The sequence below is a fragment of the Ctenopharyngodon idella genome, chromosome 22, assembly GCF_019924925.1.
Source record: "Ctenopharyngodon idella isolate HZGC_01 chromosome 22, HZGC01, whole genome shotgun sequence".
In the NCBI taxonomy this organism is placed as follows: Eukaryota; Metazoa; Chordata; class Actinopteri; order Cypriniformes; family Xenocyprididae; genus Ctenopharyngodon; species Ctenopharyngodon idella.
The window spans coordinates 24,274,265-24,346,353 of record NC_067241.1 but is presented as its reverse complement, the minus strand read 5'-3'; the positions used below and the strand labels follow the sequence as shown (position 1 = coordinate 24,346,353).

At 38.0% G+C, this 72,089-nt stretch overlaps 1 protein-coding gene across 1 annotated transcript; it reads left to right on the top strand.

Annotated features, from left to right (window-relative positions):
- The first annotated feature begins 15,201 nt into the window (after nucleotides 1-15,201).
- oprl1 (opiate receptor-like 1) lies at nucleotides 15,202-59,172 on the top strand. The gene is made up of 4 exons (XM_051881020.1): nucleotides 15,202-15,593; nucleotides 16,767-16,983; nucleotides 51,375-51,727; nucleotides 57,420-59,172. The coding sequence occupies exons 2-4, from the start codon at nucleotides 16,775-16,777 to the stop codon at nucleotides 57,941-57,943; spliced, it is 1,086 nt and encodes a 361-aa protein (XP_051736980.1). The 5' UTR covers nucleotides 15,202-15,593; nucleotides 16,767-16,774; the 3' UTR covers nucleotides 57,944-59,172.
- The last annotated feature ends 12,917 nt before the right edge of the window (nucleotides 59,173-72,089 follow it).

The following is a 72,089-nucleotide window of genomic DNA, read 5'->3' as shown; positions in this document are numbered from 1 at the left end:
ATTTATACCAGGTGTCAAGCAGTGATTGGCCAGACTTAATATCTCGTCATCCTTCGTAATAATAAGTGTTCCTGGTAGAACTTGCGCTGATGCTTTCATGGAAGTAAGATCGGTGGTGAAAGCATTTAAATTCCCTTGAAATCAGAGTATTTCTTTATGCTTATTCAATTAATGAGTATGATGGTGAAATATATTGATTTATACGTTACAGGTTTTGCCTTTTTACAACAACCAATGGAACTTGTTCTTGCCGAGTCAATGCTTTAAGTTTTGGGCAAATGCCACTTCAGATTCTTCCTTGATAAATTGGATTTTCATTGAAGTGCCTGGATCTTTGCATGTAAGAGGACAAATGTTTAAGCTAAATGACAAGTAAACGTATTGACCATTCATCTTTCTCGCTGAATGTCAAGTGAAATAACATTTGTGCATTTTCAGAAAGGCAAAAACTGTCAGTTTTATCTACTCTTATCTGTTCGCTCTAATGTTGAGCACTCCTTTCAGCTTTCAAATGTCTGAGACCTTTGAGTAATTTCTTCTTCAGTCAGCGTTCAGTGAATGAAACTGATGGCTTCTGACACATTTCTGCAAAATTATTCAAAGAGCAATTTTACACATTCTCAAAGCTAACACGCTCTGCCCTCTGATCGCCTCATCAGAGGAATTACACTGTGGGTGAAAATCACAGTTATTAATCGCAAAAATGCAGGTCTGTTTGTAATGCTCAACATTGTTCCTCGATCTCTATCGATCCATACACACAAAAAATATCTTTTCTCACACCCACCCACACAGATGCACAAACACATGCTGCTGTTCATCCGAGCATTAGCCTTCTTAAATTGAAACCGTAGTTGTACCTAGGGAGCAAATAGGGGACACCCATTCATGCCCCCCAAACCCATCTCCCCCAACACCAATGACAGATATTAAAGACACACATAAAAAAAAAAAGAAAAAAAAAAGATTTTTTAAAGGAATAAATTTTAAAATATTATAAAATAGAAATATTTATTCCAAAGTTGAATTTTCAGTATCATTACTCCAGTCTTCAGTGTCACATGATCCTTCAGAATCATTCTAATATGATGATTTGCTGCTCAAGAAACCCATCGTATCAATTACCGATTATCAATGTTGAAAATGTTTTTACAGGATTCTGTGATAAATAGAAAGGTCACAGGAACCACATTTATTAGATTTTGATCAATTAAAAGTATTGATTTCTTAAAAAACGTACAGACTTGTACAGACTTGTGCATATTTCATTGATCTCACCTCTCCTGCCATTCTGTAGTGGTAGCGTTCTGTCTAGATTGAGATAACACCATCGAGCCTTAGTCTATATGAGTGTGTTTTTTGCACATTTGTGTTGCAGATTGGCATTCTGACCTTCACAGCTGTCCGTCAAGCTCTGCGTCTGTGTAATTGCCTGTCTCTACAGTCTCTCTCCCCTCCACTGCTCTCCAATAGGTCAGACAGATGGACAGGCACTGACCTGCCTACAGGAGTGACGTGCTGGAGATCTGTGCGGGAGTGTGTGTGGGTTTGTGATTCTGGATGTGTGTCTGTATCATTGTGAGTTATAAGCACATGCACACACCCACTGCTCACCCACAGGCTGGATTTAGTCCATCAGAAGCGAGAGGCCTCCTTTGTGTCCTCCTTTCTCTCTCTTACATGTGTCCATCTGCTGATTTACCAGCCAAATGGTCCATTCTTCTAATCACACTGTTTATATGACTCTCTCCAGACATGATGCAACATTCTTCTAATCCTAAAAAAAGCCTCTCTTTTCCAGGACTAGAAGTTGGTATGAAGATCATGAGGATCTACAATACATGGAAAAGGCTATCTGTTAGCATTCCCATTAATCTCAGTGGTAATGATGTATTATAATGAATATAGGGGAAACTGGAGCTTGTTGTCACACTGAGTGAATATGTCTCAGGGTGGGTTTAGTTTTGAAAGTAAGTTTCTTTATAGACTTGTACATTGAAGTAATGGGTACAAAAAAAGGGGGGGGGGGGGGGGGGGGGATTGATGTAACATTATGGGGTATGTCATCACAATAAGAACCTGCTGTTTATTGACCTGTTGTTTATTTAGTGATTTGAGAGGAATACCTTTGATCGAAATATGAAATATTTTTACAAGCCATATTCCACAAAATATTTGTATTGTACACTCCGTAAAAAAATCTGTAAAAATAGGGCACAATCTACTGTATTAATGTGAGTGAATTTTCTGTATTGATTTTTTTTACAGGTGTTTTACCTGTATTTTAAATTTTTAACTTCATTGAGTTGTGTTTTAGGGTTAATGGAAATGTCTGTAAAATTACTGGATAATGTCCTGGTAATTTTCTTTCAGTACATTATCCATTTTTTTATGGATTTTTTTTTTTTTTTTTTACATTGTAGGGTGGCTTTTTGTAAACTGTAAAACAATTTTCAAACCAAATAGTTAATCAAAATGAAAATGGAAATATACAAAAACTATTGTTTGCCAATATTATGTCCTAAGTGATGATGTTTTAACTTAACTGCGATTTTTGCTGTTGTACCAGCTCGCAGGCGATTTTTTTTTTTCTCTATGGAGAAATTGCATGGAAAGTGTGAGAGGAATTATGAGCCAGGCCGAGCTCATAACGAGCACCTCCTGATAAATTTCAAACATGTTTAAAAAATTTGGGGAGTCAGCCTGAAGTGTATACTCTGTTTCCTATTGCCAAATCATACACAGCCACGTCACATAGGCTAGCTCTATGAATATTATTATAGCCCAGTGGCTGCAACCCTACAGTGTGCGCATACATTGACACACACTCTCTCTAGTAGTTTTTGTTTGAAAAGAATGGCTGTGTTGTTTTCTGCTTTTCACTAATTCATATGCACACAACACTCGTCTTTTTTATCTCCTTTTTTTATATTCTATAGCTATAGCAGCAACATTGAAAGCTCCAGTCTCCGTGTTTAGCATAAAAGCTCACGATTGCTGCCAGCTCACCGTGCAGTACAGTCGTGTCAGCTGCTTTGACACGATTATCAGGTTAACTGACTTGTAAAGTGTGCAATGACTCACAACCTCCCGAGTGTCCGAACTCGCACAGTGTACACCCGCCTTTAAGGGGCCAAACACAAAAAAAAAGGCATGATGAGTTCTGCAGGCATGGCTGGGAGCATCAGACCAACTGCAACAATGAGTAAAATGGCTCAAAAATAAATAGAATCACATGTAATATGGTTTAATTGCTTATCACTTTTGACCAATAGGTGGTGCTGTGACCAAATTGATGTGGTGTGGTCAGTGTGGGGTGACAATGACACACACAAAGTTTGATGTCAATATACCAAAGCCTTGCAGAGATACAGCCTGAGTCATTTTGGCATCTTGCCATTAGATTTGTTGAATTTACAATTTTACCACTTTTACAAGATGTAAAATAAGTCCAGAGTGTGTATGTGAAGTTTTAGCTCAAAATACCCCACAGATATTTTTTTATAGCATGTAAAATTTGTCACTTTTTGAGGGTGAGCAAAAACGCTTAGTTTTTGTGTGTCCCTTTAAATGCAAATGAGCTGTTGCTCCTTACGAAGAGGGAGGAGTTTCAAGAGCTCATGTTAGCAGTGCCGATTACCTCAGACTCACTGAAAATGTCAGAAACTGTTCAGACTTTTATGTTGGACAATGATGGAGAGACTCTAGAAGAAGTGACAACATGTAGAATGCAACAGGACGTTTCTGAATGGTTAGTTGATGAATTTATGTAGCTGATGTGGAGTTAACTATCTTAAAGTTATTCATTGCATATTCTGTCATGATAATCTATAAATCGCTTGTGTGGGAACTGTTGTAAGATGCTTACAGAGTCAGAGAATATATGCTGCATGAAGATAGAACAGGTATAGTTTAGTTTAATTATGGTTATAATTTGTCATGTTGTCATCTTGCTTTTATGACATGCTATTGCATTTGTGTTATGTACTGTATTGCAATAACATGGCCTCACCCTTTTGTTGCGTGTTCACGGGGGCAGGGTTTATGTAAATTTTAGGGTTAGTGATGTTACCAACACGGGAAGAAGCTCGTTGTAGTCCCTACCAGCCGTTTGTTGTAGTCCTTAAACAGAGAATTCTTTAAAAGAAAATATATCCCTTTGCATTGAACTTTGAGCGTCCTATCTTTGCAGACATTGTTTATACTCTAACAGCAACATTACACACTTAAAGTTAAAAAAATGAACCACCCCTTTGAACGAGAATGGTTTGGAATATCAACACAAAATCCATAACTTTTTGCCAGCATGGTCTGAAGATGATCTGAATTGAATTTGGTAAGAATCCGACCAACAGTTTTGGAGGAATTCTAAAAAGTAGGTTTTCAAGGAAATTCAAAATGGCGGACAGCAAGTTTGACTCTCTATGGCATCATTGTTCTCGGTATGACTCACAGAATCTATCAAGACTGGTTTCAATAAAACAGGCAAAATTATTCAAAAGCTATTAGCACTTTTTGAAATTTCATTATAATTTTTGACTACAAAGTGGCACTGCCCCAAAACTTTTGAGTACCTTCAAGGCTTAATGCTGAAGACACATACCAAGTTTCTTGACGATAGGCCAGTATGCTAACATGGAAAAAATAGAAACCAGTCTTGTGATATTTGGTCGAACTTTTCAGCAATTTTTCATATCTCCTGACCACTATGGCACTGTGCCGAAACTATACAGGTACCCTCAGGACATAGTTGTCATAACACACACCACGTTTGGTCAGAATACGCTAAAGCGTTGCAGAGATATAGCCTCACGTCCATTTCGGCGTGCACTTCGTCATGCTCGTTTGCGCGTTATTTCATAACTTTTTGATGGCATGGTCTGAAGATGATCTGATTGAATATGATGATACATACAACAATTTTATTATTATTATTTTGATAGAAACACAGTTAATCAGCTGCTTTCAAAACATATATCTGTTTGGACATAACATTCATAACAGACGATGTTCTGTAACAAAATTTCATTTCAGCATATTATAGAATAAGAGATCTCCTTTGTCTACTCATTCGTTACATGACCAGGACATAATAAATATTACTCTAAAGAACCTGAATGGATAATTGTGTAAAGCAATGTGACCCTGTGGTACAAGAGGGACATGTGGTTTGTGTGTATTGTAATTGCAAACTATGAGGTGTTTGTGTGTGTATATATACAGGATCAGTGCTAATTGAGGCTCAGGACTGCTAACAGAGCATTGGTGGTGAGGTGGGACTCGTTAGTTTAGAGTCAGTCCTGCTTTGTTTACGAAAGGCCACCCACTGGCAGACTCTTTGCTTTGTTTATCTTGCTTGTCATTAGTTTAAAGAAAAGAGTGTGTGTATGTGTGTTTCTGAATGTGTTGCCATCTTTGCGTAGGAGTGTTTGTAATTAGCTGAAATGGAAGAGAAAAACATTTGCTTGTGTCTGCTTAACCCATCTGACCGGTGTGGTAAAGGAAATACCGCATTTGGAAACGACCTAAATGCATCACTGAATTATTAATAACTGTCCATAAAATACACTTTGATCATGGCAGAAATGTACACCTGACCCTTAAATGAATATCTAGAAATGGTTTTAATTTAGTTTATTTATACTCGAACTGCACATATTGTATGTGTATAAAATAACATTTATTCCTCATGAGTTATTCTTTTTATATCACTCTGCTTGTCTATATTTGCATGTTTCAGACAGACTTTTTTTAGTGGTGGGGATTTTTCAGTGACTTTTTCTGCAGGTTACATAATTAGGTCAGTAGGTGGCAACAAGTGAGATGCTGAATCATTCAGTCAACTGAAATGAAAAAATCAAGTGTTCGAAAACCTACTCTCTGAGTAGATATTTTTGAATCCAGATGTACTGCATTCGTCATGTTGTCATTGTCATTTAACCTACCACTATCGCTTTACTGCCGTTCACAAATCCTCTCCCGTTGCCTTATGGGATAGTAAAGTGTCCATTAGGTCCTTCAGAATCTCGCCGAAAGTAGCATAGGTCACATTCAGGTACTTTTTCACCTGTTTTATGAATACTGTCAATTTGGACATACTACATTTTTCACATACTGTTTTTGCATACTATATAGTAGGGAAGTATGCATATTTAAATCCAGCCATTGTTTTTATGATTCATTGAATCATTTGCTCGAATGATTTGTTCAATCTGGAATGAATGTGAGTCGCTAAATTATTCGCTCAACAGGCTTGTTCAAAAACATTGATTCATTCAGAACTGAAACACTGCCCTTTGTCTAGCTGTGGCTTCTTTTGAAATTGTTTTCATTGTCAGAGCAAAAATTGACAAGTGGCAATATTGTGTTTGAAAATGTAAGTTACTCAATACTAGCTATTTGATTTATAAACTGCTTTAACTGTGATGTTTCTGAATATTGCATAGTTTGCGATTACCAGTACTGATATTCTGGGAAACTGCTCATTACTTTACTCATCTGATATTAAATATGTTTCATTTCAAATATAAATTCATGTCATTTACATGAATGAATGTGAATCAACTTGTTTAATGTGACTCAAAAGTACAAACTAGTGAGTCTAGAATTATATAGTCAATAAGAAAGGTTTAGAACTTTAAATGAGGATAAAAATCAATAAGCACATAGTTTGAAGGGGAATAGAGCCGTAATATACTTGGAATGATTTGTTCCTCCATCTCTTTCTATTGCTCTGTACTTCCACTTCTTTTGTCTGTTACGTCTAATTGAATTTAAATGGAATTGATCCCATGCTGACAATCTCTGAACTCAATCTGTGGAATTCAGTGTGCAGTTCTGAAGAAATACAGTCTACACACTCCTCCTGTCTTTCTCATTCATTGTCACGTAGCTCCATTGTCCTAGTTCTTTTATGATGTTCTTCATTTGGCTTTGATCAATAGGTCTTATGTTTGCATTTTATGTTTGTGGGGTTTCTTACAGGATGTAACACTTCCCCACAAATCGTTAGAGCATATTGTAAGACATTTATAGACATGCTTAGTGGCCAATGACAACATGACAGACTGCTGACAAATTCATGTACGACAATGACGTTGATAGGCAGGTGTCAAGAATGTGGAATGCTATTGGCCTTGACATCCATAGTGCTCATTTAAAGAACTCTTTAGGAATAAATGACATTATGAGTGGCACATTCATCTGCTCATGTATATGAAAAATAAACATATATTATGCATTTCACATCTGAGCCTTCAATTATTCTACTATCAGTAGCATAATCTCTTAGCGCTTGCTGAATAAATGAGATAAAGGAGATATAAAAGCTTTGATAATTAGGTAGTCATGCATGAAGTGAATCCTGAAACCGTATCGTTTAATAGATCTGAATAGACTAAAGAGATTGTTTTGTTGCTGTTTAAAGATTTCCGCGAATGCATTGTTGGAGCAGTAGAAGGAGGGAGAGAGACTGAGCAAGGCTGGATGGTTTGAAGGTTGAGTTAAGCGTTTCTGTATTTGAGGATGGATGGTTGAAGGAAAAGGAGGGCTGAAGGAGGATCTATATTTCAGATACTTCATTTGACCACTTCAGGTCTCTGCAGACCCTCCATAATACCATCCCACCTCTTTTCCTCCCTAATAACCAGAATCTGCTGACGTAACCACCCACATCTCCATCCCAAAGCACATCCTTCAGTTCCTTTAGAAATTACCTTTTTGCAATAAAGGATTTGGGGAGCATTGATACAGTAAGACTCTTTACGGCCATTTTACTTTTAATAATGCATGTTCCTGCTGTTATTATGAACAATTTATTGGTGCATGTTATTCCAAAGGACAAAATATGCCTTTGTACTCCTTCATCAAAATGTAATGTAACTTGCTCTGCCTCTAAAATTGCTTTACCTTTCATTTGACATCACCATACTCTTATATTATTTTTCACATCTTAACCTCCAAGTACCTGTGATGTAGAAACCATGTTTCAGACAATCCAGACAAAAGTCCTGCCCTAAATTCACTGGAAAATGTTTTGTGAGGTAATGTAAATTATTCATGACAAAAATATGATTTATTGATTTAGACTAGATTTAGATTGATTTTTTTTTTTTAATCTGCATTGATTATTTTTTACACCTTGTCTTAACCAGACATGACGTGTCGTGATAAGATTCCAGCGACAAGCAATTTGTCTGTCCACACCAAGCGGCAACCTCCCCCAGTTTCTCTTGAAGCCGATACGGAAGTGACTTAAACTGCAATTCATCAACTGGCCGCTAGGGACAGGCTCCGAAAGAGAGCAGAATCTCATTGACCTCCAAAATGCCCAACATTACAGCAGAAAAAAAAAAAATTTCCAACCTGGTACAAATTGTGGTTTTGGTCTATACAGCTAATTTTGCCCTTCATGACAACTCTGAGGGGGGGTGATTTTTATTTTTTTTTTATAACTCATCCGTTTAAATTATATGAAGCCTTAAAGTTCTGAATAATTAAGGGCGTGGTCACTTGAGTGACAGGTAGATTTCCGCTGCTGCCTGTTACCTCAGCTAATTCCAGCCGCTGAATTTGGCATCTCTGTCATGTTTGTGATTTTTCGGGATTATTTCATACAATTATCAAATAATATGGCTTGTTGTGCAGTTATATAGTCGAGACAGATGTATCTGTGTACATGTGCACACATGCGGAAGATAAACAGAACACACGTTGTTGGATCGTCTTGGCATTGGCTAAAAAGTTTTGTTCGTGAGATTTACTATGACAATGGCTGGAGAATATGCCTCTCATGATATCACAAAATCCGACAGCACTGCTTGGATATTATAACTAAAACTGCTGCACTATGATGTCAATCTTACTCCCTTGGACAGGTCTACTTTCTTCACACAACTTTTTCCAGCACTTCAAAGCTCAGAAGTCTGAATATTATCCAGTTTAAATGTTATTATTTATATGATTAGGAAAAACATTTTTGTTCATCCTACAAAGATTGTCCTCATTTGTAAAACTAAAAGTCAATCAATCAAAAGCCATACCAGTCAGAACACAGTGTGGGTGGGCTCTTGCGGCAAGTGCACGGCACCAGAGATTAATCTTGACGGCACTCGCAAGGAAATGGATTAGTAGCCTACATAATAAAATTCACAAATATCACACCATTTAAACATTATCAAAAATACATACTGTTTTACTAAAACAATCTTTGTCATAGAATACACTTGTTTGTTCACAGTTTGAACATTCTTGCATACATTTGTTTAATTTTAAGATCTGAGGTGAATTATCCATTGTTGCTTTTAGTACGGCTACAAAGCTGGGAGCACTAAATGATATTCAAAGTTACATTACACGCTTTTAACATTAAATAAGCACAAACATTACCTGAGATTATTACTTTGTGTTGTTAAATACTATAGTGTTTCTGAACACAGTAAATTGTACTGTATATATTATAGTATTTACAACACTTTGTTAATGAATGCTACAGCATACTGTAATATTAACTATAGTGAACTGATAAACTGCAATAAATACTGTATAGTATACTTTAGTTTTTACTACAGTAAACTGTATTGTAGTATAATATACACTATAGTTGTAGAAAACTTAGTACAGTATTGGGTAAAGTAATTTGTTTATATTACTATAGTTGTTATATTACCACAGCAACTATAGAATTACCATAACAAATTAATTAATTGTACTTTACTATAGTATGGTTCAAAAACACTAGGCTATTACTATAAATTACTAAAGTATTTTTTTATGTGGGGCCACGGCGTCGCAGAAAAATAGAAACCGTTTCTAAAATAGATTTGTCGCCTGTCTCCGCCTTGGCTGGTTAGGACAAAAACTCTTATTAACATCGAAAAGAAACCTTTTTTATTCAATGAATCTGTCAAACTGCACAATGAATCATTTATTTACACCACGTCTCCTCTTTGTTTGTTATAATGAGAAGATTTGTACATGTGCAGAACTTACACTTGAGCTAAATATGAACTCATTCAGCGTTTTGAGAGCTACTGAGTGAATTCTCACTACCGGTAAGTATATCTCTGATTGGTTGTTATTTTTAACAGAAATCCCTTTGATTGGCTACAATACTTAACGTTGCAAAATCACGTTTTGTAAACACATTGGCAGCGTTGTTGATCTCACATGACAGGAATATAACAACCAGCTCGCTTTAATTGACTTACTTTTCTGTTTTATATAACAATGCAAATTATATGTTACACATAGTAATATAACTCTGTTAATCCTGCATGCAATGAATAATCATATATTAGTTGCATTTACTTGATCAGGCAGCCAAGGTGGCAGTCGCCCTGCCATACCCAACTGATGCCCATGTAAAATTGTGCCATATTTAATATGGGTGCATCCCATTCCCTCCATTCCCACTGTTTTTTTTTTTTTTTTTTTTTTCTTTCTCATCACTTGTAAATACATCACTTTGAGTAAAATGGGTTACGGACGCAGTTTCATGTTGACTTGTTTAAAGTCTTGCTGAAAAAAAAAAGCAAACAATATCTCTTCCTCCTATTTCTTCAATGCACACTCATTTTTTTATTTTTTAAAATGGTGGTAACCAAGAATACTGTGGGACATCTCAGAGAAACACTCTTCCTTCCACAATTTCAAAAGCTTTGAGTCGTTTGAATGAGGCATCACACCCATGCACCATCAATCTCTCAGCAGTCCCTCGTTGTATTCCCCTCTTCCATCTTTCAATGTCTTTGCACCCTATTTTAGCACTATGTTATAGCACTTAACCTCCGCTGTTTCTTCTCATCTATTATCGGTCATTTTCTGTTCTTACCATGTCACTCGTAGCCATTATTGTTATCAGTCATCCTCCCCCCACAGGTTTCTTCTTTTTACCTCTCATTTTAGCTCCTCAATGCTCCATCACCTTCTCTTCACTCCATATAGCCCGTAATTCTTTTCTCTCTATCTTAGATTTTAGATTCCTCCCAAAAACCAATGTCAAAAGTTGTCATACACTCTTTAAGAATGGGGTGAACCTGTCAATAGGTATTCAGAAGTCCTTATACAATTAAATTTAAAATTTCAAGCAACTATTAACGATTATTTTAATTTTATTTTCTTATAGGTAACACTTTATTTCGATAGTCCACTTTAGACATTCTACTATAAGTAACATTGCAACTACATGTCCACTACCAGTCATTAGACTGTCTGCTTAACATCTACTAACACTATATTCAGAAAGGATAAGGACAGTAATGACAATGTTCCTAAAGATTTCTATTTCAAATAAATTACACTGATAACTGGAGTAAAGGCTGCTGAGAAAATTCAGTTTTGCAATCACAGCAAGAAATAGAAAGCAGTAATTTTAAATTGTAACTATTTCACAAAGTTACTTTTTTTACTGTATTTTTTAACAAATCAATGCAGCCTTGGGGAGTATAAGACTTCTTTCAACCCCATACTTTTGAACAGCAGTGTCTATATGTAACCCCTCACCCAGGTCCTACTCGCCCCGCTCTGCGTGGGCCTCGAACCTGGGTCTCCGGCGTGGGAGTGAGACGCTCTAACGAGGAGGCTAAATGCTGCAACCTCTAGCATCTGTTGCTAGAGCATCTCTTGAGATCAGAGGAGTGAGGTTTACTCGCACAGCAACTACTAGCTGGCCTCTGTTACACTTACCCCCCAAACCTCACTCCCATCTGGGTCACGGCACCAATGTAACCCCTCACCCAGGTCCTACTCGCCCCGCTCTGCGCGGGCCTCGAACCTGGGTCTCCAGTGTGGCAGTTAGACGCTCTAACGAGGAGGCTAAAGGCTGCGACCTCTAGCATCTGTCACTAGAGCATCTCTTGAGATCAGAGGAGTGAGGTTTACTCGCACAGCGACTACTAGCTGGCCTCCGTTACACTTACCTCCCAAACCTCACTCCCATCCAGGTCACGGCACCAATGTAACCCCTCACCCAGGTCCTACTCGCCTCGCTCTGCACGGGCCTCGAACCTGGGTCTCCAGTGTGGGAGTTAGACGCTCTAACGAGGAGGCTAAAGGCTGCAACCTCTAGCATCTGTCACTAGAGCATCTCTTGAGATCAGAGGAGTGAGGTTTACTCGCACAGCGACTACTAGCTGGCCTCCGTTACGCTTACTCCCCAAACCTCACTCCCATCCGGGTCACGGCACCAATGTAACCCCTCATCCAGGTCCTACTCGCCTCGCTATGCGCGGGCCTCGAGCCTGGGTCTCCAGCGTGGGAGTTAGACGCTCTAACGAGGAGGCTAAAGGCTGCAACCTCTAGCATCTGTCACTAGAGCATCTCTTGAGATCAGAGGAGTGAGGTTTACTCGCACAGCGACTACTAGCTGGCCTCCATTACACTTACCCCCCAAACCTCACTCCCATCCAGGTCACGGCACCAATGTAACCCCTCACCCAGGTCCTACTCGCCCCGCTCTGCACGGGCCTCGAACCTGGGTCTCCAGTGTGGGAGTTAGACACTCTAACGAGGAGGCTAAAGGCTGCAACCTCTAGCATCTGTCACTAGAGCATCTCTTGAGATCAGAGGAGTGAGGTTTACTCGCACAGCGACTACTAGCTGGCCTCCATTACACTTACCCCCCAAACCTCACTCCCATCCGGGTCACGGCACCAATGTAACCCCTCACCCAGGTCCTACTCGCCCTGCTCTCTGGCGTGGGAGTCAGACACTCTAACGAGGAGGCTAAAGACTGCAACCTCTAGCATCTGTCGCTAGAGCATCTCTTGAGATCAGAGGAGTGAGGTTTACTCGCACAGCGACTACTAGCTGGCCTCCGTTACATATATGTGAATTAAAATAAAAAATAGAAGCTGTGTGGCTGCTGTATAATAGCCTTGTGCTAGAGAATGGCTGGATAAATTAATTTATTGATTGGGATGTTGTAAAAGCTGTGCATAAAAGTAAATATAGCTTATCTGAAACTTATTAAGTGAACCTTTATCGCATTTAGTGGACATGATTCAAATCTGGGCCTGTTGCCTATGTGTACACAAGAGAGGGGAAAATAGATATATAATAGTACATGACATCAGAAATGACATCAGCATTGGTCTAATCCTGCCAGGTTTTACAACACCATGAAGGAAGGATTTCATTAACATTTGTATGGTGCAACATTTTCACATTATTATTCACAGTGACATTTATAATGCAAACAGATTTGCTACATATAAGATGATACGAGTGATCAAATGAATCCAAGCAGAACATGCTGCTAATTTCCTGGCTTATAAAAGCACAGCAGGATATTTCACATCTAACAGGTTTAATCAGCTGAGATTCAAATAATGTGTGTAGCATTGCAATAAGATTACAGTTTAAATTGTTTTTACAAACTAAAATAGGAGGCCGGGGCTAGTTGTCACACCTTCTACTCTAGTTACTCTATAACTAGTTAACATACTAGTTATATATATGAAAATAATGGGTTTACTTGTTTTTTCACTTGTTTTCATGACAGATACAACAACAACAAAAAGTGATCATATTAGAAGATATAGGACGGAATTAACAAAAATATTGTAAGACAATTATAGTGTAAGACAATTTTCAATATGGATTAAACATTTGCCTCAAAAAGTTACTGAGCTCTATGTGACAACTTGCCCTTGTCTCCCCTATATTATGGTCTATAGTTGTGACTTTATCCTTCATGTTTTATGCTAAGTGTTCTATGAAGAACTGAGAGCTTGTCTGTTTTACTTTTGTAGGTTTCAGCACCAAGGACAGTGACCAGTCTGACGGCCATGCAGTAAACAGGTCTCCACCAGCAGTGCAGGAATAAAGCATGTTAAATTATAACATTTCACTGAGCAGGTTGCTCTCTCAGACATTGATTTCTATTAATATGTAACGCTTTGCATATTCCGTTAACTCACCTAGTTCCACAGTGCAGGAAACTGCTTAGGAGAGCAAAAAATTCATGGAGCAAAATGTTAATGAGACCACATTAATGCACCAAGTACTCTGAGCCTCCAATGCATGGTTCCTTTAGGCATACAAAACAAGAATCAACCAAAGCTTATGTGACTGATAAGTGTCACATGTTGTCAAAGTAACAATGCTGTGATTTATCACCGGTGCGTTGATACCTGAGCATGAGCTCCCCCTGTAGCCAACACTCCCATTCAAACTCACATTAAAGTTCTCAACAATTTAAGGACAGCACATCCAACATGCATCACTGACATTCAGCTGAGAAAGCATTTGTGCGCTTCTCAGTTTTCTGTCACACGGCTGAGGAAAGAAATATGCATGCAAAATCAGCTGTATCCTGGAAAGGCATTAATGACTTACCCATTAAAACTGTTGCACTTTGCAATTGAAATCTGTTGCAATTATCACAAATGATGCTTGAATATAAGAGCTTGAGATCAGAGAGGTGTATATTTCAAGTGTAATGAAAGTGAAACATGGGTAGTTGACCTATAACTTTTTAACCGATGTTATTTGTCATCAAGATTTTAGGTAAAGGCCTAGTTTCACAGACAGGACTTAGATTAAGCCAGGATTAGGCCTTAGTTCAGTTAGGACATTTAAGTAACTTTTATAAATATGCTCTAGAAAAAAACAAAAAACATGTATGTGCAACTTGAGACAAAATATGATATGTCAGTGCAAGTTGCTTTCAGTTAAAGCAGATCAAACATGCGTTTTAGTCTGGAAATAGGTCTAAGCCTTGTCTGTGAAACCAGGGGAAAATATATTTAAATACATTCAAGCAAAAGTGTATATTTTAGGTGCTGCAACTGATCACCTTTTATCTTATAAGCTTTTCATCATTTTAATGACCATTTTGCCTTTATTGCACCATTTTCAGTAGTCCTGCATTGTTTAAGTTACATTTATGGTAAAATGATTCCTGATTCATAAACATCAATATCATTTCAGCATGAGAATCCAACAAGTTTACAGTAGTTTACCGTAAAACCTATGTATTGCCTCATTAAACATAATATATTTAACTAATTTGTAAAGTAAATTATATTTTTTCTAAACATATTTTTTAAAATAGTCTCTTTTAAAATACATTTTTATAGTACGTGGTACCATATGCGTTTAACAGCAACATTAAAGCTGAGTTAACCAATTAACCGCTTTTACATATTTTATGTTATTTTATGTACATCGCATAAGTGTCATGCTAAAGTAAAACATACAGTTTCACTGACTCTCCAGCACAGACACCTGTTCAGACGCGCGCGCGCGTGCCACTGGCACCTGCATGCGCGCGCCACCCCTGCGTAATCAGCGTTTGGGTTAGCGCGTGCCAGGAGAGGGAGAGAGAGAGGGAGAGAGACTGAAAGATACCTAGTGGAGATGTAAGTCGCTGCTGAAGATTCGCAACAACAACCAAGTGCTTTAGCGCACCTCCCCCTCCCACTGCGCTCGCTCAGAAAAAAAAAAAAAAAAAAAAAAATGTTTCTCTTTTTCCTGAGATACAGAGTGATGTGAATATCAGAAACAGAGCTCTGAGACTGCCTAAAACAGAAAGAATAGCGGAAACAGGAGTCGGACGCATAAGCGATCACACGGGATTTCTTCAAACAGCGGTATGTGCTGCTCTATTTGAATCCTCCTGAAGCGATGTGACAGAAATTATTGTATACTTTTGTCTGGTCCGGTGTGGACATTACCAGGAATTTCGCATGGATGGGTTGTTTTCTGTGTAGCCAAACTGTGTGATGTATTTCATGCGCAAACTGTTGACAGTACAGTAGATGGTTCGCTATGCGCCTCGCATATCACCTTTACCTCATCTACTGTAGCTAAATGTATTTGGGTCAATGACGAATAATGCTGTCTGTGATAAAAACGCGAAATCTTAAAAAAAAAAAAAAAAAAAAAAACACACATTCCAAGTTCTTGATATTATTTTTCTATTTTGTATTATATTATTAAGTACACATTTTTCCAAACATGTTTTCAAGGTAAAATAAATGTTTTACAAGTATATTTCTGAGTTATAAATATCAATACGTTTTTTTTTTTTTTTTTTTTTGTTTTTTCTCAGGGATACTCAATTTGAACTAACAAAGCATTTTTTAATATGGTCAAAATCTCTATTTTCATAAAACTTGAGAGGCTAGTGGTTTGTTTTCATGTCACATGACAACAAAATGGCTGCCTGCATATTGGTTACACCAAACTGACTGATTTGGCGGACAAAGTTTTTCAGATATTATTATTTTAAAACTATATTGCTTAACTACATATTTTTGTTAACATTTACATGCATTTAGGAGACGCTTTTATCCAAAAAAAAAAAAAAGCCACTTACAAAAGTGGAACAAAAGCAATTCGTTAAAGAGCCAACAATATTCGTAATATAGGCGTAGTAACTAGATTAGGACACAAGCTAGAGAAGAGAAGAAATGCAGAGAAAAGTTCTTTTTTATAATAAAAAATTAAAAATTGATTATTTATTTATTACTTTTTACCACAAAAATATGAACATTAATTTAAATTCAGTTCATCGTGTGTATTCAAGTCACTGGTTACTTCAAGTCTGGGTGAACTGGACTTTTTTTTTAACAACTTAGTAGATCCGCCCAAAAAATGAGTATCACATAATTTACCAAGCTAAAACCAGTAGAATAGTCTCCTTGTATGCCTGTGTTCAAGTGAGATAGTATGGAGAGTGTGCTTCACTCAGCATTTTTGTGTTATTGTTTTTTTGTGTGTGTGTGCGTGCGTGTATATGTGTGTTTGTGTGTATGCAATAGCTGCACTCATGGAGTTCCCAAATGATTCCACCGGCTTTGCTGACCCCAGACACTTCCGTCTGTACAACGAATCCCTGTTCCAGAACAACCTCAGCTCCTTCAACGGGACTGACAGCTTCTTCCCAAGGGGTGTTAAGATCACTATAGCAGTGGTCTACATGATCGTCTGCGTGGTGGGGCTGGTTGGAAACTGCCTGGTCATGTATGTCATTATCAGGTAAGCTGACAGGTCAAACAGGATGGAACTATGTTATTTAATAATAAAATGAGGAATTGTAATCTGTGGTTTTAGTAATGCAGTGCACCAATAGTACACTGCACTCTCATGGATGTTTATTTGAGACCCATAAGGAAAAAACATCCTGACAGCAGATCACTGGGTCACCTGACCTTCAGCACAGTGACTGAAGTGTTTATTTGCAGGAGTGGACAAATCAGTACACAAAGTGGCCATTAAAAGGGAACTTTTCTTTTTTTTTTCTTTTCTTTTCTTTTCTTTTCTTTTCTTTTCTTTTCTTTTCTTTTCTTTTTCTACACTGGCTCAACCAATGGCAAAGTTTTAGGGCAGAACTTCCTTTTTGACTGGGAAACCAGATTGGAAACAGTCATCATTGGACACCCAAAAATGAAAATTGTGTCCAAACCTTTATGACTTTGTTTATTCCGTAAAACACAGACAATATTTTGAAGAATGTTTCAGTATATAGTTGGTCCATATAATAAAAGTCTATGAAGTCCAACATTGTTTTGGACCCCATTGACTTTCATTGCATGGACAAGTTGAAACATTCTTTAAAGTATCTTTTTTTTTTTTTTTTCTTTTACATGATGGTGAATAAATGACATTTTTGTGTGAATTATCCTTTAAAGTAATTGAGGTGAAGGAGGACCACAATTTACCTCCACGGTATACAGCTGAGACCCCCAATGCACAATCATTTCACCCAGCAGGCTTTGATCACTATCGACAACTAGTGTGCCTAGAGATATGAAATTAATTTTCACCCTCCATCCTCAGTCATTCTGTTTGTTTACATGTTTTCTCTCAATTACCTCATCTTTTCACCCCCTCATCTCCCATCCTCACCCATTCTCTCTCCATTCCTGTGTTTTATTACAACATGCAAGTGCTTTGGTTCTGGAGATTGACAGATGTAGCTACAATGGTGGGTCATAAATCTGTATCTTATCTTCATGGCAATTTTCCTCTCTTTTACCCCAAATCAGTGTTTTCTTGTTTATCCCATTTTCTCATTCGTGGACCATCTTTGTTGCACCATTCCTTCACAATTTAGCACACTTCCTGCTTTATACTGTAGATGCCATAATTTAGTATCTTAGCAATTATTATCGATGGTTTCATCACCAAGTTGTACGCCAATACATTCCAGTATGAGAATCCAACATACTGTACGCTAAACAGTCAGAATACAGGCATATGTACCCACAATCCTTTGGATTTCATAGCAAGGTCACATATGTAGTCATTTTAATTCCCTTTGGTTTCAGACAACTGGGCTGCGTCCAAAACCAAAGGCAGCTGTCTTGCTGCTTCATTGCTCAGACAGTCAGTGCATTAACAGGCTGCGTTTTTGTTTGAAGACACCTTTTAAGAAATCTGGTTTCAGTCTGCCTTCCAGGGCACCATGCAGTCACGTCTAATGATCTAAAACAAACTCAAATGAGCTAAATGATTATTTCAAAAGTAGATAATCATAAACTGAGAAGAAAATCCAAATGTATAATTCTGTCATCATTTACTTACTGTCGCGTCATTCCAAACCTGTATGACTTTTTTTTTTATTCTTTGGTCATACAATGGAAGTCAATGCTCACCAAAATTGGTTACCAACATCAATATCATCTTATTTTTTGTGCTGCATAAGAAAGAAATGATGAGTAAATGATGACAGAATTTTCATTTTTGGGTGAACTGTCCCTTTAAGCATTATTTTGGTTTCGGATACAGCCATGAACTGAATAGTACATCTGATTGTGTCTGGTTGTCCTGTAATGATGTTGAATCATTGTGCATAGTGATATACCGGAGACTAATCATCGGGCAGCCTCAGTTTCCTGTTCTGTGCTGAGTCTTTAGGCCATCACCCACTCAGACCCAGCTCACCCACCTTCTCCATCTGCCAGCATGCGTGGAGGCCACAAATGTGTTTACTGTTCCTCCCTCACTGAAGGAAAGTGTATGATTATGAGTCTGATGTATTATTGCCTTTGCTTGGATGAGTGCCGTTGATGATTTCAGCTGTGAAGGTTGTGGCGTGTTCCCTCTGTTCACTCTCACATTGTATTGTTTTATCTCTCTCTTGCATGTTTTGTTGTGTGAATCAGTCATGTGTTTGTGTGTAGGAATGTGGATGTAAGCGGTTTACTTCTGCAGTGCTGTTCTTTCCCTCTTTAAGAGAAGAGCGTTCCTGCTAGACCAGCGTTTCACCAATCTCAGCCAATCAGAAGCATCGACCCGGTGGCAGGATTAACTGTATATGCATCATTCTAATCACTTTGTCTTGTGCTGGTCTAAATGCTGAGTGGGTCCACTTTCTAAATGCAGTCGTTCCTGGAAAGCCTTTAATTTTTGAGCAATTTCCATGAGTTTCATCTCTGTTTGTGTCTAGATTGTCTGATGACATTGACTAGCTTCTCTTCAGTTAAAACAGAATGAAGGGTCAGATGTTTGACTGGTTTTTGACTGTTGAGGAAGTAAATGGATGGCTGGTTATATCATGAGTGCCATGGTGTAAGGGATGATGAAATTTATATGAAGTTTAACCTGTTATCTTGTCCATCCATCCATCCTTCCATCCATCCATCCATCCATCCATCCATCCATCCATCCATCCATCCATTTCTGTCCACTGATCTGTTTGTCCATCTGCCTGTCCATCCATCCATCCATCTTGTCTGTTTGTCTGTCTCTTTAAGCTTACATACACCCATCTTTTTGTCCATCTGCCTGTCAATCCATCCATGGGTTTTCTGTCCATTTGTGTACTTACATCCATTCATCTTTGTCCATCTGTCTGTCCATTCATCCATCCATCCATCCATCCATCTTTTCTGTCTGTCTGTCTCTAAGCTTACATACACCCATCTGTTTGTCCATTCATCTTTTTCTTCACCTGCCCGTCAATCCATCCATCCATCCATGTCCATTTGTCCATCCATCCATCCATCCATCCATCCATGGGTTTTCTGTCTATTTGTGTACTTAAATCCATTCATCTGTTTGTCCATCTGCCTGTCAATCCATCCATCCGTCTGTCCATCTGTCTGTAATCCATCCATCCATGGGTTTTCTATTTGTGCACTTACATCCATCCATCTGTTGGTCCATTCATCTGTTTGTCCATCTGCCTGTCCATCCATCCATCAATCCATCCATCCATCCATGGGTTCATCCTTCTATCCGTGCACATCCTTGCATCTGACTGTCTGTCTGTCTCTTCATCCTTCAATTTTCTATGAATTCCCTGGATGAGCTTTGAGGTAAAAGATGTGTTTATAGGCATTTGGAGAGAGTTCTCTTCCAGTTGACTCAGCTGAGGCTTGTCAGATCGATACAGGAGTTGTAATGAATTCATCCTCTCTCATTGGACTAAAGACAGTACATTACAAGGAGGAATGAATATGAAGCTGCATAGCAGCTTTAGCACTGCCTTGCCATGCCCTAAATTCAGTGTAAATGCTGTTTGGTTGTAGTGATGCTTTGTGGCTGATGTCAATTCATACTGAGCATTGGAGATTTTTGATGTGGGGTCTTGTGTGATTGACTTGCCTTATTTCCTGTGTAAAATGATTTTATTAGAATCAAATCACTTTATGACTGGCCTCCATTTACTATAAGATTCACAATAATCAGAACATTAGTATAGTTTCCCACCAAAGGCTAGATTAATTGATTAATCCTACTGTATAGTCTTTTTTTTTATCTCTTCCTCTGTAGTTTGTGAAGATTTCAGGTTGAATGCATTGAATTTATTGGTACATGGTCATTGTGCCAGTGACTCAGAGTGAACTTCATTGGCTCATTATATATATATATATATATCAGTATATATGTAGATTTATGCTATTAACCCCTTACCCTTATTAAAACTGATGCAATGAAATTGTTTCCAGCAAATTAGCAGGGCTTGCAAAATCACTAGACAGTAGCAGGCATATTAGAGAGCATAGTGTGTGACTGATTACATTACATTATACATGTGTATTTCATGTATAATCAGGCCTACATAGAGGGGAAAACGAGAAAAGGTCTTTTACTCTCTGCTTGGTAATATAGACAACAGCTGACAGGAGGTATTCAATAAATGGCTTTTCTGTGAGATTCAAAATGGCTTTCTTTTTTTGACATCCCTGAATGCAGTGCATGCTCACTTAAAGGGTTAGTTCACCCAAAAATGAAAATAATGTCATTTATTACTCACCCTCATGCCGTTCCACACCCATAAGACCTTTGTTCATCTTCGGAACACAAATTAAGATATTTTTGTTTAAATCCGATGGCTCAGTGAGGCCTGCATAGCCAGCAATGACATTTCCTCTCTCAAGATCCATTAATGTACTAAAAACATATTTAAATCAGTTCATGTGAGTACAGTGGTTCAATATTAATATTATAAAGCGACGAGAATATTTTTGGTGTGCCAAAAAAAACAAAATAACGTCTTATATAGTGATGGCCAATTTCAAAACACTGCTTCATTAAGCTTCGGAGCGTTATGAATCTTTTGTGTCGAATCATGAATCGGATCACGTGTCAAACCGCCAAACTGCTGAAATCACGTGACTTTGGCGCTCCGAACCGCTGATTCGACACAAAAGATTCATAACGCTCCGAAGCTTCATGAAGCAGTGTTTTGAAATCGGCCATCCCTGGCTATTGCAGGCCTCACTGAGCCGTTGGATTTCAACAAAAATATCTTAATTTGCGTTCCGAAGATTAACGAAGATCTTACGGGTGTGGCATGAGAGTGAGTAATAAATGACATTATTTTCATTTTTGGGTGAACTAACCCTTTAACAACATGTGTGGTCTACTCTCTTAACTAAAACATTAAACCACCACGGATTTCAAAAGAATCCCTTGAGCTATGATCAGTTGTCAAGGTCATGGCACTTTTATTAAGGCTGTTTTTCATGCAGATATGCCATTTCAATATGATGTTAATCTGCATTAAAGACAGTTTAATTTCAGTTTTGTCAGTTCAGGGAATTCTTTTAAAACCTGACTTGAGGCTATCAGTCCCACTACATGAGTGAATTTCTGTCAGTTGAATTAGGCAAAATATTCTGAACGTCAAGTTCTCATAGTTTATTCAAGGCCTGGCAGGCTAATAATGTTAAATGATGCTTGCACTGGACAAAGCAGTGGGTCTTAAAGGCATATTCACCCCAAAAATAAAATTCTGTCATCATTTACTCACCCTATGTTGTTCAACACCTGTAAGCATTATTCTGTGGAAATACAAAAGTAGAAATTTTGAACAATGCACTTGTTTTCCATTCAGTAACAAAGAATGGGCACAGGAGTTCCAAGCTTCAGATAAGACACAATGACACCATTAAAGTATTATAAATCAGAAGAAGAAGATAACATGTAACGTAATCGATTGTTTACATGTAATCTCTCAACCAGTGTTTTAACTGTGGGAAGATATCAATAAAACAGCTTGAGAATAATATATCACATAGCATTACATTTACCTCAGGCAAGTCATTTACTTTCCACAGCATGTTAGTTCACTAGAGAAATGAACTCTACTCTGGTAGTAAAGTCTTGATTATTTAATGTATGTTTAAATAAATGCGTCATGAAAACAAGTTATGACAGCCACTGTGTAAATGATTATATTTCAAAAATGAATTGGAGTAGAAAATTAATGTTAAATTAATTAATGTTAAGTTTTGTAAGTTAATGCAAAACCTGCCTTTAGTGCCTTATGGGTTATGTTTATTTTATTTATTTACTTTTTTTTTATTGTTGATTATTATATCTAAAATTAAATAGCGACTGAATTTTATAGTTTGGGCTCTATTGTTAATTGTAACCTTTAGGCCAGATTACAATTCCACAAACGTGCCGATGGGAGTGGCAAGTTTTGCGCATGATCTACTGCTGATGCACAAATTAAAGAACACAGACGCAGTCAAATCATTTACATAATGACCAACGCAATCTACCAAGGGTAGTGCAAATTAGCGTTGCGTCCTCTGGCATTTCAAAGAAATTAATATGAGTGGAAAATATTTTCTCCCTTTTACCATGCGCTCTCTGTTCTCTGCGGTGTCTCTTGCAGGAGCAACAATTGCAGCCATGTCGCAAAATGGGTTAAGACATGCTTTTTTTGGGGCGTTAAATAATGGTGCAAATACCAGTAAATTGACTAGCGCAAACATTAGTAAATCACGTTGCGTAAATCATTTAAATACTCTCCTCCCATAAATTTTGTGTCTGAAAGGGAAACTCCTACAAATGTATATGCAATAAGGTCAGCCGCAAAAACAACCCACTCCACGCCTTTTCGGGGCTAATTTTGCACTGCGTGTCTTTAGTAAATCCAGACAGTAGTTTTTTAACGCCAAAAGAGGGTTTGTGCTGGCGCAAGCTGTTAGTAAATCTGGCCCTTAATATTATAGTAATGTGTAAAAAAGGGCTAGCATGTAAAATTAAAATTGAATTTATTTAAACACAAAAGACACATGTGAATGTGGAGATGTGGATATAAATAGATAAATTGTTAGATAGGGAATGCACGCACTTACAGTAGAATAATCCAGATATATCGATATTAGAACAAAAATAAAAACAAGTGTATATGCGCATATGCCTGTTGTAAATCTCACCTTTGCCATCACAGCTTTGCCATCACAGGAATGAATTACATTTTAAAATGGAAAAAAGTTAATTTAAGTCATAATATTTCACAATATTACTGTTTTACTGTATTTTTGATCAAAATAATTTTAGCCTTAGTGAGCATAAGAGACTTCAGATATTCAAAAATATTTAAAAAATCTTACCAACCCCAAACTTTTGAACAGTAGCGTTTTTATATAACTAAATGTTAAAATGAAGGTCAAAGACATTCTTCAAAATTTCAAACAGGTTTAGAACATAAGGGTGACTAAATGGTGTAAGGATGCATATTTTTGCTTCAACTATTTTTTCACTTTAATCCAGTGTAAGCTGTTCAAGCAGAGCGCACAGCAGCTGATATCACCTTCTTCTTGTGCGATCTCTGCCCTGGACTATACTGCTTCAGTGATGCTATAGAGCCTAAATGCCTTGTGGTCACTGAGGTCAACACTTTGTTTTCGAAATGCTCAAAAACACATTCATGCACGTATGCCTGCCCCTCTTAAGTATACTTGAAGATCTATAAATGTCACATTATGCCAAATGCACAGGTTACCTGGGAAATTCACCACTGAATAGAAAATCCTTTGACTGATTATAGGGATGCATTGAAGAGAGACCTGAAAAACCCACCCATGAACCTCCAGCAGAAAGTCTAGATCTAATTAATTTATTTATGATGTAGGAAAAAAGTGCTTCAGAGCACCTCATGATAGTCTTTGTGCAAACAAAGTGCTGTATGAAATTTAATTAAACCTTTTATGGCTGACCCCTTTCTCTGTCTACAATCACCTCATTGTCTTTGTCTTAATTAGAGGCACAGGTTGACAAAGATTTCCCAACCTCTTAATTAAGATATAAAAGAGACTTTCTTTTCTATCTATGGTCACTTTTTCATCACGCAGATGCTTTTATCTCAACTGTCTCTAAGTGCCTTTCAATACTAGGTGGACGGTCATTACAATTGGCATTATTAGTTTTGCTTGATTGCTTCTTGGTGTAAAAGGCTTCTATGAGTAAGTGTATTGTTGCATTTGAATCGTGAGCTCCTCTGCACAACAATTCATTAGCCGTGATCAAAGCTAAAAAGGAACATCGGAATTGCTTGTGGCACATAATACTATCTCAGATCAAACACAGAGTATTCAGCCTAAATATTTCAATCATATCTCTTGAATAAAACAATATCCTTTGAGATCTGAGAGTTTGAAGGCATGCGCTTATGGCTTTGTCTTTGGCTTTGTTCCCCAGATCATCAGAAATGAAGCCGTCACATGATGTTGAACATTTAGAAGAATCTATAATGACTTTGAAAGTTTTAACAGTAATGTTCACCATGGTGGAAACACTTTAACTTAATTACCAAGCACTGGGAAGTCATTTTGCCAAAAAAGGCAAGTCACTTAACATCTGCTCAGGCACTGAATCATCCTTAGACTGAACTTAGAAGGAGACTGAACAGACAGAACAAACTGTGGGCAGTGTCACATCACATGAAGGCAGATGACAACACTGTGACTCTTAACAGAAGGGAATGAAAGGGCTTGCATGACTAAGAGTGTGACGTGTTAGGCCTTGAATTAATTAATTAATCATTACATCAAAAAAGAAAAAAAAAGAAAGAAAAAAGATGCAATCTGATCAGAATCTGGTAATATAGTTTATTGTTTTGGGTTTTTGACTACAACCCCATTATGCACAAAAATATTCAAAGGCCAGTAATTTTTCCAGTTGTTTTTGATTTACTGGATATGGATATACTGTACATATTTTTACAAATATTTTTTACGTAACCGATACCATATTTTAGAGCTTGGCTTAACTAGAAAAAAAACCCCCACCTTTTCCAAGACCGTGGGAATCCTGGTTCTTCAAATGTTATTTTAAAGCTTGTTTTCTTCTTCTTCTTCTTCTTTTAAATCATTTATCATTTTAAATCAAATTGAGGCCCCCTAGCGGTTCTCAGCCCCCTGATTGAGAACCACTGCTAAACCGGCTAAACTATATATATATATCCATATAGGGCTGCACGATTTATTGCACGATACAAAAAATAACATTGAACTTAAACGCGATTATTACTTAAATGCAATTCTTAGTGTGATTATGAAATCGCAAAGGCTGCGATTATTTTTTTTTATGCGCAGCTTGTCAATGAAGTATGGCTCTAAATGCTGATCCATTTGAAAGCACTGAGAGTTTGAGTCGCTTATAATGTTCATTTGAAAAAGCAAAACGCGTCAAACATCTTTCCAGACATTAGAAGCATTTATTAACATCTTGTCCAATAAAAGACAACATTTAATAACATGTTTTTACTCCAAACTCACTTCATAACAACAGTTGAGCATCTTTCTGTGAGATGATGTGGCTTCTTACACAGAATACTGTGTTTATTAGTCATGTTTAATCAATGTTTATTCAGCTACAGCTACAGTATATGACGTGTTATCTTCTTCTGCGGCAGGGCATATTTAGAGTTTCTGCGCAAGAGCACCCTCTGGCTTTCAGATGGAGAAGCATTTACTACGGCTCACAGAGCCATACAGCTCTGACAAGCTGCGCATTAAATAATCACAGCCTTTGCCAAATCGCGTGCGGTTTAATTGCAATAAATTGTGCAGCCCAAAAATATATATATATATATAATATACTGTAGATGTGAATATAAATAGATCATTGGTTAGATAGGGAATTCACTCACTTACAGTAGAATAATCCAGATACATCAATATTAGAACAAGAATAAAAGTAAGAATAAAAGAAAACAAGTGTATATGCGTACCTGTTGTAAATGCTTAAAAACATTTTTTGAGCACATCAGAACAAAACACAAGTGAATAAGACCCACTGTTTACAGAGAATACAACACAATAATGTGCATTGTGCAGAGGGACTGTCAAACCACACTGGCATCAACTAATTCCAGTGTCATAAAATAAAACAATTCAGAAGGGAATCTTTTATAACATAGCTGTGCAGTTACAAGTGCTTTAATTTACAGCCCATCATCTGCACCTAAATGGCTCTGGCACTGAGCTGATGCCGTGTTGGAAAACAAATTCTGTTTTTATTACAATAACAATGTGCAGTGTGAATTATTTGAATTCAGTGTGCCTGCAGAACCTCACTGTATCACAAGCATGTAAAGCCCCAAGTATTAGAGTACTTCATGTGTTTCTAATTCTGGATTGTTTGGATGAAGGTCCAGTAGCCCTGATGATCTCCACTGCGTCTCTCAAGCTATTCTGCTTTAGATAGCAATTTAAAATGGCTACAGTTTTTCTCCATTGGTAATTGTTCCAATGGAGGTCATCACTTTGAATGCAAAACACAGAGCCTTTATACTCTGTTGTACTACATTGTTTCAGCCATCAGCATGTTGACAGACAGGACTCAGTGTGCATAAGCACTCATATACAGGTGTGTGAGTTAATGCAGAGTATTTGGCAAAAATGCAGAAGCAGTCAGACACAAACACTTTAATCTGCTTGGCAGAGAGAAAGTTGTGATTCCCAGCAGCTTCTTGCCAAATGAGAGACATGTAAAATTGTGCAATCATGCACTTGTTCTGTTTAGATATGTAAATCATTAATTATGTACAGGCAGGGGCTAATTCAATTCACTTCCCTTTCCAGGCTGTTTGTTTTTGAAGTCACTGGATGTGTTGTGCCTATAATAAAGATGCCACAGGTTGACGGCTTGTGTACAGTCTCTGGGTAATTGTTATGAAATCTCAGTTAATATGTATGTATTTACAGGAGTGACTCTCACTTTCCATGAACAGGGTATAAACAAGGATATGAAAGTCTTTTTGTTGCTTTTGTAAGAAGTTATAAATCATTATAAATCATAAGAAAGTGTTTATCGTCCCTAGTTTTACCTTCATATGCCTCGGCTGTAAAGAATCTCATAAACTGGTTGACTGAAAACTGGTTTAGCTCTTATTGTCGTCATGTATTATTATAGCAGGTGATTTAATTATACCAAGATAAAATGGTATGCAATTAATTTTAAAGAATTTTCAACTTTAACATCTGCATAATCAAATTGTATTTTGTGATGACTGTATTTTGTTTAAATTGACAACCAATTTATTTAGTTTAATTTAAGTTAAAGGTGCAGAATGTATATTGACAGCTAGTGGTTGAAATGGGTATTGCAGTCCAAATTCAAAATATTAGAGAGATTTGTTTCTCCCTCCTCCTCAGACTCCACGCTCATGTGGGTTGCCAGATTGAGGACACACTAGTGCAATTGACAATGGAAGGCGATGAACCTTACACTAAGTTTAAGTTGATTTTTTAATTTTTTTTTTTTTCTCGCATTTTAATATGCCTCTGGTCATAGAGCTTTTTAGATGGATGGCAAGTCTTTTTAGGTTGGGTAGAATCTGTGATCTCTGACCCGGTTCGTTTGCTGGCTTCCATGGCTACAATACTCTGTGTTTTTCGCCAACTGGCAACACTGCGTTTTGTGCTGCATTCTCAACAATACTGATTGATATTTGAAAGCTGTTTCAGTTTGTTTTATGCTTATTTTATTTTTGCCCACACAGTTTTAACATTAAGTTGTTTGTTGTCTCTCCGTTCTCTTGTCCTTTTCTATGCATAGTAATCCTCTCAGGGCCTGCTGGGTATAATCCGAACCTCTGGCAGAGACTGGGACAAGAGAAATTTTGTTTTTGATTATACTCAATCAAAGCAGAAGCTTTACACAAGCAGGCTTCAACCAGCATGACACATGACATTTGCCCTAACTGATTTGTTGAAAGTGGACATTATGAAGTGAGCACTAGTTGTTTACTGCTCGCACATTTGATCAGCCCAGTGCCAGAGCATCCATTTGGCAGAGGCATTTGCATGATTTTTAAAGTTGTTTACATTGACTATACATTTTTTTCTTCACACTGTGGCCAACCAAAATTTAAGGGGAATAATTTAGTATTTGTGTCGTCCATAGTTATAATGAATGTCATTACACTAATGATGCCAGTCAATCAATTTGTTTTGCTTAGTTTTGGCGAAACATTATCTGAGCTGACAGTCATTTTGTGAATTTCCCCAGTTCATTTAGTCTGTATAGAGATGATTAATGTGGTCCCTCACATTGCCTGATTTAGGCTTAGAGTTACTGCACCATTACCCAAGTAAATTTTATATATATATATATATATATATATATATATATATATATATATGCTATATTTGCTATACACACACACATACAGGTTTGTTTTGCTATCAAAGTGAGGACATTCCATAGACGTAATGGTTTTTATACTGTACAAACTGTACATTCTATCCCCCTACACTACCCCTACTCCTAAACCTACCCATCACAGAAAACATTCTGCATTTTTACATTTTTAATAAAACATTGTTTAGTATGTTTTTAAAGCTATTTTAAATATGAGGACTCATGAAATGTCCTCATATTTCAAGTTTGTCATAATACCAGTGTAATACCCATGTCATTATACAAATTTGTGCCCTCATAAATCACAAAAACACACGCACACGCACACACACACACACACACACACACACACACACACACACACACACACACACACACACGTGACCATGGACCACAAAACCAGTCATAAGGGTACATTATTTTAAACATGCATTGCATTACATGGAATGCATTTTTTATACATCATCTGAAAGCTGAATAAATAAGCTTTCCATTGATGTATGGTTTGTTAGGATAGGACAATATTTGTCACAGATACAACTATTTGAAAATCTGGAATCTGAGGGTGCAAAAAAAAATCAAAATATTGAAAAAAAAATAGCCTTTAAAGTTCAAATGAAGTCCTTAGCAATGCATATCACTCACAAAAATTAATTTTTGATATATTAAGAGTAGGAAATGTACAAAATATCTTCATGGAACATGATCTTTACTTAATATCCTAATGATTTTTGGCATAAAGGAAAAATCAATAATTTTGACCCATACAATGTATTGTTGGCTATTGCTACAAATATACCTGTGCCATTTATGACTCATTTTGTGGTCCAGGGTCACATATATATATATATATATATATATATATATATATATATAGCAAATATCTCCTCTGGACATCACTGGCTTGTCGCCTTTCATTGTCAATCACGCTTTTTCCTATTGTGTGTCCTCAATCTGGCAACCAATGTGAGCATTGAGTCTGAGGAGGAGGGGGTGGGAGAAACAATCCTCTCCAATATTTTGCATTTGAACTGCAGTACCCATTTCAACCACTATCTGTCAATATACTGCACCTTTAAAATGACAAAATTATTTGGCAAGAAAGGCAAACACCAGCATATTAAATATGAGTTTTACTGTATTATGCAAAAAAGGCATAAAGCTCACAGGAAATAAAGCAGCATCCATTATTTTGTTGGTTCTCCCTTGTTTTTGATTACAGCAGCCATTGTCTTTGGGCATTGACTCACTAAAGTTTGCGCTTGTGTATTGCTTAACTTCTTTCCAGCCCTCCTTAAGTTCTTACCAATGAAGTTGAGCTTCATTGGAAGACCTGTACGACTTAATCACAATTCAGGTTTATAATTTCCCAAAGGTTTTCAACGGCTTTAAGTTCAGGGGACTGAGGAGGTCTCTTAAAGTCTTCAAAATGCTGAGCATGAACACTTTCATTGCACACAACTTTGTTGCATGTGTAGTGTGCTTAGGATTGTTTGTAAAATACACATTTGATATCCAAACAGATCCGCCATACTTGGCTACATTGTGTTCAGCAGGTTTCCCAAGTATTGGTCCATTTTCAAAGTGCCAACTTTGTAGATGCTTCCAACACCTGCTGCAGACATGCGTCCCCAGTCCCATTATGTTTCCCCTGCCGTGCTTAATGATGCCACACATGCATTTGGTATTAAAACACTCCAGTTGTCTCTTACGAACATACCTGACACCATCCAGTGCTAAGTTGTTAAATTTTGACTTGTGGAACCACAGAACACGGCTCCAATCTTCCAAATTCCCAGCCTTATGTTCTTTGGCAAATACAAGGTGTTTTTGCAGTAGATAGAATGGTAACACTTTAGAATACTGTTCTGTCATTAATGAATAACTACACAGGAACAAATGAGTAGCACATTATTAACACTCTAGTAACTACTATTAACTAACAAGAAACTCTGATTAACGAATTAGTATGCAATGGTGCATAGTCGAATGTGGTGGTTTATTATTAGCTAATCAGTAAATACCATTTATTGTAAGCTTTTGAGTTTTTTTGTAAGGTTTTGGATAGGAATGACACAAGTGTTACTACATCCTTCTAAAGGAACTACTAATTATTTGGATCAGTATCCTTCAGATTTTTCAGATGTTTTGAAGCCGTTTTGAGGTGGTCCCACATTCAGTTGATTTTCATCCTCTTGTCAAAATGCTCACAAATCTTCCTTGACCAGCCACAGCACTTTACATTCACATGGTAGTGGTCTCATGGTGATTTGAAATAGTTCTGTGGACTTTGTGACCATTCACATCCAGCACATGAGCAATGTCCAAAACCGACTGTCTGACCAGATTTAGCCCTTTCAACAATATCCTGCTTGGTTACAGAGGACTGCTCCTTCCATCTGGCCATTTTCACTAAACCCCATAAAATAACATTTAATAATATAGTTAATACCTGCCATATAGTGATTTATTGAATTATAGGCTGGGAATAAGATTGGTGAAAGATTGGTGTGACCAAAAAATGACGTCCACACAGTTTGGTATGTTTCTGTCATGGAAGCTCTGAGACTTTAAGATCCAAGTGCAGTTTAATAGAAAAATCCAGAATCGCCAGGCAAAGGGTCAAAAAGACATAAAAACAAAAACAGCAAGAGTGCTCAGATGTGCAGTGTAACAAACAAAACATTGATGAAACTGACAGAAACAAGGAGAACTTGAAATGAAGGCAAAGCAGATGACCAGGGTTGAGCCGGCTGAGTAGGCATCCAGGGTGGAGCAGACAACCACAACAGTAGCACAGGTGGGCTTGAAGTCCCCCATGGCGGAGCAGACGACCACCACAGCAGTGTAGACGGGCTTGAAGACCCCCATGGTGGAGCAGACGACCACCACTGCAGCGCAGATGGGCTTGAAAACCTCCACGGCGGAGCAGACGGAACTGAAAACCCCCATGGTGGATCCGGTGGGTCTAAAGGCCAACACTGCCGATTAGGCAAAACTGAAACATAAGGCACTGAGAGGTTAGTGTTGGCCACTAGGGCCGTAACAGGACAGACAGGGAGCTCAGGAACGCCCTCCAAGGCATTGCCCTGAGTGACCTCTCTGGTCGTATTAAAGCAGGCAGACAGTTCAAAAAATGATCTCTGATGTCACGTCGAGGGAAACAGAAAGTTCTGGGGCGACCTCCTCGGCCGTATCACAGAAGACAGGAAATTCAGGGGTGACCTCCTTGATCACAGTCGGGCAGCCAAAAAAAACTCATGGACTGAGGCAGATTCCTGGGTCTGGAGCGGACTCACCGGCTGGAGCGGGCTCTGAAGCGGACTCACCAGCTGGAGCGGGCTCTGGAGCGGGCTCACCAGCTGGAGCGGGCTCTGGAGCGGGCTCTGGAGCGGGCTCACCAGCTGGAGCGGGCTCACCGGCTGGAGCGGGCTCTGGAGCGGGCTCACCGGCTGGAGCGGGCTCACCGGCTGGAGCGGGCTAATGGGCTGAAGCAAGTTCTGGAATGCATTCATGGGCTGGAGTGGGCTCTGGAGCAGTCTCATGGGCTAGAACAGGTTCTGGAGTAGACACGGGCTGGAGCGGGCTCTGACTTGGCGACTCCACTGTAAAAGGGCAACACCTGACCAGGTGTAACTATGATATTGAAGAACATTGATGAATTCCCAAACACCCAGAGTCTTAAGCTACCTCACCTCCCATGAAGGCAAGGGGTTGTCCAAGCATTCATTAAATATTTAATCAGCTTAGTGTCATTATATTCCAGCCCCATCGCCAAAGTCCAAAACAGCTGAGCCAGACCACCCACCTGCATCCCCTTCTGAGATAGGGCAGTCAAGTTCTCATTATCGTACCCTCCGCTCCTTATTAGAGGTTGGGGAAGCAATCTGGATTCTCATCCTGCTGGATCTGAAGTGGATCAAGGTTTTTGGCACTGAAGCTCTGAGGCTTTAGTTAAGATCTAAGTGTAGTTTAATAGGAAAATCCAGAATCATTGTCACGGGCAGGCAAAGGGTCAAAAAACATGAAAACAGTCCATAAAACATGAAAGGGAAAAAAAAACAAAACAAAAAAAACAGCAAGAGTGCTCAGACGTGCAACGTAACAATAAACAAAACCTCAGTGAAACTGACAGAAACAAAGCAGGTATAAATAGGCAGAAACCAACAAGATGAGTGAAAACAGCTGTGTGCAATGAACAGTGATTAGTCCAGAACAAAGGATGATGGGAAATGAAGTCCGTGATAGTGAGAATGTCTGGGGTAGAGTGCCCTCTGGTGGCTGTCAAGGGCACTCCAGCAGGTGATCATGACGGTTTCATTGCTTCATGACAAATGATACAATTGAAATGTGGAATGCATACATTAGTTTTACACTTCCGGCACAACTTCACAACATGCATACAAAATATTGAATAAAAAGTTTGAATAAAGTGCGAAGAAACCAATGTTACTGTTTTTTAAACTGTTTTTTGAGAGAACAGTATGTTCACTAAGGCTGCATTTAATCGAAAATACAGTAAAAACACTGAAATATTTGTTACTCAGTGAATATTAAACTAATCAGGCTGTCTTTTTATTACATGCCAAGGATAAAGTTATACAATTTCTGTCCCTCAAAACATGACCTCACATTTAATTTTATGTGTGTTTTCATAGAGTTTTTTTCAATTCCTCATCCTCTGAAGCATCTCTTTCAAAGACGGACTCACGCTACTGAGTGTGAATGTAGTAATACAAATTAGCAAAGGTACATTAAATCATTTTTTATAGCCGTCCTTGTAAATTTACCTCATAAAACCATCCACACAGTGTCTGAAAGAACCAATTACTTTGTATTTTAAATCGGTTGATCATTTTCAGTTGAATAAAATAGTCATCGTTATTCTATAGGGTAAACAAATATAATTATAGTGAAGTACATCAGCATGATCACTTCTTCAATGGGAGATTCGTTTCTCTCATTGCTGGAGTTCATGTGGAATGAGTGGCATTTGATGCAGTGCAAACACTAAATAAAACAAAAATCTTTTCTCTTTTGCACAATGTTTGATATTTCAATCAGATATTATGTAAAAGAGTTTTGTCTAGAAAGATTTTTTATTAAATATGTATACTTGGATACTGACAATTCAGTATCCATCATTCATGAATCAAGCTATCTTTTGGCTCTAAGAAGGAACAACAGTAAAATGTGTTATCGCTCCCATATGGAAGGTTACACACCAGTAACTTCATCATTCAGATCACACCGTGACATTTATGTCATGTTTACACATCACAGACACATTGACGGCCACTATGATTAATGACGCACGATACAGTCACCATATGGCTTATGGACTTTACATACTTTTATTACAAAATTAAAGTTATTTGGTGTTCAGAAAGAGCAGTTTACACAGATTTATTAGAGAAAATATTTGTTGTGGTAAAACAAACACATATCATGTTTTGGGGTTTTCAGTCCGTGTGTGTTTGCTTTGAGATTATCCACTGTATGACCATGCTACTGTAGTGTACTCCAACATCAACAAAATGCACTTTGTAGGCAAATATAAACATGTATACATACAGTATGGGCTTTTTAAAGTCCAGTAGACATTTGTTTATTGTATAAGACAACCATTTTCGCCTTGATGTCGTATGCTGCCTTGAAATGCGATCTACGGAGGACACAGCCTTCGAAATGAGACGCAGTGATAGAAATGTTTTGTAACCCCTAAAAAACCCCTAGATTACCTCATTGTTTTTAAATATGGACTAAACCCCATTTTAATTTCATTTAATCCAGTTTTTAAATGAGAACTACATTTGTATTACTTTCCACACTCAATTATACAGAGATGCTTAGTTTCTCGAACACTATTTCATCTCTTCACATTTAACACTTGTAGCTCAGGAGGTCTTCACTAAAGCCGGTGAATGTCTTTGGCAGATCAGGTGTCAGAGTGAGAGTCTTTACAGAAACACTCTTCTGCCTCACAAATGATGCTCAGATACTCTCACTGGCACTAGCTCTGCTGCTTTATTAAGATTTGAGATATTACTCTGCAGAAAATTAAATTAAATTCCAGCAACCTCAACCTTCTCTCTGTGAATTCAGTGGCTGCAAAAAAAAAAAAAAAAAAAAAAAAAAAAAAAAATTACACAATTAACATAAATACATCATCTAACATGGCAGGTCATATAATATTTATACCAGAGATCAAGTGATTATTCATTCCTTTTTCCTGCATGGATACATAATCTATGGAGAGAGTTTCATGAACCAAAATTAGAACTCACACTATGAGAACAATATCAGCATTACCAGTTATATCTCTCACAGTCAGATAAGCAATATTTATAGTGAGGTATCTTAGTTGTGATGATGATCAAATGGTGAAGAATACCCTGATGTACAATACTGTTCAAAAGTTTGGGGTCTGTATTTTATTTTAAACCATGGCTGCATTTAATTGATCATAATACAGTAAAAAGTGAAATATTATTACCATTTTAAATAACTGTTTTCTATCTAAATATATTTTCAAATGTAATTTATTCCAGTAATGGCAAAGCTGAGTTTTCAGTAGCCATTAACTCCAGTCTTCAGTGTCACATGATTCAAAAGAGCAGCATTTATTTGAGATAGATATATTTTGTAAGACTAAATAATATTCACTGTCAATTTTGATCAATTTAATGTATTCTTGCTGTATAAAAGTTCATAAAATGAATTTCTTTCAAATATATATATTCTTTATAATATTAATATCTTAATATTGAATAAAAGAAAGTATAGTTTACTAGTTTTAAATGTATTCAACTCTTTGATTTATTTGTTTGTTCGCTTATTTGTATTTATAATAGATACTTCCCTTGCTTCATCTGTCATCTTGGATGATTTATGTTCATTCAACTTATAGCCATGCATTCTGAGATTTTGCTCTTTATGAAGGATAATAATGCTGCCTTAGAATTATCCACAAAAATGTATAATAGAAGGCAGTTTAATCCTTTTGGAATGGCATTTTCAGTTCAAGAATGCATTATGATGTCTAAAAAGTATGTTTTAAGCATACTAAAAGAAATACTCTCTTACAATCGTATATTTCAGTACTAATTTAGATTGGAGAAGCATTCCAGAAATCAATCAATCTCTCTCTCTCTCTCTCTCTCTCTCTCTCTCTCTCTCTCTCTCTCTCATGTTTCCCATATCCATCCTGTTTTAGCATCAGTTAATGGACTGAGACTTGGTCCAAGCCCAAAACTGTCTGTAGACATTCAGGCCAAGATTGTGTAAATGAGACATGATTATAGAGGGAGAGAGAGAAGCTGATGTGCATGAATGTATTCCCACTGGTTTCCCCAAAAGCCCACCCCAGCCCCATCATCTCTGTAGATCTGAACGCTCTTCTCCCTCCCTGATGTCTCAACCTTGATTACTCTCTCTCCATCCCTCCACTTCATTGATCTCTTCCTTCTGCACTCCTCTCTGCTGCTCTCAGGCCCAGGGTCTAGTTCCAGTGCTGTCTGATCCCAGTCTGTTTTTCAAGGAGTTGAAATGCTGTCAGTGCAAGATCAACCACAATTCTCACGAGTCCCTTCCTCTTTCCATCCCAGGCTAACAGAGACTGAATCTCTCAGCCTTCAGTCTTCACATTTCAAAGCAAACTCTCCCTGTCCAGTGAGATTTTCTTTTACTCATCCAACTTTAGATTTTCTTGCTACAACCATGCCTGCTGTGAAATGTTTAGTCTCTCTCTAGTTTTAGTTTGTCTTGATAACCCTGTGGAAAAAACAAACTAGATCAGCTCTGCTGGAGTGACAAACACATGGGACACAACGTGATCACAACTTTATTTGCCATTCATTATGAAAGTTATATGCTGCTGCTGCTGCAGAGCAAGTATGGACTTGCTACTGCTAATAGATACACAGACAAGCTGCTGTGAGCATGCAAGATATGCTGCTGCTGCTGCTGCATAAATAGACAAAGCAGATCTAGGCAGGTGGAGGGTTTCAGAGGAACTCTGATAGCGTGCTGCAGGAGTAGCTTACAGCAAACAATGAACCAGACTATTTAAATGTTGAGCAAACAACCTCATTGGCTGCAGGATCAGCAGAGGATAATCAGCATGTGCCATGCGGTAATGATGTGATTGCTTGTGATCAGCCTGCACCCGCTAGATTATAAGGTTTCAAAGCTGTGTCCCTCTTGTCAACACCATCAGATATTTATGAAATAAAGCAATGGCAAAGTCAGCTTTCATCCCAGAGGCCCTCTTTTACATATTTCACCTGCTGCGAGTTTAATGAAGTCACACAAGGCTTTGGCTCAGGTTTAAACAGATTTATGTCAGGACCACTAATTAGCATACAGTTTGGATTGGTGGTATGGTTCCGTTCTGGTCAAGAACTCCCTGGCCATCTATGCAGCCTAGCATGGATAAGAGCAGGGAGAGCAGCGATAACTCCCCTAGGGTAAACAGAACAGAACCAATATAAATGTACTAGAGATATCATTAATGTTCAATAATTTAATGTACAACATAATTCAAGAATTAGTCTGATTCGAAGGGGAATAGAAGGCCAAGTCCGACTGGACAAGAGGAGGTCAGGTGAGCTCCCCTGAGCTCCAGATGCATCATGACTTCAGGTATGGCCTCCTTTCCCTTACATCGCCCTGTGATGCGTGTTGGCTTTCTATTTTTAGCCTCTGCTCTGTCTAGCTCTGTTTTATCTTTTCTGACGTCGGCCTCCTAAGTTCAGGCCACCTTAAGTTTTTTGCAGCATACTGGTGTCATATTCTCTGAGGCCTCTGCCCTTGAGCTTTGGGTTGTGATGTTTCTAGTATTGGCCTATGATTAGGCCTCTTTTGTTACTAGAAAGCGGTGAAAGTGTGCAGACGTTTTTTTATTTTTTGGTGTTTTTACCATACCTGCCTCCTCTTGCCTCTAAGAGTCGCTAGGTTGGGTTTTTTGTTCTTTTTTTACCTCTCCAAAGTCATGTTTAGGTGTGTCAGCCTTCCCCTTGGGCCACCCCTATTTCTGGCCTAGGCATATTTAGGAATACGTCTTTTCTGACAGAGGCAGTTTTGCTGTTGCTTTCCGCCTCCTGGCTTGCAGTGGCTAGAGTAGGTCTTTTTTCTTCTAGAAAAAGCCTCTCCAGCTCCAATACTGCAGCTGGTGATCCTTGTACGCCTGCTCTGTGTTTAGAGTTGTCTCCGGCCAGTTCCCGTCCTCTGCATTGGGCAATAAATGTGAGTAGCAGGCCCTCCTAACTTCCCTTTTGTAAGCGAGTTTGTAACCTCCTTCTTTTTCGGCCTAGGTTGAACTGTGCTCCTCTTGATAATAGAGTAGATGTGAATATGCAGAGCCTTAGTTCTCTTTGGTGTGTGGCATAAAATAGACACCTAGGTTGCCTAGGTTCTGCTTCTCTGAACCTCCCTTTGGATGTCCTGAGTGTTGTTGGCTTCCTCTCCCTTCTGAGAGTTGAATACGATATGTAGAAACCTCCACTCTTTAGAGCTTAGTTGTAACCTTCCCCTCCAGCTATGTTTGAGCTCCTTGATTTTATCAAGTCACTGGTCAGAATTGAAGGCCTCTATATTGATATTTAGGCCTCTTTTTTTCTCCTGAGCTCTTTTTTCAGACGCCTTCTCGTCTGTTTTCGGCTGGTTTTGTTCAGGTCTGTGCCCTTGAGTCCTAACTTGGGTTTTTTCGCGTACTCCTAGCTCTTTGCCCCGATATGCCTCATGCCACTATGGCTTAGGTTGAGCACATTAGGTACTCCCTTCCGTCATGTTGGTTGAGTACGCTCCCTTGAAGCCACTGCATTAGCCCCGGGCCTGCTGCCGTGTTCTGCTAGGGTTGTAGGCTCTACTAAGGCCTCCTTATTAGCTCTGCTGCATTTTTACTCCCCTTGCTTTTAGGGTTTAAGGCGATTTGCTGAGTATATGGCCCATGTTGGCAATGCCAACGAGTATTCCAAGCTTGCTTTACCCTAGTAGCTTTTTCTGACGAGTTGACTGCCTTTAAGTGGTTGGCCCTCTGGGGCCTCCTTGTTGGCTATTCCTGGGCAATCTGATATCAAGTCGCTAGGCTCCTCTGGAGCCTCCTTGATGTTGACCCTAGATTTTCTATCTGCTACTTAGCACCAGCCTTTTTTCAGGCTGCCTCTGTGATATGTTCTTGATGGTTCTTTGCCCCAGTGTGGACCCATTTCTCTGAATGTTGGTCCTCATATAGACTACCCTTTGTGCTGGGTAACAAGCCAGGCTCTTAGCTCTTTTAACAAGGCTAATGTTCCATGCTGGCTCTCTGGTCTGTGTCAGGTTGTAGGCTCTCTTCTGAGCCTCCCAACCGTCTTGCTTAGTTTGGTCTTACTCGTCTCAGTCGAGTCTTTCTACTCCCCTCTAGTAGGATCTTTTCCAGAGTTCTGCACTCCCGAGCTTTGATCATAGGTAGAAGTCTTCTCAGACTCCCTGGAAGATCAGTTTTTGTCTAGGCTGATTTTCTCTGGTCTGGCAAGATCCCTTTCGAAAGGGAACATCTCGGGTTACGACTGTAACCCTGGTTCCCTGAGAACAGGGAATGAGACACTGCGTCTCGTTGCCATGCCTCCAGTCTGCCTGCTGTCAGTCCCTTCAGACGAAAAGTGGATGACATATTTTCCAGGCGCTCCTTATATACTTCCTGGTTGCACCTGTATGACATCATAGGCTGTTGCCGGCCAATAAAGATTGTCGCGATTTGACAGATTGTTTCAGATACCAGTCACGCTAGGGCGTTCCCCATAAGTGTTCTAGGACGCAGTGTCTCCTTCCCTGTTCTCAGGGAACCAGGATTACAGTCGTAACCCGAGATGTTTTATTTCTAATAAATGAACCCGTTTCTCGCCTTGAATATAGCAATAGAAGCTGGAATGCCATTAACACTCTGGAGTCTGAGGATGATTTGGGGCACTGGAGAAGTTTTGACATGCCCTGACATTTGTGCTTTTTTCAGTTGTTCATAAACATATTAATGGAAAAGGTGTCATTACACTGTATTCAGCACGAACTAGGCTACCATAATATATGAGCAACATGTATGTACATGTTTATATTTTTGAAGGAATAATGTTTATGCGTGGTTTTTGAAAAAAACAAAAAACTTAAGTCACTGAAATAAGGCCAAAAAACAAATATTAAATATGTGTTCACAAGACTTCTGGGTATTGGAGGTTGTAGACTAGAATGTTTGCTTCAAAATTATGTAAAAATTATCCTGCCTACTCGTCCATATAAAACAATATATTGATTAAATTTTGTAAAACACTTTTCATAAAGACACACAGTATGCATGGAGGTGTGAATCTTCATGAATAATGCTGTGAAGACACCTGAGAAGACAAAGACCTGCATAATGACCTGCATAATGACTCACATAATGAGCCATTTCAGTCAGGTAGGTTATGTGAAAAAACCCTCTGTGATCATGCTGATAACAGTATTAATGTTAATATAATGTCCACTCTTGACAGAAAACATGATTTTTGTGATCTCATGCATGCATGTATTATTGCACATCATGTGAAGAAAATTTTGTGCAGGCCTATTATAGTTTAAATTACAGTACCAGTCAAAAGATTGAACACATTTCTATTATAATGTTTTTAAAAGAAGTCTCATGCTCATCATGCTGTATATCAAAAATACAGAAAAAAACTAAGAATATTCCCATTATTAAAATAATGGTTTTATGTTTTAATATACTTTAAAATATAATGTATTTCTGTGATGCAAAGTGTCTGAACATTCATGTTACCTCTATGGCATTTCATATAGGCTTTTAGCTTAAAAGCATGCACATTTGGAGAAATATTGATGGATTCTCATATGTTTATGTCAATTTTCTATACAAAGGAGTAATATTTATTCAATATTTATTGTCATCAGTATGAGCACTGGATACTGTGTTTTCAGTTCATACTTGCAGCCGGAGGACGCTCTGTGCACATTTAGTCCACAAATGACTCGTTAGAAGGCATACCATGTGACATTCCAAGAACTAACAGAGGCTTCCAGACATCGCTATAACATGCAGATAGACACTTTTGAAGATAATAAATACGTGATTGTGACAATGTATACATGTGTTTCAGAATTTGCGTCTGAATAGCGCTCGCTCCGTGGGCGTGGCCAAATTAGTGGATAATGAGCTGCCTCACGGACATCTGACATGTCTCTATTTTCATACAGATTACATAAACAGAGAATTTTTGTTTTCGATTTGACTTACACAATTTAAAACCTGACAATTCAACGTTTCTTTAGACATAAGTCTCATTTTTGTGTGATTAGTATTCATCAAGTTACACTTCATTTTCTGAGAACTATCAGATTGGACTTCGTTCAGAGGGAGACGACAGATCATGCATCATGTTAGTTTTCTTTATTTTGCAAAAAGCACAACATTTTGTTTTTACTCTGTACACAAATAAAAGAAGACATTCTATAGTTTCAATTGATATATTATTTCTGTCTCTATGACAAAAAAATGTCAGAATATTTTAAGTCTGTTTTGCTGCAATGTGAAAAAAAATCCTGCAAAATAGAGGGTTAAAAAGAAAAGAGAATTTTTTTTATTCGTTTTGGCTTGATGTAGCCTACATTAGAGGATTTGTTGTGGAGTGCATAAGGGGAAGTAAAATAGGGCAGTTTTGTTAATAATTTATGCTTACAAACAAAGCCTAGGCTATTGTAAATGTTACTTTATTTACTGGTGTAACGATCATTGAGAGACGAAGCAGAGAGAGAATCCAATTGCGCACACACTTTTAATAACAAAACTCCACACGAATAGACTGGAATCTTAGACCCAAGACATGAACACGATCCGTCACAACATATGAAACAACGACTAGCAAAGAACAAGGAACCACAATGGCTATATATACACAAGGGTAAACAGGCTTAACATGATAACAAGGAAACAAGAAACACCTGGGGAGACAATCAACATGAAAAACTACAAAGGACTACAACAAAGCACAGGAAACACTTCAACTTAAAAGTCCAAGGACAGACACAGAGCACATGTGACAGAGCCCCCTCTCTAAGGAGTGGCTTCCAGACGCTCCCAACAATCATAAAAAGTCCAGGAGGGAGGCGGACCAGGGGGCGCAGACGGCTTGGAGACCCCCACGGAGGAGCAGATGACCACCACAGTAGCGCAGAGGGGCTTGGAGACCCCCACGGCAGAGCAGACAACCACCACAGTAGCGCAGACAGGCTTGAAGACCCCCAGAGCGGATCAAGTGGAACTAAAAGACAACATAACTGATCAGGCAAAACTGAAACACAAGGTACAGAGAGGTAGACACTTTTGAAGATAATAAATACACGATTGTGATGATGTATACATGTGTCTCAGAATTTGCGTCTGAATAGCGCTCACTCCGTGGGCGTGGCCAAATTAGTGGATAATGAGCTGCCTCACGGACGCCTGACATGTGACTCATGGACTGGAGCGGACTCATGGGCTGGAGCCGATGTGTGCTCAGCCCACACAGGGCTCAGGCGCGGTGGCCATCTCGGCTGAGGGCTCAGGCGCGGCGGCCATCTCGGCTGAGGGCTCAGGCGCGGCGGCCATCTTGGCTGAGGGCTCAGGCGTGGCAGCCATCTCGGCTGGAGCGGACTCATGGGCTGGAGCCGATGTGTGCACAGCCCACACAGGGCTCAGGCGCGGCGGCCATCTCGGCTGGCAGCCATCTCGGCTGAGGGCTCAGGCGTGGCAGCCATCTCGGCTGAGGTCTCAGGCACGGCAGCCATCTCGGCTGAGGTCTCAGGCACGGCAGCCATCTCGGCTGAGGTCTCAGGCGTGGCAGCCATCTCGGCTGAGGTCTCAGGCGTGGCAGCCATCTCGGCTGAGGACTCAGGCACAATGGCTATATATACACAAAGGCGAACAGGCTTAACAAGATAACAAGGAAACAAGAAACACCTGGGGGGACAAATCAACATGAAAAACTACAAAGAACTACAACATAAAGCACAGGAAACACTTCAACTTAAAAGTCCAAGGACAGACACAGAGCACATGTGACAACCGGCAATTTACATTATTTCTGAATGTAATAATAAAATGCGAAGTATACACGACTTATCTTTTTTTCCTCTCAGGAATAGCGTAGGTATTTTTTACCATGCAGCAAACATTTTAAAATATCTCGGAAAAATACTTCAATTTATAAACCGTTGATAGTTTTCCTTTTGTTTAATAGGTTTACATTTGGACAGAATCTTGTTATAAAAGATCATTGTTGGCCTATTGGCTAAGACGGCAAATTCAAGACTCCCTTTGATTATTAATAAATAAAAAGCTGTAAAAAAAAAAAAAAAAGTTAAAATATAACGTTATTAACCATTATTTTTTTTCTAATCAAACTGGTTTCGGAACGTTAATAATACAGAAGGAATGCAGGAACAGAAACGTTAAAATACTGATTCTGCTCAGAGTGAAATTATTATTTATTTATTTATTTATTTATTTATTTTTCGTTTTTAAGCCCTGATTTCAAATATGAAATGTAATCGAAATCTTGGCAAACAGCTTTGGAGAATTTGATGTTTCCCCATTCAGAGAGATAGAAGCTGCACTTGCATGCCTGAGAGGCGTTTCAAAGATGGCTGCCAAGTGAAATGACTTGTCTTAAAGGGACTTGGGTATGGTTCTGTTCTGGACGAGAACTCACACGCAGTGCAGCCTAGCATGGATAAGAGAAGGGAGAGCAGCAATAACCCCCCCCCAAAAAATTTGATTTTTTTTTTTTTTTTTTTTTCACTGATAGAATGGTTAATAACATCCTGATGCTAGCAGCAAATGTTGAGCACTATAGATCCAATTTTATGGGGAAAGCACCACCCCAAGCTGAAGCAAGCAAGTACATATTTGCAACAAGCATGTTGCTGTAGCCAAATTTAAAATAATTCTATGGGATCTATTGGGGGAAGCTTACACCCCTAGCGGCAGCAAAATCTGATACAACAAGCATGTTGTATAATCACAGAACTAGTATTAAACTAGTGATAGTCCAGTCGGGGAAGCATACACCTTGCAGTAATAGATCCGACTACCTGTTGTGACATTAGTATACAAACACATTTTTCTATTAGAGCTGCCCACAGCAGAATTGATTCTGTTTGCACCATGAATCGCCATCCTGTCCATCACCGCAAAGCAGCTTGAATCCAAGCCATATAAGTGCTATATAGATAAATGTGACTTGATCTAACCCGATAGATTAAAGCACGGCATGTTGCAGTGACAAGCATGTTGCCAATGACAACAGATAAGTAACGCACATTGCCAATATGAGTGCATAAACCTGGCACAAGCATTTGACTGAAAACAACTAGATAAGCCTAAGCAGCACTGATAACTTTAAGCAACAAGCATGTTGCCAATACCTGATAACTTTTAAGCTATGAGTATAAAAAGGAACTTAGCTTAGCTTCGTGAAAACGGTCAGAGATGAATGGAAAGTGAAATATAGCCAGCTGTGAAGAGGATGCTTGATCTCCTTCTTGATGTCCTTCATCATGCGGGGAGTGCAGATCTCATCGCTTTGTTCTTGAGGCAGTCATATTAGTATAACTTCATCGAGTCCATGTCAATAATGCAGCGATGCGAGAAGCAATGCTAACTCAGGTCACTTCCAAATCAAGCAGCTTATGATCAATGTGGCGAATTCGCATGTTCAAGAATGAATCTGAGGTGAAATCCGTGAGGGGAACGAATTCCTTTTGCTAAATTCCCGATTTCACATTTCCTAGTGAGATAATGTGGTTTTGCCTACTGAATTCACTGTTTAATTAGCTCCTGAGCAACGCAATAAGCTGCTGATAATACTGATGGACCATATATATATATATATATATATACATATATATATATATATATATATATATATATATATATATATATGTATGTATGTATATATGGATGCTGTGATATGCATCAAATCCCTATATGTAGAAGTGGATCAGCTGAGAGACAGCTGATGTGAGCTTGATTTACGTGACCTGCCAGAACTAACGCTACACTTGATTTGTCAATATATATGATACTTGACATGACAGTACAGACACATATTGAAATAAAGATAACACTTTAGCATGGGGAACAATTCTCACTTTTAAGTAGTTGCATATTAGCTTGCATATTGGCTGTTTATTAGTACTTAGCACATATTGCCTTATTTTGCATGAACATTCTACCTCCCTAAATCCTACCCCATACCTAAACTTAAACACTACAGCAACTACCTTACTAACTATTAATAAGCAATAAATTAAGAGTTTATTGAGGTCATAAGTTAATAGTGAAATTAACTTAAAAAAGTCATAGTTAATAGTGAATATGTGTTCCCCACACCAAAGTGTTACCAAAATAAAAGAAGTAGGAGGTTGCACCAAAGTGTAGGTAAATACATCTTAACAAATCAATCCAAGATAATTTAATGCTAGGCTGCATAAACGTTTCTGAAACCCATTTAAAAAAAAACAAAAAAAAAACAGTCAAGACAATATTGGAAAATGAGGTTGTCCAAACTGGTTTAACTTTTTGTGGATTGGTGTGGCATGCAGGGCGGGGCCAAGAGCCATGGGAATGGAACGAGTGTTAATTAGCGTCACCTGCACGCCACACACCGGTCTCATTTCACATGGAGGAGCTCCTCTGCTTGCCACAGTATGAAATATTAGATGTGTTCATTGTGTGAAAACAATCTCAGTGTTTGAAATCATATTTGAAAAACTTATTAAAATACTCATTTTTTTTGTGCTCATGCTTTTACAGTGAAATACTGAACTGTAACATTGAGATTTCATTAAGAGATTGAACTATAATATGATCAGTGCAATGTTGTGATTAAAATATTCAACACATACTTTGTAAGTTTGAGTCGGTTATAAGAGAATTACCGTTAACTTCTAATGTTTAAGTCTGTTCACTGCTTATTAAATACAATATATCAGTGAAAACAGGGTGTTGTTTTTATTTGCTGGTTCAACTTGTCACCATAAACCCACAGGGGCTTATAAGCGGCATGCTAATATTGCTGGTGTAGCTCTTACTCACACTGACTCACACATACAGATTCATAATTAGGGTTATGAAGTTCAGTGAAATTACTATCACTAGTGTCATTTCACAGCAGTGTCTGTCAGTGTTTGTATTGTACTATCATACAGCTGAAAATATAAAAACTCTGTTTGAGTGAGAATGCAATTCAAATCTCATGTTCCACTTCCTGGGAAGTTCAACAAATAATCTAACAGTAACATATTTGATGGTAAGTTTTGATAGTGCTTACTGTTGGATCCACAAGCCTCATGGTTTTATCTACTCTTATTATTATTATTTTTCTCTATGGTGATGTTTGTGGTGTTGTGTGATTATAATGGCTCTATACCTGCGTGACTCAGGACTGGAGGAGGATGTGCTTCTGCCTATCTTCACGTCTTCACTCACTCAGTCTGGCTCTTGCTGTTGCATAATGACCCAAGAAAGGACAGCAGAGGAGTCAAAAAGCATCATGTCGTCTTATAATAGTGCTGTATTACAGGAGAGATTTTCTTTTATTATTATTATTATTATTATTATTATTATATTTTAGTTTATTTATTTGCACAACTGATAGTCAGTTGCAAATATTTTTGTTTAATGTTTAAATACTAGTTTTTGTCATGCTATTTAAGTGCACTGTAACGTAGTTTGTAACATTATGTGAGGGAAGAAGGAGGCGGGAACCAGCAAACGTTCAAACAAAACTTTAATATAAAATAAACAAAGAACAAAACGAAAGTATTGCACAAACATAACAAAACATAAAATAAAGTCCAGGCCTGGTCCTCTCTCGTCCTTCACTGTCGTCGCTCCTCCATTTATGCTTCCGGAGCTCCTCCGTGAGAGACTCGAGGCCGGTGCGACTTGCAGCCGAAGCTCGTTATCACTCGCATCACCGGCCTCGCGCCGTTCCGTCATGGCTCTCGCCCGCCCTGCTCCTCACATGCACTAAAACTGAAAGTCAAATTTGAGAGTGCCCAGTTTCCTCAGTCTACTGACTGTGAATAAAACCTAATCACCAAAAATCTAGTAAAAATGCATATTTGGACCATTCCAAGGTTCACTAATAATGTAAATAAAGTTTTTTTATTTCCCCTGGAAGTGCATCATCACTCCAAAAAGCCAGCGCTCCCCACCAAGCCGTGTAGAACAACATCCACGCAGGTGGGAAAGGCGTTTCAGGCAGTGGGTCAGGCTGGTGCTGCCCTGCACACTATGGCTGACCTGCTAAAAGATTTGAGCACGAGCCGGGATATTGACGAGGAGGCGTTTTCAGAACTTCGCTGGGCCACAGATCTGTCTCGCTGGGTGATTAAGAAAATGGCTCATGCCATCGGCCGTTCTATGTCAGCTATGGTCGCCATGGAGAGGCACCTGTGGCTCAACCTCACAGGCATCAAGAAAAGGGACAAGGTATTCCTTCTTGATGCCCCAGTATTGCCTTCTGGACTGTTTAGCAAATCCATCAATACAGTGGTCAGCAGGTTCTGGGAGGCAAAGAGGCAAATGGAAGCTTTTGATAAAAAGCTTCCCCCATCGTGTTTAAGGGACAGGGGCTGCCGGCCATCAAGTCCCAACCCGGTCTGGCTCCTCAGTGGAGAGAGGCCCAGAAGCAGAGTGTGGCAAGTCGTGTGCCCACTCGTAGAGATTGGGGACCACGCTCAACAGCCAAAGAGGTGGACAGATCTAAGATCTATCATCTCCGCCAAGAAGAAGTCCTGAGGCTTGTGCGCCCAGGACCGTGGGGTGTGTCAACTTGGGAGGGGGCGTGAAAAGTTTCAACAATGTTCAGAAATTCCTTCCAGGCACCCTCAGGGTACCGCTGTTCAATCTCCACCACCATTGGCTTTTCTGGGGCCAGCGATCTCCAGTGAAATGTTACATGTTCAGTCTTTGGGTACGTCCTTGGGTCGTATGGCCTCTAAAAAAGGGCTACAAGATCCAATTTGCATATTGTCCTCTGCCTTTCAATGGTGTGGTTTCCACTACCATGAAACCGGAGCTACCACATTTGTTGGCAAAGGAACTGCAAGCTCTGCTGGACAAAAGGGTAATAGAACATGTTTGCCTCTCAGACAAAGAGTCAGGCTATTACAGCCGGTACTTTTTGGTTCACAAAAAAGATGGGGGGGGGGTTGCATCCAATTTGGGATCTTTGCTGTTTGAACCTCAGAACATACAAGTTCAAAATGCTAACAATTAAAACGATTGTATCTCAAATTCAATCCGAGGATTGGTTTGTGACAGTCGATCTCAAGGACCCATACTTTCATACAGAAATTCTGCCACAACACATGAAGTTCCTGAGGTTCGCTTTTGGGGCAGAGCTTACCAATATCGGGTTCTTCCATTCGGCCTAGCCTTGTCACCCTGCACATACACGAAATGCATGGATGCAGCTATGGCTCCTTCGCGACTTCAGGGCATCCGCATCAGGCCTGGTTCCGGAATCAAATCACTGAGGGTGCTTCTGAAATGTTTGTACAGAGAATTTGACTGCAGATTGTTTTGTAAATGAAGCACTGTATAATGGAAAGTTCACAAAAAAAAACAAAAAAAAAACATCCCTGTTCCTCGAAAAAGCAGGAACGAGATGCTATGCCTCATTGCCTCACTGTGGACATGTCTAGATGTCTCTTCAGACAAAGTTATAACCTGAAGGTGCATCTGTTTCACATTTATTTATAGCCTCTCACAAGCGCGCAATCTGATGACGTCATCATCAGAGGTTATTTAAGCCAAATTCTTGGTGTATTTGCCACACATGCTTCACAACTGGTCGAACAAAGAACATTCTCATTAACATTAATGAAACGCAGCATCTCGTTCCCGCTTTTTCAGGGAACAGGGTTACAGTTAAGTAACCCGAGACGTTTCTTTGCAAACTTTCCATTATACTGTGCCTCATTTACAGAACAATCTGCAGTCAAATTCTCTGAATAAACATTTAACCCTCGACACAATCTATGACGCCATTCAAAATAATCCATCCGCTTGTTCCTGACACTGGGAACCTTCTGAAATCTCTACAATTAAATGTTTAAACAGGACACGTCAAAGTGAACGTTTCTTTACTCTTCTATTTACTCTTCCATTTGTACTCATGTAGGCATACTCAAGTGCATGGATACCTCAGAAAGTGAATGTGCATCTGTATACTGTATCCTGTGTAGACAGCGTCAGTGATTATAATTTATTTTACTTGCATTGACATCGTCAATGTCTTGCTCTAGAGGAGGGCATATGAAAATGTATGCTGTCTTTACATGCTAGCAGAATTATCATAAATACAAGTTTCGTAGTTAAAAATTGAATGTGAACACCCTCTCAAGTCGTATTTACCACTGGCAAAGAGACGATTGCTGCTCTGACTAATATTCTTTATTAGTTTTTCCGCAACAGCTACATCACCTTGTATTGTCGTTAAAGTAGTGCATATTTACTTCAATTAATTATATTGTATTTTTTGTACACAGTGAAAATAGCCTGTATTTGACTAAAATTCCAGAATCGTCAGCAAGCTAACTATCTAGACAGTGTGATGAATGTTTATATGGTTGTTAATGAATGGGACGCTAAATATCATTTTTATCATTTTTTCTTTAATAAGATTTTCCCAATAAATAGGCAAGAATATCTGGTGTCCTTGATTACTTTTTTTTTTTTTTTAGACCTCAAAGCATTTGAATGTGACAAGCTTGTAATCACGACTTCAGAAATTTCCGATAGCATGTGAAAGCAGCAGTATTTGCCTGTATAACGTCACAAATCCCGAATCCTCATAATGAGCCATTTTTGGAGCTTGATTGTTTATAATGAGGAGGATGTTTTAAGCTCTGAAACTTGCAGGATGTTTTTATTGGTACAAAGATCAAGGCAAACTGGATATCTCATATCATGACCACTTTAATGAAGCAGAGACATTCTTACCACAAGCTCAATGATCACAGTCTAAAGGCAAATACAAACATGACTTCCAATGGAAGAAACAGTCTGTGGTCACTGTGGCACTGCTGAGAAACACTTTCTCCTACAAGTTTAGAATTATATGAAAGAAATAACTCTAAAACCTCTTTCCACATTTTTCTAAATGGTAAACGAAAGAGGTCAAAAAGGATTTTATTTCATGTTGCAAGTAAATTTATTAAAATTACTGCCTTATTTTGTGTATTTTCCCTCTATTTTCTCACTTTTTTGTGTATTTATTTATGCTAATGCAATGTCATTCATTCCTCATGCGTATATGTAGAGTCATTTTTGTCATTTACAGTTGTAATTGAGTGAGAACAAGGTTTGTGGTATTGGTCAAAAAGAGGTTTTTGGAAGTGTAACGGCAACAGAACTGGTTTAGAAAGGACTGGAATTGATGGAGCATTTCAATGTCAGAAGCAGGACCTCGTTATGTTAAATGTATTCACACTCTTTAAAATGACATGAAAGAGAACTCTAAATAAACAAACACAAATCCAGACAGAGAGATAGCAGAGGCATCAGACACAAATTCTCAGCTGCTGATGCAGCCTGAATAAGACTTTACCTGTTATTATTGTTAAATGTCAGATTGATTACAGAAGAACAAAACGTTAGATTAGACCTGGCATTGATTTTGAGGATCACTTCATATTGCAAAACATTGGTGCTGCAATTTCATCTTAAAATAAGTGACTAATTTCAGTTTTTAGAAAAAAATCATTTTTAATTACTATGATTGCAATAATGCAGAGTCGATTGTATTTGAAATACAAGGCATACATTAAAATAAATGTACGTATTTAATATTTAAGTTACATAGTATGTGTAATACTACTCATGTGTTCAAGGAATAAATGCTTTGTTTATTTGTTTATTATTATTATATTATATGATATGCATTCAAGTTGGTAGGAATCATAATGCTTGTCAGTTTTCATTTCAACAACGTCAACAAACGTTTGTTAGATCCTGAGTGGATGTGAAGCTGTTGTGAATGATGCGATCATTGGTACAGCACAGCGAATGTTATCAACCTTTCTCAAACATCATAAAACAGCTGACAACCAAGTAATTACTGCTTTTAATGCATTGTCATGGCAGTGCTTTGCTCATATTTACCAAGAAAAATTCGTTGTATGTGCAAGCAGACTTGGCAATAATGCTCTTTCTGATTCGGATTCGAATATATGTAATTGTTTGTGAATCTTGATGCATTTCCACAGTGGGAATCACAGGTTGTAGCTTTCAAATAAAACAAGACATTGCTGACAAAACATTAAAAAAGAGGATTTGATGTGAAATGTCATTTTAATGCCATTGTTGCGGAGGGCCCAGGGGAACAACAACTGATCTGTTTCCTCGCAAATACAGACTGCATTTTGTCAGGATAAATGTGTTTAGCTGTTCATCCTGATTTATATTTTCATTCACTTTTTTATTTTCACTTTCTCTGTCACTTTCCCAGATATACCAAGATGAAGACGGCTACCAACATCTATATCTTTAACCTGGCACTGGCTGATGCACTGGTTCTGGCTACGCTTCCCTTCCAGGGCACAGATGTATTCCTTGGTTTCTGGCCCTTTGGCAATGCCCTGTGCAAAGCGGTCATCTCCATCGACTACTATAACATGTTTACTAGTGTGTTCACCTTGACCGTGATGAGCATGGATCGATACGTGGCCGTGTGCCACCCAGTGAAAGCCCTGGACATGCGGACGCCCCACAAGGCCAAAGTGGTCAATATCTGCGTGTGGGTCTTGGCTTCAGCCATAGGGGTCCCGGCTATGGTACTTGGAGATGTGGAAGTTGACAACGGTGAGTGTGTGTGTGTGTGTGTGTGTGTGTGTGCGTGTATGTGTGTGCACATTTTTGTGATTTATGAGGACACAAATTTGTATAATAACATGCGTATTACACTGGTATTACAATGTAAACATGAAATATGAGGACATTTCATGAGTCCTCAAATTTAAAATAGCTTTAAAACTAAACAATAATACTAAACAATGTTTTATTAAAAATGTAAAAATGCAGAATGTTTTCTGTGATGGGTAGGTTTAGGAGTAGGGGTAGTGTAGGGGGATAGAATGCACAGTTTGTACAGTATAAAAACCATTACGCCTATGGATTGTCCTCACTTAGATAGCAAAACAAACCTGTGTGTGTGTGTGTGTGTGTGTGTGTGTGTGTGTGAGAGAGAGAGAGAGAGACCCTATTTAACTTTTTTGTTTACTTATTTTCTATATTTAATTTGATGAACAATAAGGTTTCATTAGTTTAACCATATTAGGTAACAGTTTATTTTGATAGTCCACCTTAGTCAGATGACAGATAACTCTCACTATGTCAGTTAACTCTCATTAGAATATTAGTCTGTCTGCTTAATATCTTCTAACATTTTATTTAGATGGTTCCCAACAAACATTGAAGTAATAACATGAGCTAATAATGAATGAATGAACTTCTACTGCATTTATTAATCTTAGTCAATAGTAATTTCAACATTTACTAATGCATTTTTAAAATCTATTGTTAGGAACTAACATGAACAAGCAATGTTTTTATTAACGCTAACAAATATTAATGAATACAGTGTTATTGTAGTAGTATTGAGAAACTATTACAGTTTTTAATATTTAAATGAGTTTTTATATTTTCTGTTTTTATTTTAAATTTAGTTAGTTTTTAGTAAAGTTTTGTTGTGTTTTTGCCTTTTTTTTTTTCTAATGTCTATACAGTTTTTGCTCTCTCTTTTTTTTGTTTAGTTTTAGTTATTTTAGTACTTAAAGTTTAACAAAAAAAATGAGGAAAAAAAAAATAGAAATGTTGACTTCTCAACTACTTAAAATGAAATAAAAAAGTTTTTAATATTTTGCCTTATTTAATTTTTTGTTTTTATATTTTTAGTTAAATATAACCTTGTTTCCAAAAAAAAAAAAATATCCAATTTAAATCTCAGAAATATGTCAAATGATGGAAGTAAAGTAGGTTGGAAAAACTGTTTCCTGTTGACTTTAATGTAAAAGATCCCCTCAGCTGCAGAAAATGTGGGAATGATCAATGTATAGCTTACAGGCCAGTAAGTGAATATTAAACATTTATTTAACGTTCAGTTGGGAGCAGGATGTACTAGTACACCGAATAACAAATTATAACACCTTAGACCTACAGGGGAATCATAATATGACTTTATATGTGTGTGGGGTTTGTTTGTCAATAATACATGCACTATTAAAGGGCTTTAAAAAGCACATCAAAGCATTTCAGTGTTAATCATTTTGCTGTTAGGTTCCATTGAAGTTACAGTAATTGCTCTGTACACTGTTCTGAAAGCAGAACCACAGGTGACCCAGAAGGGCCTTTCCTCCCTGTGGCTTTGAGCTCCTGATAATCATAACATTTCCTAATTGAGTGAGGTTTCTTTTTAGAAAAAAAAACAAAAAAAAACTTAAAGTACCTTGCTAGGTTAAATAAATTAGCTGGAAACTGATTTAACACCAGGCAGAGCTCGCCTTTCCAGGTTCCAGGTTGTATATAAAATAAAATAAATTACATTTTGATTTGTGACCTGTTAACTATGTGTCCATCAGTGAAGGTGTGTTTGTAATTGTGTGCATGTGTGACACTTGGGCCAGGTCCTGGATCTCTGCTGTGCCCTCAGCAACAACTCCTCAACACCCTCTTCACTTTTATCCATAATTCATGAACCTAATAGATCCTGAAGAATAATGGATCAGCCCATTTAGATGTATTGGGTTGTGTAAAATAACCTGCTCTGATCTCTAGCTCCCTCTCAGTGAAGTAATCACCACTAAACCAACACATTAGAAAAAGGACAAAGTATTTGCATACAGATGAGGTCTAAACATGATGCTATACATGGACCTATGCATGCATTTGTGCCAATTAGAGGTTATTTTTTTATTATAAGACTTGTTTTATATCCAGAATATATACATTAAAACTAAAAATACTGACCCCAAATTTTTGAATGGTAGTGTGTGTATTCTGTAAGATTTTTTAATGTTTTTGAAATAAATCTCTTATTGTCAAGTGTGGCTGCAATAAAGTGCATGAAGAAAGAGTAGATAAACAAAAACAGTCTTTAAGTCCAAAAGAAACTCTCATGAGATGGCAGAGAATAATGTAACAACCACATTAACATTGATGATACCAGACAAAGAAACTGAATGAACAGAGGGTTTAAATACAAAGAGATAATTAACATAACCAGAAACACGTGCATAACTCAATCAAAAACCATGGAGACAAACTAACAAAGGGAACACAGGCAATGTAGAATATGGTCATGCAGAATTTTTTATATCATCACATTTCCCTCAAAGTCTTGTTACTGTAATATGTCTTGATATTTTAGTTTCTATGTTTTGTTTTTTTTTTTAGTTCACAATATACAGTTCAGATGATCAGTGTTTCTCTCAGCAGAATGTTCAGACAGCTTTCTTTCGTAACACTCTCTCCTCTCCGCTACTGCCAGGCTGCAACATATTTATTTATTCATCACTTCATGCAAGTTGCATTCTGCTGCCTTTGACACTGCAGGGAAAAACAGACAGAAGCAGAGGGAGGGAGGATGACTGAGATTCAGTGTTAGATGTAACGCGTTACTAAGTAACGCGTTTTTGTAATTAAATTACTTATCCACTGAAAAAGTAAAGTAAGGGATTACTGTTCATTTTTAGGTAATTTAATTACAGTTACTTATAATGTACTTGCGTTACATACTGTAAATTAGTTCAGCAGTTCTGTTTAAATCAATATTTAATTTAAAATCTAAATTTGTCGTCTAAAGGTAAAAGTGAACGCTGCCTCTTTAAAATCGTTAGCTATAGTGCAGTTGCGCGTGAGCTTGCAACTTCACACCAGTTGGCTGTCTGAAGATGTCGGCAGAAGCGAGTGGCTGTTTTGCAGAATGGAAATATTCCAATGACTTCATTTTTTTTTTTTTTTTTTTTTTACACAGGTAGGCAAGAACATTACGGTAAAATGTAAGCTATGTCCTAGAGAGAAAAAACTGCGCGGTCTTCAGGGTGTGCTCTCAACCAAAGCGCACACACATAGCCGCCTCTCCCGAGTGTCAAATTTTCGCGGTTTATTACACATAAACGTTCTAATACACACACAGTTATGTAAAATGCCCGTCTTGGCGTATATTCGCGTTGGTTATGTGAATGTGAACAGCATGTGTAACTGCATATTGTCTCCGTCCATTAGGTCTTAGTGACAGCAGCCTTTAAAATATGCTACTGTCTACTATTGGCTGTCTGTATTATAAATGATAATCAAACAACAGAAGAAAAGCTTTAGTAAGGATTAATCTATAATTTATACAGTTATGACTATGCAGAGTTATTTTATATTTGATTATTCAATTTCTGTGGTACTTTTACTTACTACTATTAGACCTACCTGGAAAAAAAATATATAGCATTGTTTTATTTGTATTTTGATGTATTTTTACCGTGGTATCGAGTATTGTGCACTTTTGGTGGTGTCGGTACCGACTACTAGATTTTTTGGTATAGTTACATCCCTATTTGTTACTAAAACAAATTTAAGTATTATAAAGTAAATAAAAGTATTATAGTATATGTTTTAATAAAGTTAAAATGTTTTAAAAAGCTATAAAAGGCTAAACTATTCCATTTTTGACTAAATTATTAGAAGAGTTTCCTTTCTATTGTCTATCCGGTCAAGGTTTATAGGGATTTTAAGAAGTAATTAGTAAGTTACTTATTGAGTCATTAAATTACTTTTCAGACAGAGTAATTAGAAAAGTATTTTAAATACAACATTGATGATGTAATTAGTAATTAATTACTTTTTTGAAGTAACTTACCCAACACTGCTGAGATTCAGAGGTGAAGGGATGTGGATGAATGTCTGTAAACAAATGTCAAGCAGTGTAGATGTTAAGTCTGTGTTTAACTTCTTAGCAAAGCTGTTCCGTCTCAAAATAGCCTTCAAACAAACAACTTGGTCACAACATAGCAAATGATGAAATATAATTGCATATTCTACATTAGTGGTACCATATAAATTCAGAAACACTGCAAACGGTTGCATGTTTTACATATAATTCTATTATTTGCACATATAACTAATACCAACTGGTTGCAAGCATATTTTTCCAGTCTGTTTCCATGAGTCTTTGAAGATGCATGGAGAGCTGTGCTTGTCAAAATCCTGCTGTTTTACTGATGTGATTTGAGTGACTGGTTTTGGATGATATGAATACAAAGCAATTTTGAAATGCCTTAGAAATGATCCTGCAAAATGATTGATTGTATTGGAGAAAAAAAGGGTTATATATGGAAGGCGCTGTTCTCTCGACCGAATTGGAGATTGCCTCTTATGTGCAGATCAGGGGGCAGCTTTAGACCGGTATGACTGATAGATAGATAGATAGATAGATAGATAGATTGATTGATTGATAGACAGACAACAGATTGATTGACAGACAGACAGACAGACAGATTGATTGATTGATTGATTGATTGATTGATTGACCCCTAAACAGCACTTAAAATCAAAACAAACTGGGGTTGGTCATTTTACATGTCAGTCAGGCACTTTCTGTCTTGGTAGGCAGTTCAAATCCAGAATGCATAGAACCAGATTTTAAGTCAAAAGTCTGGCTCTGTGAGACTTGACCACAGGCAACATCTAGAACACTAATGCCAGCTTTCTTTTAGCTAAGATGGGTGAAAAGACCACCTCTTGGCACTTGCAATTGACAGATGTTTCATGGAAGTGATGATGTAGCAGGCAGGAAGTCCAGATTCACACATCTCAGGAATGGAGAGGCTTTTAATGCTCTCAGATGTAGGCTGTCAAAAATGTCAAGAGGAGTGGCAGGGAGAAAATGATTAACTGTGAAAAACATTTTCTGAAAAGGGCATGCTGAATCTGTAAAAATCTCAATATTGTTGAGGGGCACTCTGGAAGATATTTACTTATTCGGTTTTAGATTGAATACAGTGTGATATTCTAGATTTTCTAAAGTTTTTTTTTTTTCTTTTTCAAATTCAATTTTTTACATTTATTGTCAATGGCCATCAGAACAGTGAATTAGCGCTAGGTATTTCGTCAACATGTCTGTAGCAAATTATCTCAAAAAGGGAAATATGAATAATTAATCATAACTTGTTATAATTATTTCATTTATTTAGGCAGATTTGTCAATTAATCAGTGGAAAGGATTCCATTTCTATGGGACATGTCTGTTTCTTTCTGTCTAGTTAGTTTCAAGACTTTTTGTCTTTTTGCAACCAAGGCTTTGTCAAGCCACCATTCAAAGTTTTTGGTTGAGCTTTTTTTTTTTAGGTAAAAATTACAGTTGTAGACTGTTGTATTACAGACTTTTTTTGAATTCCAGTTTAATTCTACTTGCTTGCATTTAATCTCAAATAACAATTCTGCATTCTGTTTGCTACCTCAATTCAAATTCAAATGAAATGTGACTACTATTTTTCTTTCCCCTCAGGCATCGAGTGCATCTTGGTTCTCCCGGATCCTCGCAGTTACTGGGACCCGGTGTTCGGGACGTGTGTTTTCCTTCTCTCCTTCCTGATTCCTGTGGCGATCATCAGCGTGTGCTACAGCCTCATGGTGAAGCGCCTCCGCAGCGTTCGCATCCTATCAGGATCCAAGGAGAAAGATCGCAACCTTCGGCGCATCACGCGTATGGTGTTGGTGGTAGTCGCGGCTTTCGTTGTATGTTGGACGCCCATCCAGATCATGGCCCTGGCGCAGTCACTGGGCTTCAACTTAGCCAGCGTCCAGACGGTGGTGTTTATGCACTTCTGCATTGCCCTGGGTTATGTCAACAGCAGCCTTAACCCCGTCCTCTATGCATTCCTCGACGAAAACTTCAAGCGCTGCTTCCGCGAGTTCTGCCACCCCTCACCATTTGGCCTTGATGCGCAGCAGTCGAGCCGCATGCGCAACATTGCGCGTGAGGTGGCCTACAACTGCAAGACTGCGGATGGGAATAGTAACCCCGCATGACTAGGCGTGGAGCTGCCCCTGGTCAGCCCTGAGCCGCAACCCAATCCAGGGACAGGAAGCTCAAACTCTGAGCTGACTCAGATTACAACACTCTAGCACCACAGTCACCTCCGCCAGGTGGGCGGGGGAAAGGGTTGGGCTAGGAGTGAGGGCGGAGTCAAGTTAAACGACACGTCCTTTTAGGGACAAAGGGGCTCACTTTACAGTGTCTTAATTGGATTTGGATGTTATTGTCTACAATTCTGTTCTTATTCAATAATTATTACACTTTGTCGGTCAGTGTTGCAGCCTTGTACAGATGCTTTTTATGTCTCTCTTTACAACAATCAATGTTTCTCTTGAAATTTTTGACTGTAGGATTTCATGGCCTTAAACATACTTCTGAACCTATGGATTAAGTGTATCAGTCATTTTTGTGGTATTGCCAAGTGTTGGTCTGTACTATATACACTATAGAGTATATATAGTGTATAAACAGTATATTAAATGGACTGTACTATATATATTATATAACTATATAGTTATGTTATGACACGAATCTGAAAATACAGAGACTCGTAAAGCCTGATTGTTATTTAAAAAAAAAAAAAGTTGATATTTTTCTCCGTTTGACTGTACAATAAGCAAAAATATTTTATACTCATGTACGTTTGGTAGCACAGATTCAAGCTTAAAAAATACTTGTAAAGAAATGAAAACATACTGCAAAACAGTTGCTGTAGTGTTCTATTATATATGTGCATTCAATGAAGTTAATCACATTCGAGGCTGTGCATTGTTGAAGATGTCTGTCAGCATTACCTCGATTATTTTTTTAATGTTTTCTGCGCCGCTCTGTATCTTGCTTTGTTACTACATATGGATTCTTCTTGATGAGACAGACAACAAGAGCCAGCACTGTCATGGGTTTACATCACAGACCACTGAATGTGAAAAAAAGAGACTATAAATAAGCCAAATTAAAGAAATATATATTGAAAATGTCAGTGAAATATAGAGAAATTGTACACTTAATGCTTATTCCTGTAAACTTTTACTTGTTATTATGATTGTTTGTTTACTTGCTGCATTGACTGGCTGATTATCTACTTGCATATTTATTGACTGGTGGGACCATTTTCAGATGGACTGAAATCAAATGCCAGCTAGTGCTATGGACGTTTACACCGCCTATATGGGAAATCTTTTTCTCTTCTACATACTTATTAAAGAGCAGTTATCAAAAGACACTTCTAAGTCTTGCTATGGGTGTTAAACACTGTGTTTATGATTAAACATTCTCACTAATTTTGATATATATACATATATATATATATATAATATAATATATATATATATATATATATATATATATATATATAATATAATATATATATATATATATATGTATATATATATATAAGGCTATCTCAAAATAACATTATCGCAGGATGATAACCTTATATATATATAAGGCTATCTCAAAATAACATCTTGTGATAATGTTGATTGAAAGGTGCAGGAACAAAATATGTGAACCCTTGTGTTTCTTCATAAATTTCAAAGTCAGGATAAACAACACATTTTATGTCTTTTTTGAACATACTGTGTAAACTTTCACAGTGCATGGTGCATTTAATAACAGTTTGGCCCACCTTTGATGACAATAACCTCGACCAAACAATTTCCAATTGTGGATCTTACCTGCACAAATTCCTCTTTACAAAACTTTTCAGGTCAACAATATTCTTGGATGTCTGGTGGCTCTCTTGAGGTTGTCACACCGCAACAGCTTGAGATTGTCTACAATGAACGAGACAAGGTGATCATTGCAAATCCATTTGTTCTTCCTGTCAGAAGTTGCACGAGCGCTTGAAGTATGTCAGAAATAGAACATCAGTTTAATGTCACTTCGCGCGGTGCCGCATACAGTGTAGACAGCATTACTGATTATAATGAGTTCTATTTGCTTTTGTCACAATGCTTGTGTCTGGTGTAGACGCGGTGGCATTCGGACCGAGAGCTCTGACTGAGCCACACGTTGAAGCAATTCTGCTGTTGATTTGCTCTTGAGCTCCTTTGTCTTGTTGGATCACCCAAGTTAAAAATAAAGGACATATGGGCTTGTATTTTCCAGCTATATGTCCTGATAAACAGAATTAATTAATTTTGTCAATGATAACAAGCTGTCAAGTCCTTCAGGCAACAAAGCAGCCCCAAAGCTAGTTATTCACATTCTTTTTCCACCCTACACCATGAAAATTTAAACAGTGGGTTTAATAAATAAATGAAAATGTATAATTGTTTGTGTGTTATTGGTTTGAGCAGACTGTGTTCATCTATTGCTGTAAAAAAATTTATGATAAAGGATTCACATACTTTGTCTTGCAACTGTATATCTCAACTAAGAAAATGTGTAAATGAGATGCACCTCAGTTGCACAGTACAGCATGTATATCTGCCATCATGCTTCATTTCACAGATCGCTTTGTGATTGTTAAAGAAAACAAAACCTTAGATGTGAACATGTCTTGAAATTTGCAGGAATTACACTGGTCTACAATTTTTTATAAGTCGTCTGCTTCAGAGATGAAATGTGCTATTTATTTTGTATTTTGATGTGCTGAATTCAGATATGACAATTAAAACAAATGATTGGCTCCATTTGCTACATTTGAAGTTATCTGCACTGCTCACACAAGTACAAGGCATCTCTGCTCATTTTGGCTCAACAGAAATGTGTCCCTTTGTAAAATCAAACACTGACAAATAAGAGAGCATGACATTGTATAACAGGGGTGCAAAACGCAGTTCCTTGAGGGCCACAGCCTTGCAGAGTTTAGATTCAACCCTAATTATACACACCTGATCCAACTTACTGTAAGGGATCATTGGGTTTGTTTCTGTTTTGGGTGGGTTTTTGTCATGTGTTTTAGTTCTGTGTTCTAGTTTTCAGTTTGTTGCTATATTTTTCATTGTTTGATTAATTTGCACACCCACTGTTCATTTCTTTAGTTAGTTTGGTTAGGGTTCAGCGTATTTAAGCCCTGTATTTTGTTCTGTTCTTTGTCCATTTTCAAGGGACTGACCTCAAGGGACTTTCCAGGAACAACAGTTCCCCTTTCATTATCTGCAAGAGTGAGGAGTAAAACAGTGCGCCAGCCACTGCCGACAGCGATGCCTGAGCCCACTACAGACCATGAGCCCAAGCCCGCCACAATAAAAAAAGCCTGAGCTGAAGCCAAAGCCACAGATCACCCTGGAGCTTGAGCCAACTGCGTCTGACCAGATGAGTGGGCCAGCAACATCACTTGTTCCTGTGGATTTACTGATAGAGCATGAGGGGATGACGTGGAGCCCAACCCCCTCAACAGTGGCTGATTGAGAAGCGCTGATAGATTGTGAAAGTGAGTGTTTCCTGCCATTTTCGTTTCTTTCACCAAACCTATTTCTTCACCAAGCACCGCATTGTTTGAGTTTGTGTTTCCGTCTGCCTGTTCCGTGTCGACCAAGAGGGTCATTCCTGAACTTTTTGTAAACCCCTGCCTGCACTGCTCAGCCCTTTAGCCCTGCCTGCACTGTCTCACTCCAGCCCTTTGTCTCTGCCTGATCTACCCATTGTGGATCCGCCTTGGACTGTCAGCTCGCCAGTCCAGTCCTGGAGTGTTTACCCACTAGCTCTGCCTAGAACCTCCAGGCCCATAATTCCACCTCGGCCTGTCAAACAGTCGGCTCCACCTTGACTCCTCGCCTTCTCGGCTCCAACCGGGACCATTGTCTTTACGACTCCACCAGGCTTCCACGTCCCTCCAGCTCTGCCTTGGTTAGCCTGTGCCATGGTCTTCTGGGCCTTCAGCTATGTTTCATTCCTCCACCTTGACCTCAGTACTCCGGCATCCTGGCTCCACCTTGATTGCTTGTTACTGTGGCCCCGCCCTTGCCCTCCAGGGACTTTGATGCCTCCCGGTCCCATCAGCTCTACAGCTCCGCCTGGGTCTCCAGCACCATCGGCTCTCTCACAGTCGGTTGTCCCCCTGGTTCCACCGGTCAAGTCTTCACCAGGGCTCCTATCTCCCTTGGCTCCACCATGGGCTTCATCCTGGTGGTATTCCAGCTAGGGATTTCACCCTGGTGCCTCCTAACTTCGTCTCCACCATGGCTGGCCATCTGATCATCTTTGCCCTGGTTCCTTGCCTGTGGTGGTGGTGGTGGTGGTGGTGGGGGGGGGGTATTTTATTTAAATATCACTGATATTTAAATATCACTGCTGCGATTAGATCCTTTCTCCCTCATTTCAACCTACTGTGACACTCATCAAGTCCTTCAGGCTTATTTGAAAACTACAGGTATGTGTGTTGATGCAGGGTTGGAACTAAACTCTACAGGGCTATGGCCCTCCAGGAACTGAGTTTTGCACCCTTGCTGTATGAGTTCTAGAGCTGATATAGGGAAATTTGTTCAGCAGAGTGATGTAAGCTTCATTATGATTGCATCATCCACGACTTCTAGGAATAACATGATGCAATTTATATCATGTATGACGCAATACCAGCTTTAGATCGCATCATTCACTGATCATTGTTTTGCCTAAAAAGCAAGTACTGTCCAAACCCAGTCATATATTTATTCATAGATCCAGTCAAAGATGCATTTTAGTCATTTCTGGTTTAAATTGAGATCCCTTCTCTTTATTACTCACTTATCCTCTGCCATTTCCAAGTCAAGGTTGTTTATACTGGCCCAAAGTTTACATACCCCTTGCATAATCTGCAAAATGTTAATTGTTTTAACAAAATAAGAGGGATCATACAAAATGCATGTTAATTTTTTATGTAGTACTGTCCTGAATAAGTTATTTTACATAAAAGATGTTTACATATCGTCCACAAGACAAAAAATAGCTGAATCTCTTTCGTGAGCACTTAACCTCATCTTAAAAAAAAAAAAAAAATTATACCTATCCTTTCACTTCCTCTAACCCCTCTCTATTGTAGCTTATGATACTCTGAGCATTACCTAAGACTTGTATTGTGAGCACTTTTTGTGTCTATTTGCCTCGTCATGACGACTCGCTTGTTGTATTCCTCACTTGTAAGTCGCTTTGGATAAAAGCGTCTGCCAAATGAGTAAATGTAAATGTAAATGAATTTATAAAAATGACCCCATTCAAAAGTTTACATACCCTTGATTCTTAATACTGTGTTGCGTTACCTGGATGATTCACGACTGTTTGTTTGTTTCGTGATGGTTGTTAATGAATCCCTTGTTTATCCAGCATCTTTTACATATTTGAACCCTTTACAGCAGTGACTGTATGATTTTGAGATCCATCTTTTCACACTGAGGACAATTGAGGGACTCAAAAACAACTATTAAAAAAGGTTCAAACATTCACTGATGGTCCAGAAGGAAGCACGATGCATTAAGAGCCGGGGGGTGAAAACTTTTGGAATTTAAAAATCAAGGTAAATTATACTTAATTTGTCTTCTGGGAGACATGTAAGTATCTTCTGTAGTTTTCGAAGGGCGGTACTAAAAAAAAAAAAAAAAAAAAAAAAAAAAAAAAAAATATATATATATATATATATATATATATATATATAACAGAATTAGAAAAAATTACATATCTAGATCATATTCAAAAGTTTACACCCCTTGGTTCTTAATGCATTGCGTTTCCTTCTGGACCATCAGTGAATGTTTGAACCTTTTGTAATGCTTTGAGTCCCTCAGTTGTCCTCAGTGTGAAAAGATGGATCTCAAAATCATACAGGTACATCCAGTTAAGGCCACACATTATTAAGAATCAAGTGTATGTAAATTTTTGAACGGGGTCATTTTTATAAATTCAGCTATTTTTTGTCTCGTGGAATATATGTAAATATTTTTTACGTAAAATATATTATTCAGGACAATACTGTATGACCATACAAAAATGTATTTTGTATGGTCCCTCTTATTTTGTTAAAATAATCAATATTTTGCAGATTCTGCAAGGGGTATGTAAACCGACTGTATCTTGAAAATTAGAGCCAATCAACAATTTTAAGCATAATTTTCGTTCTCAGTGACCCAGAGTTAGTACAGTTTGACTACATTTATTTAAGAAGCATTTTAGCTGTAGACCTGTGTTGAGATTCATCATTGGTGAGTGGATTGTCAGTATCACTGTAATCCCCTTATCATAGTCAGAACAATCACATATCTTTGAACTTTACACCGTTTCGCACTTTCAGTGATTGCAGTTTCTTAGTGAAACCAGGGATTCAGTTATACAGGACATGATTATGCTGTAATACATTATTTACATAAGGAGCCAGTTTCACAGACAGAGCTTAGGCTAAGCCAGGATTAGGCCTTATTTCAATTAGAGCATTTAAGTAGCTTTTATAAACATACCCTAGAAAAAAACAAAAAAACAAACAAACAAACAAACAAACAAACAAAAAAACTGGTGTCCATCTTGAGACAAAACAATGGCTCTGACATATTTTAAGATATGTCAGTGCAAGTTGCTTTCAGTTAAAACAGCTGAAACATGCATTTTAGTCTAGGACTAGTTTAAGCCTTGTCTGTGAAACTGGGGGAAGGTCTGCTAAGCTCCATACACTTGCTTTGTACTCAAACAGTCTTTATTTTTGGTTGATGCTTTATCAGCTGTTTTTCTTTCTTTCTTTCTTTCTTTCTTTCTTTCTTTCTTCTTTTTTTTTTTTTTTTTTTTTTTTCTGCAGCACCAAGCTAGGTATATATAAAAAAATAAATAAACAAAAATAACATTTTCTTGTATTTTGGCATTTTCAGGTTAAACTACATGGTAGATGGCTGTAGGTGGGTTGCGGCACATGTACTTGTTCAAGTGCTAACTACGAAATCAAACAATCACGCTCTCAAAATGAGACATATGCCCAACTCTAGGAAGCCCTGTTTCCTGTTGCATTTCATCAATATTTGATATTTTCATTTCTGTTGCCATGGCAACATGATTTCTCAGTCCCATCTTATTTCCCATTTCAATTTAATGTGGGCTAGGGGAAATGTTTTGAAAATATATATGTCTGTGATATAAGAGATTAAATTAGAAGTAGGTCTCAGCTGTTCTTCTCAAGCACATGTAGATCTTGATGCAGACACTTATTTTGATGAAGGAAGAAGATAAATCACAGTGCGATTGATCAATTTAGAAGTTACACTATATGGCCAAATATTTATGAAAACCTGAATTTCACACCTATAGCTACAATATGTGAATGCATTTCATTTTAAAACTATGGGTCCTCCATAACAGCATCCACTCTTCTACTAGATGTTGATCATGGCGGTTTGCTCCAATTCAGACATGAGAACATCAATGAAATGACTTGATGGGGTCTGGCCAACACAATCTTGTGGCAATTGAACACTCATAATGCGATTATAATGGAATTTTGGCAATATTGCGATTTAAATTTTACCTCATGTAAACGCAATACTTCGATCAAACTAATGTGATTAAGCTCATAATCGTAATCAGGGGCGTGAAAATTACAGATCAAATGGAAATTATGTAGAATTCATTTATTTTGTAACAATAATTTTGTTCCTAATCAAATATGAGTTTGTCATAATAAATTAGACAAAAACAATTCTCCCCCTCCATTGAACCGATTGGTAACGCCCAACCGCGTCGCACTTTCACCAAAACAACGCGAGTGGTGCCCTACTGTTTGAATGAGAGAGCACGGGTTCCACCAAAAATGAAGAGAACCGCTGCCCAGCCGACTATATTAAACTTCTGGTCAAAGAGGGACGTTAAAAAGAATAAAGCATGTACTGAGAAGGAGGTATGATAATATTGTGTAATAGCTAAGTACACTACACATATATTTTAGCTAGCTAATCCATTGCAATTTAGCCCTATCAGTGTAACTGTAACAAGTTACCAAAACAGCCTTCTGTTTTGTTAGTTCATATTTCTATAGTCTGTAATTATCAATGACAAAATTATTCACATCGGTGTTTGTTTTCTTCCTAAATTAATCTGACTTTTAAACGAATTGGCTGAATGAACGATTTAAGTGGCTCACTCATTAAAACAGCGAATCGCTGCCGCCTACTGGCGGTTTTAATTTTTAACATAATTTCTTTCTTTTTAGAATCACTGTTAGGTTAGAATTTGATGAATGATTTGACATACATTTCATAAAGTTATGAAATATAGATAGATAGATAAAGAAGAAATAAATTATCCAATAACACTGCACATAAAACAGATTATTATTTTTTAATTAAAAAAATAATAGGCTAACAGGCAGCATACCAACGTTCAACCCCCCCCAATATTGAAACCAAATCTACGCCCTTGATCGTAATAACTATACTCACATTGAGCTATGTGGTAAAAAAAAAAAATAATCGCAATAAACAGGCATGTAAACACCTTAATCGCATTATTTAAAAAAAGAAAAACACATCCTAACCTTACCCAATAAAATTGGCTGCAGGACAATTCCACTTTTGATGTAATTTCAAGTGAGAAATTAGTACCGTAGTCATTAAATATTTGCTTAGTCATCACCAAAGCTTTCTTTATTTTGTTGTAGATGATTAAACCGTTATGCTGCCTCAGAAGTCCAAAATCAGTTTCGTAAGGTACTTTCATGCACAAATGCTGCATGCAAAGTTATTGCCTGATAATGCAGTGAGGCAACAAGTCAGCTGCCTATAAGCTTTCGGATGCAGCCAATGTCCTGTGACCTACCAGAATAAGGTTATGTTGCTTCATTGACATTCACAACTCCTCTCCATGATCTCATGGAATAGTAAAGAGTCCATCAGATGTGCACTTCAGAATCTCGCTGGAAGTTATAAGTCATCTGGGTACTTTTTGCCTACTGTTTTATGAATACTATGAATATGGACATACTGCTATGGGTATTACTAAGTCGTCACAGTTTCGGGAGCGACTCATGTTCCATACACACATGGAAGGAAAATTTAGGGTCTTCACTCCTGAAAATTGTCAGACAGACAGACAGACAGACAGATAGATAGATAGATAGATAGATCATTAACTTTCAAACACGGTCTGTGGGACTCAATTACACACAAGTTTATTTATGAACCCTTTTTATGACCTGTTCACGCTCTCTTGATCTCACAGAATCATTATGGCGGTAACAAGCAACCTTCACTAATGCTTCAATTAGAGCTTGGATCTGGCCACCTGCCTCAATTTAGTGAGTAATTATATCACGTTCGTTTGAATGTGTGTTTGTGTGTATGTGTTAGAACACATTTTATTTTATGTAAGACTCTCAAAATCTATTCACGGCTATTATTATTTGCTCTCTCCTGCTATCACTTTATCTCTCTGATGTATTTTGATCATGTGTAGATCGTTCCCCTAGGGTTACATTTCTAACGCCCACACAGACATCAAACCATTGCTGCAGTGAGCAACATTATGCTTGCGTGCCATATGCACACACAAAATACACACTATATGCATTAGAGCATGATAATACGGTTCCCTGCATATCCTATTGGACTGCTAAAGGTTAACATACGCTAAGATATGACATGTCTACTTTCACATAAGGCTGCAGTGTGTTAGTTAGCAATGAGAGATTTTCCATGCACTGATGCAACACAATTTCCTTGTTTTGGTCTTTTCTGTACCTGTTTTGTCTGAATATTGAGTTTTAATAAGGAGTACTTTGGATTACAGTATTAAATATGCATGCTACACACAAACACAAAATGTCATGTCTGAAGTCATATTTCCCCTGTTGCTCATTACCTAGTCAAAGTGCTGCATGCAGGCATCTATCAGTCTCTCTTGCCAACATTACCAGTAGATTTTTCGATAAAGTTAAAGGGATATTTCACCCAAAAATGAACACTATGATACCATTCACTCACCGTCATGTGCTGTACTTTTTCTTCACGTTACTTGCACCGAGATATCCCCTTTATTTGTCAGCAAAAATACGCTGGATGACATGTTTTACTACTACTTTTGACAGCTCCAGGGCTTTTGTGAAAAATAAAGATTGTACTTCCACATTTTAAAACAAAATTTACTTCATAGACAGCCAAGTTTTATTAAAAGCCCATCATGTCAGCGGTGAATTATCCCTCTAAAGTTAAGTTTTTATTCACTGACAATCTTGCCTTAATAAAAATCTATCTTGACAGCTAGTGACCATACACTGCCATTATATGGGAAAGAATATCTCCGTTTCCACAAAAGAAGGTCACACAGGTTTTAAAATGACAACATGTTCTTTTTTAAACTTCCCTTTAAAGGAAATGTCTCACTCAAAATCAGTGCACTCAGGCAAAATACTCTTTTGAGGGTAAATTAAATCAATTGGTGGTATTGATAAGGTGGCAGATTTGACTAACACAATCCAGTGTTTTTTTTTTTTGTTTTGTTTTTATTTTTCACTATTTATTTATTTATTTTCATTGAAACATCTTCTTAGTTTTAGTTCTTTTTGCAGAGAATTTTACTGTCTGAAGTTCAGTCAAAACACCAGTTCATTCACACTTGCAATGTATAGACTAATAATTTGATATGATGCACTGATTGTGTACATACCTGTTTAAAATATCTGCATGTAACTACAGCTGTAATTAATCTATGTAAATACACTGTTGACCCTTCCTTTACCCCCTTAACCCACTCTTAACGCTATAACCATACCACCAAACCTTTCCTAACTTTACCCCTACCCCACCTCAATAGCGGCAAAAGTGTTTTGCAATACAACATGGACACAATTATTATTATTATTATTATTTTTTTTTTTTTTGATGTAAGAACATACAGTAGTGGCCAAAAGTGATGTCCATCCTAGGAAAATTGACATCTTTACCCTTTATTCAAATATGATTGAAAATTTGTTAATGATTTTGTAAGCATATTGCATAGTTGGGCTTGGCATCAATTGTATGAAACATGCCAAATTGTGTGGACATACAGTCATTTTTGGCTAGGCTGAAATAAAATAAATAAAATAAAATCTGTAGCTATAGTTGGCCATTTTTGCCAAATTATTTTTTCAGATAAATACCTTAACCAAGTTCAGTGTTTTGTTCTTCTTTCATTATATATATATATATATATATATATATATATATATATATATATATATATGTATACAGTATCTCACAGAAGTGAGTACACCCCTCACATTTTTGTAAATATTTTATTATAGCTTTTCATGTGACAACACTGAAGAAATGACACTTTGCTACAATGTAAAGTAGTAAGTGTACAGCTTGTATAACAGTGTAAATTTGCTGTCCCCTCAAAATAACTCAACACACAGCCATTAATGTCTAAACTGCTGACCACAAAAGTGAGTACACCCCTAAGTGAAAATGTCCAAATTGGGCCCAATTAGCCATTTTCTCTCCCCGGTGTCATGTAACTCGTTAGTGTTACAAGGTCTCAGGTATGAATGGGAAGCAGGTGTGTTAAATTTGGTGTTATTGCTCTCACTCTCTCATACTGGTCACTGGAAGTTCAACATGGCACCTCATGGCAAAGAACTCTCTGAGGATCTGAAAAAAAGAATTGTTGCTCTACATAAAGATGGCGTAGGCTATAAGAAGATTGCCAAGACCCTGAAACTGAGCTGCAGCACGGTAGCCAAGACCATACAGCGGTTTAACAGGACAGGTTCCACTCAGAACAGGCCCCAAACACACCTCCAAGATGACCACTGCCTTGCTAAAGAATGTCTCCAGACCTAAACCCTATTGAGCATCTGTGGGGCATCCTTAAACGGAAGGTGGAGGAGCGCAAGGTCTCTAACATCCACCAGCTCCGTGATGTCGTCATGGAGGAGTGGAAGAGGACTCCAGTGGCAACCTGTGAAGCTCCGGTGAACTTCATGCCCAAGAGGGTTAAGGCTGTGCTGGAAAATAATGGTGGCCACACAAAATATTGACACTTTGGGCCCAATATGGACATTTTTACTTAGGGGTGTACTCACTTTTGTGGCCAGCGGTTTAGACATTAATGGCTGTGTGTTGAGTTATTTTGAGGGGACAGCAAATTTACACTGTTATACAAGCTGTACACTCACTACTTTACATTGTAGCAAAGTGTCATTTCGTCAGTGTTGTCACATGAATAGATATAGTAAAATATTTACAAAAATGTGAGGGGTGTACTCACTTCTGTGAGATACTGTGTATATATATATAAAACATTTTCCTCAGATTTTGATATTTTGAAAAACAAATATCCCCTCCAGACATCACTTTTGGCTACTACTGTAGTAGTTAAAGACAGCTAATATAAAGTGTGAGCAATGATTGTAATAGTGATGATAATTGTAGTGAATATCAAGCACTTGTGGTTGCAAAAACAATCAAATGCTTCACCATGTTATCTCCTCTTATTATCTTGTGGAAAGCCAGGGAGATATTTTAAGAAATGTGCTGAAAGGAGAGAACATTGCACACAAACACTTTAATTGATAATTATTTTATATTCCTGTCTCTGAGACCTAATTGAGGTTTCCGAACTTGACCGGATTATTCTTCTAGTGTGCTTGGATAATTTTTTGATGCATTTAACTCGGACCTTTAAGTGACCACTTGGGAAGCTAACCACGCAGAGACGTAAAAGCATCACTTCCTCCTGCAATCAAGGCTGTGATGGAACAACCTGTTTTTCTAGTTCTTTTTTGTTCAGCTTCTCTGGATGATGTACTGTGTTTACACTTATCATCCAATGTCTGCCTATCTCACCCTAGAAGTGTAGGACCAGCTCTGCTTGTGTGGGTGCAGAGCACACAGTGTAATCTTATTTACAATCTTTGATCTCAAATCTTAATTCAAACAGTTTTAATAAAGATCAATTCATAATGAGGCCATTTAAGTGCAATCAAATATTCAAAGCAAGCCAGACCTTCATACTATAGGCCTATGTCTTTTTTCTTCTCTCTAAAGCAGCTTAGCGTTCCCCATGGTCTGCATCATGTTTTTATGCAGATATATCAGTCACACATCAGTGCAAGAGCTTCCGTTAAAGTATCACTGCACCAAGGCAACACATACTGCATGTGCTTAATGATCCTTAACAGAAAGCTTTCTGTTCTTTTGCTCATATATTATTGCATATTATTGCTAAAACTGAACATGATTTAATGACTTCACCATATACTGCAATGGTTTATGGAGTTCTGTTATGTGTGCGTACTGTATGTGTAATAAAGGCTATGTTCTATTCATGTATTTATAATGCTAGCAGAAACTCTCTGAATTAGTGTGTCTGGGTGCTGGTTGGACATTTGCCCTGTTTTCATGATGAATGAAGTTCAAATACCTGCATGATCTGCATTAACGCATTAACTTAATTTCTGTTTAATCACATTTGCTTTAATTCCACAGTGTAATTCAGGCAGTCATGACTGTTCACCTTTTTTACATGTCATACAAAAGAAGAAATTATAACCAGGTTGTTACTGGCTATTAAAACAGATTCTGATAGAATTTGTTTTTAGTTACTGATGCTATTTTACATTTATAAATGTGCAGTCTGTAATTTAATTTAAACGTGTTTTTACAGAAGTGGAAATAAATTAATTTACTTTTAATGCACCAGATAGCTACATAAATGATCAATTAAGCTAATTGTAAACACATTAATGAGAGACGTGAATCATTTGGGAATGAAACAAGCAGTTTGTTGACTAGCAGTGGTGTATTTGGGTCATGTGAGGCAGGAGCTTATTTTGTGACATTTTAGCTTTAATGGAGCCATTTGCCCCTAGAGAATCACTCCTGACTTTCACAATATCTCTCTTCCTCCAGAGGTAAAGATGAAATGAGGACAGTGCATATCTCTCTCCTCTTTCTTACCTCTCACTGTCCTGACTATTGATCGGTGTATAGCAATACTGGTGGGTCATGACCCAAAAATAGGTCCGCAGTCCGTTCTGATAGGATCATCTCATGTCTTTTGTTGTTGAAATTAAAACCTGTACATCCTGTCAAACTGAATTATTGGTGTCCAAGGACATACAATCATCAAAATTAAAGAGATAATTAGAAACTCAAACTTTTACATCTTGTTGGGACTAATTAGTCTATGGTAAATGGAAATTAATTGTAATGTTTGATTTTAAAGTCGGCATGAAATGAAAATTGAAAATCAATTTTCAATTTT

Bases quoted from the DNA above. Each gene is read 5' to 3' on its own strand.
- oprl1 (XM_051881020.1), top strand. From the start codon at position 16,775: ATGGAGTTCCCAAATGATTCCACCGGCTTTGCTGACCCCAGACACTTC. The intron at 16,984-51,374 runs GTAAGCTGACAG...TCACTTTCCCAG, and splicing joins GTCATGTATGTCATTATCAG to ATATACCAAGATGAAGACGG. The intron at 51,728-57,419 runs GTGAGTGTGTGT...CTTTCCCCTCAG, and splicing joins AGATGTGGAAGTTGACAACG to GCATCGAGTGCATCTTGGTT.